Genomic DNA, 71,020 nt, shown 5'->3' with positions numbered 1-71,020 from the left:
TAATTTTGGCCACAGGAAATAAATGTTGGGTGATTCCAGGGAGCTAAAGTTAGAAGTAGAGATGTCCAAATAAGAAAGACTTGCATTTATATAGCCTCTTTCACAACCTTGGGATGTCATTTAATCACTCCTACCCTCCACCCTATCATAGATCCCTTTCGTTCTTTCCCTACCTCTGTACTTGCTTAAAAACCTGTTACATTTCGAACATTTTTCCAGTTCTGATGAAAGGTTATCGACCTGAACCGTTAACTCTGTTTCTCTCTCCACAGATGCTGCCTGACCTGCTGAGTGTTTCCAGCCTTTTCTTTTTATTTCAGACTTCCAGTTTGGATAAGATTAGTATGCTGATTTGAACTGCTAACGGCCGAGCTCATCCCTGTATCGGCAACAAGCTAATAGTGAATCCATGGTGGTTGCCTTGTAACATAACTGAAATGGAAGGACACAGACGAGAACGAAGCTCGGCCTCTGTAGGAGACGGTGTTCAGTCGATATTGAAAGTATTTGATATATTTTGAAGTGTAATGTTAAGCATTGCTAATTGCATTCCTGGATGTGATCTCATCAGGTGGCGTCTGATCACCCACCTTCATTGTTAATTAGATTTATGAATTTTAATCTTGTTATGTTTCGTTGGGAATCTGACCAAAGGAAACTAAGTAGAAAAGAGCAGGAAACTTGCTGTCATTTCTGCAGTTCATCTCTGAGGACTGAAAGTATGAGGGCAAAGAGATGAAACTTGTCTATCCCCAGACTGTTGTTTTCAAAAGACTTTCCCACTACTTTAGGACAGGCCAGTGACAAGGTTAAATAAATCCCTGAAAGACTTTGAGATTTCTGTATTGATATTTGTACATCAGTAGAATCTGACAAAGGCATCAAGGGGTATGGGGAGAGAGCGGGAATATGGGATTGAGACAGAGGATCAGCCCTGATCATATTGAATGGCGGAGCAGGCTCGAAGGGCCGAATGGACGACTCCTGCTCCTATTTATCTATGTTTCTTCATTTATGCTTCATTGTTATCCTTTGATTGTAAATAAATATTCGATTCTTTAGCCTATAAAAGGTCTGCAAGTGCTTTTCTGCCAAGTTGAAGAGAGTGATATTGTGGTAGAAGATTGGTTAATTCATGAACAGATTACTGTACAAGAAAGACTTGCATTTCTATAGCGCCTTTCATGACCTCAAGACTTCCCAAAGTGCTTTACAGCCAGTGAAGTACTTTTGAAGTGTAGTCACTGTTGTAATGTAGGAACCGAGGCAGATTGTGTGCACAGCAAGATCCCACTGCATCACTCGGTCCCAAAACTTACCAGGTCATCGATTTGTACCAATTCAGAGGGCACGAGAACTGGCGCCCAGCACAAATGGCATCTCCTGCAGCACAAGCTTACTCTGATCTTGAACCTGTCTGTAAAACTCCTCCAATTACGATTGATGAGACCCCCACTTTCAACCCTCGTCAACTATGTATTTTAGTAGCTGAAATGAAGACATTGACACCATCTTATTTTGCCACTGATTTATTTATTTATAATTGACTTTAGAAATCCACGATGCGGCGGAAAGACCCGACCATGGGAGAGATGGCGGCCCAGTCGCTGTATCTCCTGTACTCCCTGGGTTCCAGCAGGTACTGCCTTCCTCTGTAGCTGGGCTGGTCGTAGAAGACCCAGGCTCCGTCCATCACATTGCAGGAGTACACCTCACGGTGGCGGAAGCGATCGTAGACGTTTGGGCAGTCGTCCATGAATTCCATCATCTGACCTTCGAACTCGGATCTCTCGTAGATCCTTATGCTGTAGGAGCCTCCACTTGGCTGAGAAGAAACAGTGGAATTATACATGATATATATTTTGATTAAACAGAATGGGGTTGAGTAGGAGAGCGTTGGTGTGTATCTGGCAGCTGTACTGGCAGGAGGAGGTGTCGCACTAGTTCATGAAGAAGGAATAAGAATTGGAGGGAGAGTCGAGCAGGGCTTCTCTCCTCCCACCTCTTCACCCAGTTGAAGAACAGGAGGAAGCGGTTAGAGGAGGAAGTCCTCCCCACCTCCCACTAAACACCATTGTTACCTTATTTTGCTGGTGAATTTGGATTTCATATCATACACCATAGGAGTTGCTGGACGATTAAAATACCAGGGTCTATCGAGTTCGCCTTCTACCATCCCGGTAGGCGCACGATCCAACGATAATGGAGTTGGTTACTAATCACGGCGATCAATCTCTATCAATGAGTCTACAACAGACCCAGTCACGGGGCGAGGAAAACCCCCAGTGGCGGAGAGCCTTTGGGAACCAGAGGTCCAAAGTCACCTGCTCCCCCCGAGCTCCACACGTCATGTCTCAAATTACTCACATACTGTGTCCCAAAGTGTTATTTTCTAAAATCTATCTAATTTGAATGAATTATTACTAACTGCTTCCACCATCTCCCGAGGGAGCCTGTTCCAAAGATTGACCACTCGCTCACTGAATAATATTTCTGCAGATTAGTTTTGATTTTTTTTCCCCCGACAATCCGAAATCATCAAATAATCCCCATGCTCCGGCAGTGTTAGTTAATACATCCTGACCTTATTTTGGCACACGGGATAATGTTATGATGCACGTTTGTATTTTTAGAACGGGTTTGGAAATCTTAGAACTACGAGTTAATCTTCTGTGGTGTGGCGAGGAGTCAAGATCTTCAGGTGAAGCGGACTAGAGGATGGGAGATAATTGGGCCAAGGTGCACAGACATAATCCAGTCCCCCTTTTAAAGTCGTACATTCTGTCTGTATTTTTATATACTTCGATTGATGTTATTTATAGTTAAACAGCAAAAGTAACGGCAATTTGGGACGCGAAGTTGATTGGACACAGGCTACAGCGCCAACACTGGCAGGAGGGTGGAACTGCAGTGTGACGGGTTTACATAGGCATTCTCAATTATAAATGTGGACTTAGGAATTTCCAATGAAACATTTGACACAAAAATGTGGCAAAAACAGGACAAGAAGAAAATACAGTTTTGTAAACAGGAGATGCGTGCAAACGTAAGATTTTTGATGCATTATTGAGACTGACCTGGCGGACCATGCGACAGGATCTGACGTTGTCATTGAAGCCCATCCAACGCTGATAGTCCGAGTACTCGCCCCTCCTTAAAATGTACATGTATCCCAGATAGTTGGGGCGCTCGTAAATCACCCAGATACCACTCTCCACACGGATGGAGTGGCAGCGGCTGAAATAACTCTGCATGTCTGGGGTGTCACTGGAGCATTCATAGTGACGGCCTTGAAAGTTTCGGTCCTCGTAGAAAATGATCTATGATGGAAAACAAGCAGTATTCCAACCAGGAATTCTTTTTAAATGACTTGGAGTTAACTGTTCTCGAAAGTTTCCTAATTTTTCTCTCCCTGCATGTCAGTTGCCCTATGTCCACATCATTGCCCCAAGGTTGGGAAGATGGGATGATCCAGTGCTTTGACATTCCCAACCCGGTTATCAATATATTACTTACTTGCGCACTCCTTTGTCCCAATAGGACCTATACTGGAACTCCCGACCTCACAGCACTGTGAGAGCACCTTCACCACACGGACTGCAGTGGTTCAAGATGGCGGCTCACCACCACCTTCTCAATGAAAATTAGGGATGGGCAATAAATGCTGGCCTTGTCAGATGCGCCCATAGCTCAGAATGATTTTTTTTTAAAAAGGAGGCAAATTTGTGCGGCGTGGACAGTTCGGAGAAATAGTGGCCATGGGATCTCTTCTTCCCACCTGAGGACAGACGGGGCCTCTGTTTAACGTCTCATCCCAAAGACGGCCCCTCCGACAGTGCGGTGCTCCCTCAGTACTGCCCTTCCGACAGTGCAGCACTCCCTCAGTATTGCCCCTCCGACAGTGCAGCACTCCCTCAGTACTGCCCCTCTGACAGTGCGGCGCTCCCTCAGTACCGCCCCTCCGACAGTGAGGCGCTCCCTCAGTACCGCCCCTCCGACAGTGCGGCGCTCCCTCAGTACTGCCCCTCCGACAGTGCGGTGCTCACTCAGTACTGCCCCTCTGACAGTGCAGCGCTCCCTCAGTACTGCCCCTCCGACAGTGCGGTGCTCCCTCAGTATTGCCCCTCCGACAGTGCGGCGCTTCCTCAGTACTGCCCCTCCGACAGTGCGGCGCTCCCTCAGTACTGCCCCTCCTACAGTGCGGTGCTCCCTCAGTACTGCCCCTCTGACAGTGCGGCGCTCCCTCAGTACTGCCCCTCCGACAGTGCGGTGCTCCCTCAGTATTGCCCCTCCGACAGTGCGGCGCTCCCTCAGTACTGCCCCTCCGACAGTGCGGCGCTCCCTCAGTACTAACACAGGGAGGGTCAGCCTATATTATGTGTGCTAGTCACTGGACTCGGCTTTGAACCCACAACCTCCTGACTCAAGCGAGAGAGCTACTCACTAAATAACAACTTACCTTTCCCATTTTGCTTGTGACTGGGCGACACTTGTTCTGCTTCTCTCTCGCTATGGTATGATCTGAATATTGCTGCCGTATTTATACTCGGTATAATGAATTACGCAGAGAAGGCTTTTGTCTGCAATTAAACACATCAGCAGAACACACTGTAGTCCTGCTTTGTTCAGCTGAAGTATTTGATTTCTATATAGATCTTTTGTTTTGCTTTTTTTCCATCGAACGCCTATCGTTTCTGGAGTGATCTCTTTTTAAAAATCATTTGTATGCAGTTATATTTGAACCTTATAGCCGGGCTGGAATCATTGTAAGTTCATTGCTTGCGTTTCACTTTTCCTCCTGCACAGAAAGAGGCCATTCGGCCCGTCGTGCCTGTGCCGGCTCTTTGAACGAGCTCTCCAATTAGTCCCACTCCCCCCTGCTCTTTACCCAGAGCCCTGCAAGGTATTTCTAAACACCGTTTTGCATTAATTATATTGACTGTGTTTTGAAGCAGTTTGCACCAAAATGGTTACATTAATCCGCGTGATCTTGTCTTTGCCGAGACTGGAAAACTTCCTGAATTTGACCAGCTTGACAGGTGCATGTTAATTTCAAGTTTTGGCCGAGCTGAGAGGCAAAACTGATTTCCCCATCCTAATCCAGGGCTGCTGTGTCCAATTGTACTGCTCCACCTGGTGTTTTACTGAGATCAGCCACTCAGCACAGAGTATGGATTGTTCCTGGGACCTTCCTACTGTATGACTTAAAATGAAAGAACTTATTTGTACAGCGTCTTTCATGTACTCGAGACATCCCAAAATGCTTCACTGCCAATTAATTACTTTTGAAGTGTAGTCACCATGGAAATGTGGCAGCCATTTTGCACACAGCCATGAGTTGAATGACCAGATAATCAGTTTTTGGTGGCTCTGATTGAGGGATAAATGTTGACCAGGACACGGATCTTTTGCACCAACCTGAGAGAGCAGACGGCCCCTCCGACAGTGCGGCGCTCCCTCAGCACTGCCCCACTGATAGTGCGGCGCTCCCTCAGTACTGCCCCTCCGACAGTGCAGCGCTCCCTCAGTACTGCCCCTCCGACAGTGCGGCGCTCCCTCAGTACTGCCCCACTGACAGTGCGGCGCTCCCTCAGTATTGTCCCTCCAATGGTGCGGCACTCCCTCCGTACTGCCCCTCCGACAGTGCAGCACTCCCTCAGCACTGCCCCTCCGACAGTGCGGCGCTCCCTCAGTACTTCGCTCCCTCCGACAGTGCGGCGCTCCCTCAGTACGGCCCCTCCAACAGTGCAGCCCCTCCGACAGTGCGGCGCTCCCTCAGTAATGCCCCTCCGACAGTGCGGCGCTCCCTCAGTACCGCCCCTCCGACAGTGCCGCGCTCCCTCAGTACTGCACCTCCGACAGTGCTGCGCTCCCTCAGTACTGCACCTCCGACAGTGCTGCGCTCCCTCAGTACTGCCCCTCCGACAGTGCGGCGCTCCCTCAGTACTGCCCCTCCGACAGTGCGGCGCTCCCTCAGTACTGCAGCTCCGACAGTGCTGCGCTCCCTCAGTACTACACTGGTGTGTCAGCCTGGATTATGTGCTCAAGTCTCTGGAGTGGAACTTGAACCCACAGCGTTCTGACTCAGAAGAGAGTGCTACCCGCTGAGCCAAGATGACACCAGTAGCCACACCAGAGAGTGGACAAAGCCATCAGCTCAATTTACTATTTAATCACTTTTTTGAAACATACACAGAAATAAATCACATTGCAATCTATAACAGATTTCAGAATATTTATTTGAAAGTAAATATTAACATTTCACAGCAGAAAATGGCAGTGCGTCGCTAATCACATTGGAACGATAGTGAAATGATTATTGGACCTGAGATTGCGGATATTACACCAGGCCAGCAAGCCAGGAGACCTTGGCCAAACTGTCAGATTAATCAGTTAAAGCAATTCATAATTCCTTCCCCCCCTCTGTCGTGCAGGGGGTCTGCTGGCAGCCCTGTGGTGTTTTGTCCAAATGGCCATTCTTCATGTACGACTCTAGACAGCGCGTAGCAGAGGCTATTCGACTATGGGAGCATCACAGGATTGCGACCTCGTTCGATATCCTCACGAGTGCGCCTTCCAGCAGGTACCACTGGATGACTTTCAGACGAGTGGGGCCTGGCTGATTTCCCCCTCCCCAAAAGACCAATCCTAGAGGTGCCGCTTCAACCCCAGCTCAGATCAGCAAGCACAGCACAAGAGTGCAGATGAAACCCGGCTCAGTGACACGCTAGGCAGCGCAGTGAGCCATTAAAGCCATCAGGAGGCGCTGAGCAGCACTTTCGGAATTGGTAAAAGATTTTTTCCCCAAAATTCAAGGACATCTTTCGACCAGAATCAAAAAACAAACTGGGTCCACGTTTATTTTCTTTGTTCAGGCAATGCTATAAATTGAAGGATTCTTTAATACGTCTGTACATTAATTTTTATTTAGCATTAAAAATTTAAAGATACTTTTGGCGCAAATGTGTAAAATCCAAACAATTAATATCTCCCTCGTAATCTTGGTTGTTATGAAGCAGAGTTGGTTACAAAGGAAGCCATTAAAAAAAATGGAGGGGAAGATTTTACCTTCTCCCCTTTGGTCTCCCCTGGCAACACACCATCTACGGCCAAAACATGTCCAGGCCTCAACCAATGCTACTCTGCCGTGTGGTTGAGGCAAGTAACAAGGCCTGGGGATCTCGATCCATCCATCTGATTTTTATTCATAGCAAACAGCTCAAGATTAGAAACTCAGCAGAATGGGACCGCTCCACGGTATTATGGGATGGAGATGGGGTTAAAGACACTGGTCACTGTTGGACTTCAGCAAAAGACTACATTTGGTTCAAAAAATTGCCCGAACAATTCAAACTCAGTGTTCCTATCAGAGGGTGGTTGTCGGTTTAAAGCCCGTCAATCTGGGAGACGCAGGTAAAGCAGCAGGTCGGGAAAGATTCCCGGTGTGCGGCACTTGGCTGCAGCTTCTGACTGCGGCCAGGGAGCTGGAGCTGTCTGTAGTCCAGGCGACTACATCCTCCCAACAATGGGAAGTGTGGATGTGGGGAGGGAAGAAAAATAACAGCAAAAATAAATTAAAATCAAATAAAAGCACGAGAAGCAAAAATAATCTTAAAAGTAGTGTGAGCATAGCTTATAAATGCTGTTTTAGCGAGTCAAGTTATACTGCGGGGCTGTTAAATGTCATTTCTACGGAGGCTACATCATAAAGAGTCTGATTAATATGGTTTCTGCATTTTACTACACATCTTCTATCCAAGAGTGTTACAGTGAGGGGTGTGGGGTATATCAGAGTGTTACAGTGAGGGGTGTGGGGTATATCGGGGTGTTACGGTGAGGGGTGTGGGGTATATCAGAGTGTTACAGTGAGGGGTGTGGGGTGTATCAGTGTGTTACAGTGAGGGGTGTGGGGTATATCAGAGTGTTACAGTGAGGGGTGTGGGGTACATCAGTGTTACAGTGAGGGTGTGGGGTATATCAGAGTGTTACAGTGAGGGGTGTGGGGTATATCAGTGTTACAGTGAGGGGTGTGGGGTATATCAGAGTGTTACAGTGAGGGGTGTGGGGTATATCAGTGTTACAGTGAGGGGTGTGGGGTATATCAGAGTGTTACAGTGAGGGGTGTGGGGTATATCAGTGTTACAGTGAGGGGTGTGGGGTATATCAGTGTTACAGTGAGGGGTGTGGGGTATATCAGTGTTACAGTGAGGGTGTGGGGTATATCAGTGTTATACTGTAGTGAGGGGTGTGGGGTATATCAGAGTGTTACAGTGAGAGGTGTGGGGTATATCAGAGTGTTACAGTGAGGGGTGTGAGGTATATCAGTGTTACAGTGAGGGGTGTGAGGTATATCAGGGGGTTACAGTGAGGAGTGTGGGGTATATCAGTGTTACAGTGAGGGGTGTGGGGTATATCAGAGTGTTACAGTGAGGGGTGTGGGGTATATCAGAGTGTTACAGTGAGGGGTGTGGGGTATATCAGAGTGTTACAGTGAGGGGTGTGGGGTGCATCAGTGTGTTACAGTGAGGGGTGTGGGGTATATCAGTGTTACAGTGAGGGGTGTGGGGTATATCAGTGTTACAGTGAGGGGTGTGGGGTATATCAGAGTGTTACAGTGAGGGGTGTGGGGTATATCAGAGTGTTACAGTGAGGGGTGTGGGGTATATCAGAGTGTTACAGTGAGGGGTGTGGGGTGCATCAGTGTGTTACAGTGAGGGGTGTGGGGTATATCGGGGTGTTACGGTGAGGGGTGTGGAGTATATCAGAGTGTTACAGTGAGGGGTGTGGGGTGTATCAGTGTGTTACAGTGAGGGGTGTGGGGTATATCAGAGTGTTACAGTGAGGGGTGTGGGGTATTTCAGTTTTACAGTGAGGGGTGTGGGGTATATCAGTGTGTTACAGTGAGGGGTGTGGGGTATATCAGAGTGTTACAGTGAGGGGTGTGGGGTATATCAGTGTAATACTGTAGTGAGGGGTGTGGGGTATATCAGTGTTACAGTGAGGGTGTGGGGTATATCAGTGTAATACTGTAGTGAGGGGTATATCAGTGTTACAGTGAGAGGTGTGGGGTATATCAGAGTTTTACAGTGAGGGGTGTGGGGTATATCAGAGTGTTGTAGTGAGGGGTGTGGAGTATATCAGAGTGTTGTAGTGAGGGGTGTGGGGTATATCAGAGTGTTACAATGAGGGGTGTGGGGTATATCAGGGTGTTACAGTGAGGGGTGTGGGGTATATCAGTGTTACAGTGAGGGGTGTGGGGTATATCGGAGTGTTACAGTGAGGGGTGTGGGGTATATCAGAGTGTTACAGTGAGGGGTGTGGGGTGTATCAGTGTTACAGTGAGGGGCGTGGGGTATATCAGAGTGATACAGTGAGGGGTATATCAGTGTTACAGTGAGGGGTGTGGGGTATATCAGTGTGTTACAGCGAGGGGTGTGGGGTATATCAGAGTGTTACTGTGAGGGGTGTGGGGTATATCAGAGTGTTACTGTGAGGGGTGTGGGGTATATCAGAGTGTTACAGTGAGGGTGTGGGGTATATCAGAGTGTTACAGTGAGGGGTGCGGTGTATATCAGTGTGTTGCAGTGAGGGGTGTGGGGTATATCGGGGTGTTACGGTGATGGGTGTGGGGTATATCAGAGTGTTACAGTGAGGGGTGTGGGGTATATCAGTGTTACAGTGAGCGGTGTGGGGTGTATCAGTGTCACAGTGAGGGGTGTGGGGTACATCAGAATGTTACAGTGAGGGGTGTGGGGTATATCAGATTGTTACAGTGTGGGGTGTGGGGTATATCAGAGTTTTACAGTGAGGGGTGTGGGGTATATCAGAGTGTTGTAGTGAGGGGTGTGGAGTATATCAGAGTGTTGTAGTGAGGGGTGTGGGGTATATCAGAGTGTTACAATGAGGGGTGTGGGGTATATCAGGGTGTTACAGTGAGGGGTGTGGGGTATATTAGTGTTACAGTGAGGGGTGTGGGGTATATCGGAGTGTTACAGTGAGGGGTGTGGGGTATATCAGAGTGTTACAGTGAGGGGTGTGGGGTGTATCAGTGTTACAGTGAGGGGCGTGGGGTATATCAGAGTGATACAGTGAGGGGTATATCAGTGTTACAGTGAGGGGTGTGGGGTATATCAGTGTGTTACAGCGAGGGGTGTGGGGTATATCAGAGTGTTACTGTGAGGGGTGTGGGGTATATCAGAGTGTTACTGTGAGGGGTGTGGGGTATATCAGAGTGTTACAGTGAGGGTGTGGGGTATATCAGAGTGTTACAGTGAGGGGTGCGGTGTATATCAGTGTGTTGCAGTGAGGAGTGTGGGGTATATCAGAGTGTTACAGTGAGGGGTGTGGGGTATATCGGGGTGTTACGGTGATGGGTGTGGGGTATATCAGAGTGTTACAGTGAGCGGTGTGGGGTATATCAGAGTGTTACAGTGAGGGGTGTGGGGTATATCAGTGTCACAGTGAGGGGTGTGGGGTACATCAGAATGTTACAGTGAGGGGTGTGGGGTATATCAGAGTGTTACAGTGAGGGGTGTGGGGTGTATCAGTGTTACAGTGAGGGGTGTGGGGTATATCAGAGTGTTACAGTGAGGGGTGTGGGGTATATCAGTGTCACAGTGAGGGGTGTGGGGTACATCAGAATGTTACAGTGAGGGTGTGGCGTATATCAGAGTGTTACAGTGAGGGGTGTGGGGTATATCAGTGTGTTACAGCGAGGGGTGTGGGGTATATCAGAGTGTTACTGTGAGGGGTGTGGGGTATATCAGAGTGTTACTGTGAGGGGTGTGGGGTATATCAGAGTGTTACAGTGAGGGTGTGGGGTATATCAGAGTGTTACTGTGAGGGGTGTGGGGTATATCAGAGTGTTACAGTGAGGGGTGTGGGGTATATCAGAGTGTTACTGTGAGGGGTGTGGGGTATATCAGAGTGTTACAGTGAGGGGTGCGGTGTATATCAGTGTGTTGCAGTGAGGGGTGTGGGGTATATCGGGGTGTTACGGTGATGGGTGTGGGGTATATCAGAGTGTTACAGTGAGCGGTGTGGGGTATATCAGAGTGTTACAGTGAGGGGTGTGGGGTATATCAGAGTGTTACAGTGAGCGGTGTGAGGTATATCAGTGTCACAGTGAGGGGTGTGGGGTACATCAGAATGTTACAGTGAGGGGTGTGGGGTATATCAGAGTGTTACAGTGAGGGGTGTGGGGTATATCAGAGTGTTACAGTGAGGGGTGTGGGGTATATCAGAGTGTTACAGTGAGGGGTGTGGGGTATATCAGAGTGTTACAGTGAGGGGTGTGGGGTATATCAGTGTGTTACAGCGAGGGGTGTGGGGTATATCAGAGTGTTACTGTGAGGGGTGTGGGGTATATCAGAGTGTTACTGTGAGGGGTGTGGGGTATATCAGAGTGTTACAGTGAGGGTGTGGGGTATATCAGAGTGTTACAGTGAGGGGTGCGGTGTATATCAGTGTGTTGCAGTGAGGGGTGTGGGGTATATCGGGGTGTTACGGTGATGGGTGTGGGGTATATCAGAGTGTTACAGTGAGCGGTGTGGGGTGTATCAGTGTCACAGTGAGGGGTGTGGGGTACATCAGAATGTTACAGTGAGGGGTGTGGGGTATATCAGTGTTACAGTGAGGGGTGTGGGGTATATCAGTGTTACAGTGAGGGGTGTGGGGTATATCAGAGTGTTACAGTGAGGGGTGTGGGGTATATCAGTGTTACAGTGAGGGGTGTGGGGTATATCAGTGTTATAGTGAGGGGTGTGGGGTACATCAGAATGTTACAGTGAGGGGTGTGGGGTATATCAGAGTGTTACAGTGAGGGGTGTGGGGTGTATCCCACTATTCAAAAAAGGTGGTAGAGAGAAAACGGGGAATTGTAGACCGGTTAGCCTGACATCGGTAGTGGGGAAAATGCTAGAGTCCATTATAAAAGATGTAATAGCAGAGCACTTGGAAAACAGTGACAGGATCTGACAAAGTCAACATGGATTTACAAAAGGTAAATCGTGCTTGATTAATCTACTGGAATTTTTTGAGGATGTAACTCGTAGAATAGATAAGGGAGAACCAGTGGATGTGGTGTATTTGGACTTTAAGAAGGCTTTCGATAAGGTCATGCATAAGAGATTAGCATGTAAAGTTAAGGCACATTGGATTGGGGACAAGGTATTGACTTGGATAGAGAACTGGTTGGCAGACAGGAAGCAAAGAGTTGGAATAAACGGGTCTTTTTACGAGTGGCAGGAAGTGACTAGTGGGGTACCACAGGGATCGGTGCTAGGACCCCAGCTATTCACAATATATATTAATGATCTAGATGAGGGAACTAGATATAATATCTCCAAGTTTGCAGACGACACAAAGCTGGGTCGGCGTGTGTGCTGTGAGGAGGATGCCGAGAAACTCCAGTATGATTTGGACAGGTTGGGTGATTGGGCAGATGCAGTATAATGTGGATAAATGCGAGGTTATCCACTTTGGTGGCAAAAACAGGAAGGCAGATTATTATCTGAATGGTAATAGATTGGGAGAAGGGGAAGTGCAACGAGACCTGGGTGTCCTTGTGCACCAGTCGCTGAAGGTAAGCATGCAGGTGCAGCAGGCGGTTAAGAAGGCAAATGGTATGTTGGCCTTCATAGCGAGGGGATTCGAGTACAGGAACAAGGATGTCTTGCTGCAGTTGTACAGGGCCTTGGTGAGACCACACCTTGAGTATTGTGTGCAGTTTTGGTCGCCTTATCTGAGGAAGGATGTTCTTGCCACGGAGGGAGTGCAACGAAGATTCACCAGACTGATACCTGGGATGGCAGGAATGACGTACGAGGAGAGATTGGGTCGATTGGGCTTATACTCGCTGGAGTTTAGAAGAATGAGAGGGGATCTCATTGAAACTTATAAAATTCTAACAATACTAGACAGACTTGATGCAGGAAGGATGTTCCCGATGGCGGGGGAGTCCAGAACCAGGGGTCACAGTCTAAGGATAAGGGGTAAGCCATTTAGGACAGAGATGAGGAGGAATTTCTTCACCCAGAGAGTAGTGAACCTGTGGAATTCTCTACCACAGAAGGCGGTTGAGGCCAATTCATTAAATATATTCAAGAAGGAGTTAGATATATTTCTTAAGGCTAAAGGGATCAAGGGATATGGAGAGAAAGCAGGGACAGGGTACTGAATTTAGATGATCAGCCATGATCTCATTGCATGGCGGAGCAGGCTCGAGGGGCTGAATGGCCGACTCCTGCTCCTATCTTCTATGTTCTATGTTTACTGAGGGGTGTGGGGTGTATCAGTGTTACAGTGAGGGGTGTGGGGTATATCAAAGTGTTACAGTGAGGGGTGTGGGGTATATTGAAGTGTTACAGTGAGGGGTGTGGGGTACATCAGTGTTACAGTGAGGGGTGTGGGGTATGTCAGTGTTACAGTGAGGGGTGTGGGGTATGTCAGTGTTACAGTGAGGGGTGTGGGGTATATCAGAGTGTTACAGTGAGGGGTAAATCAGAGTCTTACAGTGAGGGGTGTGGGATATATCAGTGTTACAGTGAGGGGCGTGGGGTATATCAGAGTGTTACAGTGCAGGGTGTGGGGTATGGGGTATATCAGTGTTACAGTGAGGGGTGTGGGGTATATCAGTGTTACAGTGAGGGGTGTGGGGTATATCAGAGTGTTACAGTGAGGGGTGTGGGGTATATCAGAGTGTTACAGTGAGGGGTGTGGGGTATATCAGAGGGTTACAGTGAGGGGTGTGGGGTATATCAGAGTGTTACAGTGCGGGGTGTGGGGTATATCAGAGGGTTACAGTGAGGGGTGTGAGGTATATCAGTGTTACAGTGAGGGGTGTGGGGTATATCAGAGTGTTACAGTGCAGGGTGTGGGGTATATCAGAGGGTTACAGTGAGGGGTGTGGGTTATATCAGAGTGTTACAGTGCGGGGTGTGGGGTATATCAGAGGGTTACAGTGAGGGGTGGGAGGTATATCAGTGTTACAGTGAGGGGTGTGGGGTATATCAGTGTTACAGTGAGGGGTGTGGGGTATATCAGTGTTACAGTGAGGGGTGTGGGGTATATCAGAGGGTTACAGTGAGGGGTGTGAGGTATATCAGAGTGTTACAGTGAGGGGTGTGGGGTATATCAGTGTGTTACAGTGAGGGGTGTGGGGTATATCATTGTTACAGTGAGGGGTGTGGGGTATATCAGAGTGTTACAGTGAGGGGTGTGGGCTATATCAGTGTTACAGTGAGGGGTGTGGGCTATATCAGTGTTACAGTGAGGGGTGTGGGGTATATCAGTGTGTTACAGTGAGGGGTGTGGGGTATATCAGTGCTACAGTGCGGGGTGTGGGGTATATCAGAGGGTTACAGTGAGGGGTGTGGGGTATATCAGAGGGTTACAGTGAGGGGTGTGGGGTATATCAGAGTGTTACAGTGAGGGGTGTGGGGTATATCAGAGTGTTACAGTGAGGGGTGTGGGGTATATCAGAGTTACAGTGAGGGGTGTGGGGTATATCAGTGTTACAGTGAGGGGCGTGGGGTATATCAGTGTTACAGTGAGGGGTGTGGGGTATATCAGAGTGTTACAGTGAGCGGTGTGGGGTATATCAGAGTGTTACAGTGAGGGGTGTGAGCTATATCAGAGTGTTACAGTGAGGGGTGTGGGGTATATCAGTGTTACAGTGAGGGGTGTGGGGTATATCAGAGTGTTACAGTGAGGGGTGTGGAGTATATCAGAGTGTTACAGTGAGGGGTGTGGGGTATATCAGTGTTACAGTGAGGGGTGTGGGGTATATCAGAGTGTTACAGTGAGGGGTGTGGGGTATATCAGAGTGTTACAGTGAGGGGTGTGGGGTATATCAGTGTTACAGTGAGGGGTGTGGGGTATATCAGAGTGTTACAGTGAGGGGTGTGGGGTATATCAGTGTTAGAGTGAGGGGTGTGGGGTATATCAGTGTTACATTGAGGGGTGTGGGGTATATCAGTGTTACAGTGAGGGGTGTGGGGTATATCAGAGTGTTACAGTGAGGGGTGTGGGGTATATCAGAGTGTTACAGTGAGGGGTGTGGGGTATATCAGAGTGTTACAGTGAGGGGTGTGGGGTATATCAGTGTTACAGTGAGGGGTGTGGGGTATATCAGTGTTACAGTGAGGGGTGTGGGGTATATCAGAGTGTTACAGTGAGGGGTGTGGGGTATATCAGAGTGTTACAGTGAGGGGTGTGGGGTATATCAGAGTGTTACAGTGAGGGGTGTGGGGTATATCAGAGTGTTACAGTGAGGGGTGTGAGGTATATCAGAGTGTTACAGTGAGGGGTGTGCGCTATATCAGTGTTAAAGTGAGGGGTGTGGGGTATCTCAGAGTGTTACAGTGAGAGGTGTGGGGTATATCAGAGTGTTACAGTGAGGGGTGTGGGGTATATCAGTGTTACAGTGAGGGGTGTGGGGTATATCAGAGTGTTACAGTGAGGGGTGTGGGGTATATCAGTGTGTTACAGTGAGGGGTGTGGGGTATATCAGTGTTACAGTGACGGGTGTGGGGTATATCAGAGTTTTACAGTGAAGGGTGTGGGGTATATCAGAGTGTTACAGTGAGGGGTGTGGTGTATATCAGGGTGTTACAGTGCGGGGTGTGGGGTATATCACAGTGTTACAGTGAGGGGTGTGGGGTATATCAGAGTGTTACAGTGAGGGGTGTGGGGTATATCAGTGTTACAGTGAGGGGTGTGGGGTATATCAGTGTTACAGTGCGGGGTGTGGGGTATATCAGAGGGTTACAGTGAGGGGTGTGAGGTATATCAGAGTGTTACAGTGCGGGGTGTGGGGTATATCAGAGGGTTACAGTGAGGGGTGTGAGGTATATCAGTGTTACAGTGAGGGGTGTGGGGTATATCAGTGTTACAGTGAGGGGTGTGGGGTATATCAGTGTTACAGTGAGGGGTGTGGGGTATATCAGAGGGTTACAGTGAGGGGTGTGAGGTATATCAGAGTGTGACAGTGAGGGGTGTGGGGTATATCAGTGTGTTACAGTGAGGGGTGTGGGGTATATCATTGTTACAGTGAGGGGTGTGGGGTATATCAGAGGGTTACAGTGAGGGGTGTGAGCTATATCAGAGTGTTACAGTGAGGGGTGTGGGGTATATCAGAGTGTTACAGTGAGGGGTGTGGGCTATATCAGTGTTACAGTGAGGGGTGTGGGCTATATCAGTGTTACAGTGAGGGGTGTGGGGTATATCAGTGTGTTACAGTGAGGTGTGTGGGGTATATCAGTGTTACAGTGAGGGGTGTGGGGTATATCAGAGTTTTACAGTGAGGGGTGTGGGGTATATCAGAGTGTTACAGTGAGGGGTGTGGGGTATATCAGTGTTACAGTGAGGGGTGTGGGGTATATCAGAGTGTTACAGTGAGGGGTGTGGGGTATATCAGAGTGTTACAGTGAGGGGTGTGGGGTATATCAGGGTGTTACAGTGCGGGGTGTGGGGTATATCAGAGGGTTACAGTGAGGGGTGTGGGGTATATCAGAGTGTTACAGTGAGGGGTGTGGGGTATATCAGTGTTACAGTGAGGGGTCCGGGGTATATCAGAGTGTTACAGTGAGGGGTGTGGGGTATATCAGTGTTACAGTGAGGGGTGTGGTATATATCAGAGTGTTACAGTGAGGGGTGTGGGGTATATCAGAGTGTTACAGTGAGGGGTGTGGGGTATATCAGTGTTACAGTGAGGGGCGTGGGGTATATCAGTGTTAAAGTGCGGGGTGTGGGGTATATCAGAGGGTTACAGTGAGGGGTGTGAGGTATATCAGAGTGTTACAGTGAGGGGTGTGGGGTATATCAGAGTGTTACAGTGAGGGGTGTGGGGTATATCAGTGTTACAGTGAGGGGTGTGGGGTATATCAGTGTTACAGTGAGGGGTGTGGGGTATATCAGAGTGTTACAGTGAGGGGTGTGGGGTATATCAGAGGGTTACAGTGAGGGGTGTGGGGTATATCAGAGGGTTACAGTGAGGGGTGTGAGGTATATCAGAGTGTCACAGTGAGGGGTGTGGGGTATATCAGAGTGTTACAGTGAGGGGTGTGGGGTATATCAGAGTGTTACAGTGAGGGGTGTGGGGTATATCAGTGTTACAGTGAGGGGTGTGGGTTATGTCAGTGTTACAGTGCGGGGTATATCAGAGGGTTACAGTGAGGGGTGTGAGGTATATCAGAGTGTTACAGTGCGGGGTGTGGGGTATATCAGAGGGTTACAGTGAGGGATGTGAGGTATATCAGTGTTACAGTGAGGGGTGTGGGGTATATCAGTGTTACAGTGAGGGGTGTGGTATATATCAGAGTGTTACAGTGAGGGGTGTGGGGTATATCAGAGTGTTACAGTGAGGGGTGTGGGGTATATCAGTGTTACAGTGAGGGGCGTGGGGTATATCAGTGTTAAAGTGCGGGGTGTGGGGTATATCAGAGGGTTACAGTGAGGGGTGTGAGGTATATCAGAGTGTTACAGTGAGGGGTGTGGGGTATATCAGAGTGTTACAGTGAGGGGTGTGGGGTATATCAGTGTTACAGTGAGGGGTGTGGGGTATATCAGTGTTACAGTGAGGGGTGTGGGGTATATCAGAGGGTTACAGTGAGGGGTGTGAGGTATATCAGAGTGTTACAGTGAGGGGTGTGGGGTATATCAGAGGGTTACAGTGAGGGGTGTGAGGTATATCAGTGTTACAGTGAGGGGTGTGGGGTATATCAGTGTTACAGTGAGGGGTGTGGGGTATATCAGTGTTACAGTGAGGGGTGTGGGCTATATCAGTGTGTTACAGTGAGGGGTGTGAGGTATATCAGAGTGTTACAGTGAGGGGTGTGGGGTATATCAGAGTGTTACAGTGAGGGGTGTGGGGTATATCAGAGTGTTACAGTGAGGGGTGTGGGGTATATCAGTGTTACAGTGAGGGGTGTGGGGTATATCAGAGTGTTACAGTGAGGGGTGTGGGGTATATCAGAGTGTTACAGTGAGGGCTGTGGGGTATATCAGAGTGTTACAGTGAGGGGTGTGGGGTATATCAGAGTGTTACAGTGAGGGGTGTGGGGTATATCAGAGTGTTACAGTGAGGGGTGTGGGGTATATCAGAGTGTTACAGTGAGGGGTGTGGGGTATATCATTGTGACAGTGAGGGGTGTGGGGTATATCAGAGGGTTACAGTGAGGGGTTTGGGGTATATCAGAGTGTTACAGTGAGGGGTGTGGGGTATATCAGTGTTACAGTGAGGGGTGTGGGTTATGTCAGTGTTACAGTGCGGGGTGTGGGGTATATCAGAGGGTTACAGTGAGGGGTGTGAGGTATATCAGAGTGTTACAGTGCGGGGTGTGGGGTATATCAGAGGGTTACAGTGAGGGATGTGAGGTATATCAGTGTTACAGTGAGGGGTGTGGGGTATATCAGTGTTACAGTGAGGGGTGTGGGGTATATCATTGTTACAGTGAGGGGTGTGGTGTATATCAGAGGGTTACAGTGAGGGTTGTGAGCTATATCAGAGTGTTACAGTGAGGGGTGTGGGGAATATCAGAGTGTTACAATGAGGGGTGTGGGCTATATCAGTGTTGCAGTGAGGGGTGTGGGCTATATCAGTGTTACAGTGAGGGGTGTGGGGTATATCAGTGTGTTACAGTGAGGGGTGTGGGGTATATCAGTGTAACAGTGAGGGGTGCGGGGTACATCAGAGTGTTACAGTGAGGAGTGTGGGGTACATCAGAGTGTTACAGTGAGGGGTGTGGGGTATATCAGGGTGTTACAGTGCGGGGTGTGGGGTATATCAGAGGGTTACAGTGAGGGGTGTGAGGTATATCAGTGTTACAGTGAGGGGTGTGGGGTATATCAGTGTTACAGTGAGGGGTGTGGGGTATATCAGAGTGTTACAGTGAGGGGTGTGGCGTATATCAGTGTTACAGTGAGGGGTGTGGGGTATATCAGTGTTACAGTGAGGGGTGTGGGGTATATCAGAGTGTTACAGTGAGGGGTGTGGTGTATATCAGTGTTACAGTGAGGGGTGTGGGGTATATCAGAGTGTTACAGTGAGGGGTGTGGGGTATATCAGAGTGATACAGTGAGGAGTGTGGGGTATATCAGTGTTACAGTGAGGAGTGTGGGGTATATCAGTGTTACAGTGAGGGGTGTGGGGTGTATCAGAGTGTTACAGTGAGGGGTGTGGTGTATATCAGTGTTACAGTGAGGGGTGTGGGGTATATCAGAGTGTTACAGTGAGGGGTGTGGGGTATATCAGAGTGTTACAGTGAGGGGTGTGGGGTATATCAGTGTTACAGTGAGCGGTGTGGGGTATATCAGTGTTACAGTGAGGGGTGTGGGGTATATCAGAGTGTTACAGTGAGGGGTGTGGGGTATATCAGCGTGTTACAGTGAGGGGTGTGAGGTATATCAGAGTGTCACAGTGAGGGGTGTGGGGTATATCAGAGTGTTACAGTGAGGGGTGTGGGGTATATCAGAGGGTTACAGTGAGGGGTGTGGGGTATATCAGAGGGTTACAGTGAGGGGTGTGAGGTATATCAGAGTGTCACAGTGAGGGGTGTGGGGTATATCAGAGTGTTACAGTGAGGGGTGTGGGGTATATCAGAGTGTTACAGTGAGGGGTGTGGGGTATATCAGTGTTACAGTGAGGGGTGTGGGTTATGTCAGTGTTACAGTGCGGGGTATATCAGAGGGTTACAGTGAGGGGTGTGAGGTATATCAGAGTGTTACAGTGCGGGGTGTGGGGTATATCAGAGGGTTACAGTGAGGGATGTGAGGTATATCAGTGTTACAGTGAGGGGTGTGGGGTATATCAGTGTTACAGTGAGGGGTGTGGGGTATATCATTGTTACAGTGAGGGGTGTGGTGTATATCAGAGGGTTACAGTGAGGGTTGTGAGCTATATCAGAGTGTTACAGTGAGGGGTGTGGGGAATATCAGAGTGTTACAATGAGGGGTGTGGGCAATATCAGTGTTGCAGTGAGGGGTGTGGGCTATATCAGTGTTACAGTGAGGGGTTTGGGGTATATCAGTGTGTTACAGTGAGGGGTGTGGGGTATATCAGTGTTACAGTGAGGGGTGCGGGGTATATCAGAGTGTTACAGTGAGGAGTGTGGGGTATATCAGAGTGTTACAGTGAGGGGTGTGGGGTATATCAGGGTGTTACAGTGCGGGGTGTGGGGTATATCAGAGGGTTACAGTGAGGGGTGTGGGGTATATCAGAGTGTTACAGTGAGGGGTGTGGCGTATATCAGTGTTACAGTGAGGGGTGTGGGGTATATCAGTGTTACAGTGAGGGGTGTGGGGTATATCAGAGTGTTACAGTGAGGGGTGTGGTGTATATCAGTGTTGCAGTGAGGGGTGTGGGGTATATCAGAGTGTTACAGTGAGGGGTGTGGGGTATATCAGAGTGATACAGTGAGGAGTGTGGGGTATATCAGTGTTACAGTGAGGAGTGTGGGGTATATCAGTGTTACAGTGAGGGGTGTGGGGTGTGTCAGAGGGTTACAGTGAGGGGTGTGGGGTATATCAGAGTGTTACAGTGAGGGGTGTGGGGTATATCAGTGTTACAGTGAGGGGTGTGGTGTATATCAGTGTTACAGTGAGGGTGTGGGGTATATCAGAGTGTTACAGTGAGGGGTGTGGGGTATATCAGAGTGTTACAGTGAGGGGTGTGGGGTATATCAGTGTTACAGTGAGGGGTGTGGGGTATATCAGTGTTACAGTGAGGGGTGTGGGGTATATCAGAGTGTTACAGTGAGGGGTGTGGGGTATATCAGAGTGTTACAGTGAGCGGTGTGGGGTATATCATTATTACAGTGAGGGGTGTGAGGTATATCAGAGTGTTACAGTGAGGGGTGTGGGGTATATCAGCGTGTTACAGTGAGGGGTGTGAGGTATATCAGAGTGTCACAGTGAGGGGTGTGGGGTATATCAGAGTGTTACAGTGAGGGGTGTGGGGTATATCAGAGGGTTACAGTGAGGGGTGTGGGGTATATCAGTGTTACAGTGAGGGGTATGGGGTATATCAGAGTGTTACAGTGAGGGGTGTGGGGTATATCAGAGGGTTACAGTGAGGGGTGTGAGGTATATCAGAGTGTTACAGTGAGGGGTGTGGGGTATATCAGAGTGTTACAGTGCGGGGTGTGGGGTATATCACAGTGTTACAGTGCGGGGTGTGGGGTATATCAGAGGGTTACAGTGAGGGGTGTGAGGTATATCAGAGTGTTACAGTGAGGGGTGTGGGGTATATCAGAATGTTACAGTGAGGGGTGTGGGGTATATCAGTGTTACAGTGAGGGGTGTGGGATATATCAGAGTGTTACAGTGACGGGTGTGGGGTATATCAGAGTGTTACACTGAGGGGTGTGGGGTATATCAGTGTTACAGTGAGGGGTGTGGGGTATATCAGTGTTACAGTGTGGGGTGTGGGGTATATCAGAGTGTTACAGTGAGGGGTGTGGGGTATATCAGAGTGTTACAGTGAGGGGTGTGGGGTATATCAGAGTGTTAAAGTGAGGGGTGTGGTGTATATCAGTGTTACAGTGAGGGGTGTGCGGTATATCAGTGTTACAGTGAGGGGTGTGGGGCATATCAGTGTTACAGTGAGGGGTGTGGGGTATATCAGTGTTACAGTGAGGGGTGTGGGGTATATCAGAGTGTTACAGTGAGGGGTGTGGGGTATATCAGTGTTACAATGAGGGGTGTGGGGTACATCAGAGTGTTACAGTGAGGGCTGTGGGGTATATCAGTGTTACAGTGAGGGGTGTGGGGTATATGAAAGTGTTACAGTGAGGGGTGTGGGGTATATCAGAGTGTTACAGTGAGGGGTGTGGGGTATATCAGAGTGTTACAGTGAGGGGTGTGGGGTATATCAGAGGGTTACAGTGAGGGTGTGGGGTATATCAGTGTTACAGTGAGGGGTGTGGGGTATATCAGAGTGTTACAGTGAGGGGTGTGGGGTATATCAGAGTGTTACAGTGAGGTGTGTGGGGTATATCATTGTTGCAGTGAGGGGTGTGGGGTATATCATTGTTACAGTGAGGGGTGTGGGGTATATCAGAGTGTTACAGTGAGGGGTGTGGGGTATATCATTATTACAGTGAGCGGTGTGGGGTATATCAGAGTGTTACAGTGAGGGGTGTGGGGTATATCATTGTTACAGTGAGGGGTGTGGGGTATATCGGAGGGTTACAGTGAGGGGTGTGGGGTATATCATTGTTACAGTGAGGCGTGTGGGGTATATCAGAGGGTTACAGTAAGGGGTGTGAGGTATGTCAGTGTTACAGTGAGTGGTGTGGGGTATATCAGAGTGTTACAGTGAGGGGTGTGGGGTATATCAGAGTGTTACAGTGAGGGGTGTGGGGTATATCAGAGTGTTACAGTGAGGGGTGTGGGGTATATCAGAGTGTTACAGTGAGGGGTGTGGGGTATATCAGAGTGTTACAGTGAGGGGTGTGGGGTATATCAGAGGGTTACAGTGAGGGGTGTGGGGTATATCATTGTTACAGTGCGGGGTGTGGGGTATATCAGAGTGTTACAGTGAGGGGTGTGGGGTATATCAGAGTGTTACAGTGAGGGGTGTGGGGTATATCAGTGTTACAGTGAGGGTGTGGGGTATATCAGAGGGTTACAGTGAGGGGTGTGCGGTATATCATTGTTACAGTGAGGCGTGTGCGGTATATCAGAGGGTTACAGTGAGGGGTGTGAGGTATGTCAGTGTTACAGTGAGGGGTGTGGGGTATATCAGAGTGTTACAGTGAGGGGTGTGGGGTGTATCAGAGTGTTACAGTGAGGGGTGTGGGGTATATCAGAGTGTTACAGTGAGGGGTGTGGGGTATATCAGAGGGTTACAGTGAGGGGTGTGGGGTATATCAGTGTTACAGTGAGGGTGTGGGGTATATCAGAGTGTTACAGTGAGGGGTGTGGTGTATATCAGTGTTACAGTGAGGGGTGTGGGGTATATCAGTGTTACAGTGAGTGGTGTGGGGTATATCAGTGTTACAGTGAGGGGTGTGGGGTATATCAGAGGGTTACAGTGAGGAGTGTGGGGTATATCAGTGTTACAGTGAGGAGTGTGGGGTATATCAGTGTTACAGTGAGGGGTGTGGGGTATATCAGAGTGTTACAGTGAGGGGTGTGGGGTATATCAGAGTGTTACAGTGAGGGGTGTGGGGTATATCAGTGTTACAGTGAGGGCTGTGGGGTATATCAGAGTGTTACAGTGAGGAGTGTGGGGTATATCAGTGTTACAGTGAGGGGTGTGGGGTGTATCAGAATGTTACAGTGAGGGGTGTGGTGTATATAAGTGTTACAGTGAGGGGTGTGGGGTATATCAGAGTGTTACAGTGAGGGGTGTGGGGTATATCAGTGTGTTACAGTGAGGGGTGTGGGGTATATCAGAGTGTTACAGTGAGGGGTGTGGGGTATATCAGAGTGTTGCAGTGAGGGGTGTGGGGTATATCAGAGTGTTACAGTGAGGGGTGTGGGGTATATCAGTGTCAGTGAGGGGTGTGGGGTATATCAGAGTGTTACAGTGAGGGGTGTGGGGTATATCAGAGTGTTACAGTGAGGGGTGTGGGGTATATCAGTGTTACAGTGAGGGGTGTGGGGTATATCAGTGTTACAGTGAGGGGTGTGGGGTATATCAGAGTGTTACAGTGAGGGGTGTGGGGTATATCAGTGTGTTACAGTGAGGGGTGTGGGGTATATCAGAGGGTTACAGTGAGGAGTGTGGGGTATATCAGTGTTACAGTGAGGGGTGTGGGGTATATCAGAGTGTTACAGTGAGGGGTGTGGGGTATATCAGAGTGTTACAGTGAGGGGTGTGGGGTATATCAGTGTTACAGTGAGGGCTGTGGGGTATATCAGAGTGTTACAGTGAGGAGTGTGGGGTATATCAGTGTTACAGTGAGGGGTGTGGGGTGTATCAGAATGTTACAGTGAGGGGTGTGGTGTATATAAGTGTTACAGTGAGGGGTGTGGGGTATATCAGAGTGTTACAGTGAGGGGTGTGGGGTATATCAGTGTGTTACAGTGAGGGGTGTGGGGTATATCAGAGTGTTACAGTGAGGGGTGTGGGGTATATCAGAGTGTTGCAGTGAGGGGTGTGGGGTATATCAGAGTGTTACAGTGAGGGGTGTGGGGTATATCAGTGTCAGTGAGGGGTGTGGGGTATATCAGAGTGTTACAGTGAGGGGTGTGGGGTATATCAGAGTGTTACAGTGAGGGGTGTGGGGTATATCAGTGTTACAGTGAGGGGTGTGGGGTATATCAGTGTTACAGTGAGGGGTGTGGGGTATATCAGAGTGTTACAGTGAGGGGTGTGGGGTATATCAGTGTGTTACAGTGAGGGGTGTGGGGTATATCAGAGTGTTACAGTGAGGGGTGTGGGGTATATCAGAGTGTTACAGTGAGGGGTGTGGGGTATATCAGTGTCAGTGAGGGGTGTGGGGTATATCAGAGTGTTACAGTGAGGGGTGTGGGGTATATCAGAGTGTTACAGTGAGGGGTGTGGGGTATATCAGTGTTACAGTGAGGGGTGTGGGGTATATCAGTGTTACAGTGAGGGGTGTGGGGTATATCAGAGTGTTACAGTGAGGGGTGTGGGGTATATCAGAGTGTTACAGTGAGGGGTGTGGGGTATATCAGAGTGTTACAGTGAGGGGTGTGGGGTATATCAGAGGGTTACAGTGAGGGTGTGGGGTATATCAGTGTTACAGTGAGGGGTGTGGGGTATATCAGAGTGTTATAGTGAGGTGTGTGGGGTATATCATTGTTACAGTGAGGGGTGTGGGGTATATCATTGTTACAGTGAGGGGTGTGGGGTATATCAGAGTGTTACAGTGAGGGCTGTGGGGTATATCATTGTTACAGTGAGGGGTGTGGGGTATATCAGAGGGTTACAGTGAGGGGTGTGGGGTATATCAGAGTGTTACAGTGAGGGGTGTGGTGTATATCAGTGTTACAGTGAGGGGTGTGCGGTATATCAGTGTTACAGTGAGGGGTGTGGGGCATATCAGTGTTACAGTGAGGGGTGTGGGGTATATCAGTGTTACAGTGAGGGGTGTGGGGTATATCAGAGTGTTACAGTGAGGGGTGTGGGGTATATCAGTGTTACAATGAGGGGTGTGGGGTATATCAGAGTGTTACAGTGAGGGCTGTGGGGTATATCAGTGTTACAGTCAGGGGTGTGGGGTATATCAAAGTGTTACAGTGAGGGGTGTGGGGTATATCAGAGTGTTACAGTGAGGGGTGTGGGGTATATCAGAGTGTTACAGTGAGGGGTGTGGGGTATATCAGAGGGTTACAGTGAGGGTGTGGGGTATATCAGTGTTACAGTGAGGGGTGTGGGGTATATCAGAGTGTTACAGTGAGGGGTGTGGGGTATATCAGAGTGTTACAGTGAGGTGTGTGGGGTATATCATTGTTACAGTGAGGGGTGTGGGGTATATCATTGTTACAGTGAGGGGTGTGGGGTATATCAGAGTGTTACAGTGAGGGGTGTGGGGTATATCATTATTACAGTGAGGGGTGTGGGGTATATCAGAGGGTTACAGTGAGGGGTGTGGGGTATATCAGAGGGTTACAGTGAGGGGTGTGAGGTATATCAGAGTGTTACAGTGAGGGGTGTGGGGTATATCAGTGTGTTACAGTGAGGGGTGTGAGGTATATCAGAGTGTTACAGTGAGGGGTGTGGGTTATATCAGAGTGTTACAGTGAGGGGTGTGGGGTGTATCAGAGTATTACAGTGAGGGGTGTGGGGTATATCAGAGGGTTACAGTGAGGGGTGTGGGGTATATCAGAGTGTTACAGTGAGGGGTATATCAGAGTGTTACAGTGAGGGGTGTGGGTTATATCATTGTTACAGTGAGGGGTGTGGGGTATATCAGAGGGTTACAGTGAGGGGTGTGGGGTATATCATTGTTACAGTGAGGCGTGTGGGGTATATCAGAGGGTTACAGTGAGGCGTGTGAGGTATGTCAGTGTTACAGTGAGGGGTGTGGGGTATATCAGAGTGTTACAGTGAGGGGTGTGGGGTATATCAGAGTGTTACAGTGAGGGGTGTGGGGTATATCAGAGTGTTACAGTGAGGGGTGTGGGGTATATCAGAGTGTTACAGTGAGGGGTGTGGGGTATATCAGAGGGTTACAGTGAGGGGTGTGGGGTATATCATTGTTACAGTGCGGGGTGTGGGGTATATCAGAGTGTTACAGTGAGGGGTGTGGGGTATATCAGAGTGTTACAGTGAGGGGTGTGGGGTATATCAGTGTTACAGTGAGGGTGTGGGGTATATCAGAGGGTTACAGTGAGGGGTGTGCGGTATATCATTGTTACAGTGAGGCGTGTGGGGTATATCAGAGGGTTACAGTGAGGGGTGTGAGGTATGTCAGTGTTACAGTGAGGGGTGTGGGGTATATCAGAGTGTTACAGTGAGGGGTGTGTGGTATATCAGAGTGTTACAGTGAGGGGTGTGGGGTATATCAGAGTGTTACAGTGAGGGGTGTGGGGTATATCAGAGGGTTACAGTGAGGGGTGTGGGGTATATCAGTGTTACAGTGAGGGTGTGGTGTATATCAGAGTGTTACAGTGAGGGGTGTGGTGTATATCAGTGTTACAGTGAGTGGTGTGGGGTATATCAGTGTTACAGTGAGGGGTGTGGGGTATATCAGAGGGTTACAGTGAGGGGTGTGAGGTATATCAGAGTGTTACAGTGAGGGGTGTGGGGTATATCAGTGTTACAGTGAGGGGTGTGGGGGATATCAGAGTGTTACAGTGAGGGGTGTGGGGTATATCAGAGTGTTACAGTGAGGGGTGTGGGATATATCAGTGTTGCAGTGAGGGCTGTGGGGTATATCAGAGTGTTACAGTGAGGGGTGTGGGGTATATCAGTGTTACAGTGAGGGGTGTGGGGTATATCTGTGTTACAGTGAGGGGTGTGGGGTATATCAGAGTGTTACAGTGAGGGGTGTGGGGTATATCAGAGTGTTACAGTGAGTGGTGTGGGGTATATCAGTGTTACAGTGAGGAGTGTGGGGTATATCAGTGTTACAGTGAGGGGTTTGGGGTGTATCAGAGTGTTACAGTGAGGGGTGTGGTGTATATAAGTGTTACAGTGAGGGGTGTGGGGTATATCAGAGTGTTACAGTGAGGGGTGTGGGGTATATCAGTGTGTTACAGTGAGGGGTGTGTGGTATATCAGAGTGTTACAGTGAGGGGTGTGGGGTATATCAGAGTGTTGCAGTGAGGGGTGTGGGGTATATCAGAGTGTTACAGTGAGGGGTGTGGGGTATATCAGTGTCAGTGAGGGGTGTGGGGTATATCAGAGTGTTACAGTGAGGGGTGTGGGGTATATCAGAGTGTTACAGTGAGGGGTGTGGGGTATATCAGAGTGTTACAGTGAGGGGTGTGGGGTATATCAGTGTTACAGTGAGGGGTGTGGGGTATATCAGTGTTACAGTGAGGGGTGTGGGGTATATCAGAGTGTTACAGTGAGGGGTGTGGGGTATATCAAATTGTTACAGTGAGGGGTGTGGGGTATATCAGAGTGTTACAGTGAGGGGTGTGGGGTATGTCAGAGTGTTACAGTGAGGGGTGTGGGGTATATCAGAGTGTTACAGTGAGTGGTGTGGGGTATATCAGAGGGTTACAGTGAGGGGTGTGGGGTATATCAGTGTTACAGTGTGGGGTGTGGGGTATATCAGTGTTACAGTGAGGGGTGTGGGGTATATCAAATTGTTACAGTGAGGGGTGTGGGGTATATCAGAGTGTTACAGTGAGGGGTGTGGGGTATATCAGAGTGTTACAGTGAGGGGTGTGGGGTATATCAAATTGTTACAGTGAGGGGTGTGAGGTATATCAGAGTGTTACAGTGAGGGGTGTGGGGTATATCAGTGTTACAGTGAGGGGTGTGGGGTATATCAGTGTTACAGTGAGGGGTGTGGGGTATATCAGAGTGTTACAGTGAGGGGTGTGGGGTATATCAAATTGTTACAGTGAGGGGTGTGGGGTATATCAGAGTGTTACAGTGAGGGGTGTGGGGTATATCAGAGTGTTACAGTGAGGGGTGTGGGGTATATCAGAGTGTTACAGTGAGGGGTGTGGGGTATATCATTGTTACAGTGAGGGGTGTGGGGTATATCAGAGGGTTACAGTGAGGGGTGTGGGGTATATCAGAGGGTTACAGTGAGGGGTGTGAGGTATATCAGAGTGTTACAGTGAGGGGTGTGGGGTATATCAGAGGGTTACAGTGAGGGGTGTGAGGTGTATCAGAGTGTTACAGTGAGGGGTGTGGGGTATATCAGAGGGTTACAGTGAGGGGTGTGGGGTATATGAGAGGGTTACAGTGAGGGGTGTGAGGTATATCAGAGTGTTACAGTGAGGGGTGTGGGGTATATCAGTGTTACAGTGAGGGGTGTGGGGTATATCAGAGTGTTACAGTGAGGGGTGTGGGGTATATCAGAGTGTTACAGTGAGGGGTGTGGGGTATATCAGAGTGTTACAGTGAGGGGTGTGAGGTATATCAGAGTGTTACAGTGAGGGGTGTGGGGTATATCAGTGTTACAGTGAGGGGTGTGAGGTATATCAGAGTGTTACAGTGAGGGGTGTGGGGTATATCAGAGTGTTACAGTGAGGGGTGTGAGGTATATCAGAGTGTTACAGTGAGGGGTGTGGGGTATATCAGAGGGTTACAGTGAGGGGTGTGGGGTATATCAGAGGGTTACAGTGAGGGGTGTGAGGTATATCAGAGTGTTACAGTGAGGGGTGTGGGGTATATGAGAGTGTTACAGTGAGGGGTGTGGGGTATATCAGTGTTACAGTGAGGGGTGTGAGGTATATCAGTGTTACAGTGAGGGGTGTGGGGTATATCAGAGTGTTACAGTGAGGGGTGTGGGGTATATGAGAGTGTTACAGTGAGGGGTGTGGGTATATCAGTGTTACAGTGAGGGGTGTGGGGTATATGAGAGTGTTACAGTGAGGGGTGTGGGTATATCAGTGTTACAGTGAGGGGTGTGGGGTATATCAGTGTTACAGTGAGGGGTGTGGGGTATATCAGAGTGTTACAGTGAGGGGTGTGGGGTATATCAGTGTGTTACAGTGAGGGGTGTGGGGTATATCAGAGTGTTACAGTGAGGGGTGTGGGGTATATCAGTGTTACAGTGAGGGGTGTGGGGTATATCAGAGTGTTACAGTGAGGGGTGTGGTGTATATTAGTGTTACAGTGAGGGGTGTGGGGTATATCAGTGTTACAGTGAGGGGTGTGGGGTATATCAGAGTGTTACAGTGAGGGGTGTGAGGTATATCAGAGGGGCGCGGAGTACAGCAAGAATGCCCAGGCACTGGACACAATGCAGAAAAAGGCAAGTCAAGTGGTACCCAGCTTAAGTGGGACTAGCTGAGAGCCGGCACGGGCTCGATGGGCTGAATGGCCTTCGTCCGTGCTGTAACCATTCTATGATTCTATGATTAAGGCACCTGAGCTGGGAGGAGATGATGGGCTTGTTTACTCTGGAGAAGAGAAAAGCTCAGGGGAGAGATTATTGAGGGAGTCGATAAATTGAATCCCAGTAACGTGTGACGTTGCCACAATGTCTGGAAGCAGGGGACACGGGCTGAAGCTTTAAGAGGGAAGGAGAACAGAGCGTGTTGATTTAGTTACTTTCCATAGAAGGTGGTGAATGTTTGGAACACACTGTCCAGTCAGTGTGGGAACATTTAAGGGAGAATTGGAAGATATTTGACGGAGCTGGTGGCGGACGGCAGTCGTTTGCGGTCCTGTACTTTTCTGCGGTGCCTTGCCGTGACCAATGTTCCCTCTAATTTTTTGGGGGGTCACACGGCCCATTCAAAAATCCGCACATGCGCGTTTCTTGCATTTAAAAACCGGTGAGCCGGCTGCGCGGGAGCTCCAGAGCGCTGCGTGGCCGCGTAGCTTAAAGGGAACATTGGCTGTGATCCTGAACCATTATCCATGGGGACAGGTATCGAATGGGGCTTTAGACAAAGTGTGTCACCTGAGAACATATGGAGCCTTTCAACTCAAATACTGTTGCAGTTCACTTCGAAATACATGGAAATGGGTTTAAAAATATGAACCTGTAATGAGCTGCTCCCATTTTGACAGAGAAGAATTAAGAGCATTCTGTGTAATCGATGAACCCTACCCCACTCCTGTACGATTTAAAATGTTAAAAACTGATGTTGATTAGAATGCGGTCCTCAAACAAAGCGATGCACAGCATGATTCCCACTCCCAGCAGGAAGCCCAGGTTTTGACCCATAAAATGTCCGAGACAACCCCGTTGTTTGGTATCCGATTGGCCACGCAACATTTCAGGGAGCTGCAAGAAAGAGGGAGAGATTATGACGGCAGCCAGATCTTACACACGGTTCCTGTGATTATTACATAGGAACAGGAGGAGGCCATTCAGCCCCTCGAGCCTGTTCCGCCATACAATTAGATCATGGCTGATCTGTATTCTAAATCCATCTGTTGGTTCCACATCACTTAATAACCTTGTCTAGCAAAAATCTAACGATCTCCAATTTAAAATTGTTAATTGACCCCCAGCACCAACTGCTTTTTGTGGGAGATATCCACACTTCTACCACCCTTTGTGTGAAGAAGTGTTTCCTAACTGAGTTGAAAGGAGACCTATGCATAGAGGCAGAGGGTATGGCTGAGGTGCTAAATGAGTACTTTGCATCTGTCTTCACCAAGGAAGAAGATGCTGCCACAGACATAGTGAAGGATGAGGTAGAGGAGATACTGGATGGGATAAAAATTGAAAAAGAGGAGGTACTGGGGGGAAGTGGGACTACCTGAAGTGCTCTTGCAGAGAGCCGGCACAGGCTCGACGGGCCGAATGACCTCCTTCTGTGCTGTAACCATTCTATGATTCTCTCCTTCATATTCCCTAAGACATTGCCTCCTTGCAGAGATAGTGTTGCACTGTCGGAGGGGCAGTACTGAGGGAGCGCCGCACTGTCGGAGGGGCGGTACTGAGGGAGCGCCGCACTGTCGGAGGGGCAGTACTGAGGGAGCACCGCACTGTCGGAGGGGCAGTACTGAGGGAGCGCCGCACTGTCGGAGGGGCAGTACTGAGGGAGCGCCGCAATGTCGGAGGGGCAGTATTGAGGGAGCGCCGCACTGTCGGAGGGGCAGTGCTGAGGGAGCGCCCCACTGTCGGAGGGGCAGTACTGAGGGAGCGCCGCACTGTCGGAGGGGCAGTACTGAGGGAGCGCCGCAGTGTCGGAGGGGCAGTACTGAGGGAGCGCCGCACTGTCGGAGGGGCAGTACTGAGGGAGCGCCGCACTGTCGGAGGGGCAGTACTGAGGGAGCGCCGCACTATCGGAGGGGCAGCACTGAGGGAGCGCCACACTGTCGGAGGGGCAGCACTGAGGGAGCGCCACACTGATGGAGGAGCAGTACTGAGGGAGTGCTGCACTGTCAGAGGTGCCGTCTTTCAGATGTAATGTTAAACCGAGGCCCTGTCTGTTCTTTTCCCAACAACACCACTAAAAATAAGATTCTGGTCATTCGTCTCACTTGCTGTTTGTGGGAGCTTGCTGTGCACAAATTGGCCACTGCTGTGTTTGCGTACATAAGAACAGTGACTACACTTCAAAAGTACTTCATTGGCTGTGATGCGCTTTGGGACGTCCTGAGGTCGTGGAAGGCGCTGGAGAAATGGGAGTTTTTTTTTCATTTCTCAAAAGTTTAGTTTTATTAAAAATAAACTTTAAAAAATCTACTCACCATGTCGACCAAAGCAACATAAAGGAACATGCCAGCAGTGCCTGCGAAGATCCATGGTGTTACGTGGATTGTGTACTGTCCAATAGCAATGCCAATCACTAGGCCCAAGTAACTGAACAGAGCAGACACCAGGTTAAATGTTACAGCCTGTCTCACTCTCATCCCTGCCTGCACCAATACAGCAAAGTCCCCTGAAATACAGAGACGGGTTAAACTGTTAGAGGGAGGGGATCTTCCATAGAATCCAGGACAATCTGGCTGAACCATATCATTCACCAAAAACCAGCCCAAGTACCACCATTACAAAAGCAAAATACTGCAGATGCTGGAAATCTGAAATAAAAACAGAAAATGCTGGAAATACTCAGCAGGTCAGGCAGCATCTGTGGAGAGAGAAACAGAGTTAACGTCTCAGACCCTTCGTCAGAACCACCACCATTGTTGGATAATATCTGATGGAGCAAAAGCTGGAGATGAAGGAACACATAGATCAAGCAAAGTGTCAAAGGAGAGAGAGGCAAACAGTCACAGAGAGACAGAGGTAGAGGCAGAGAGACGGAGAGAGAGAGAGAGACAGAGAGAGAGAGAGAGACGGAGAGAGAGAGAGACAGAGAGAGAGAGAGAGACAGAGAGAGAGAGAGAGAGAGAGAGACAGAGAGAGAGAGAGACAGAGAGAGAGAGAGAGACAGAGAGAGAGAGAGACGGAGAGAGAGAGACAGAGAGAGAGAGAGAGAGACAGAGAGAGAGAGAGAGAGACAGAGAGAGAGAGAGACAGAGAGAGAGAGAGAGACGGAGAGAGAGAGAGACAGAGAGAGAGAGAGACGGAGAGAGAGAGAGAGACAGAGAGCGAGAGAGACGGAGAGAGAGAGAGAGACAGAGAGAGAGAGACAGAGAGAGAGAGACGAGAGAGAGAGAGAGACAGAGAGAGAGAGAGACAGAGAGAGAGAGAGACAGAGAGAGAGAGAGACAGAGAGAGAGAGAGACAGGGAGAGAGAGAGACAGAGAGAGAGAGAGAGACAGGGAGAGAGAGAGACAGGGAGAGAGAGAGAGAGAGAGAGAGAGAGAGAGAGAGAGAGAGACAGGGAGAGAGAGAGACAGGGAGAGAGAGAGAGAGAGTCACAGAGAGAGAGAGAGAGACAGACAGACAGAGAGAGACGAGAGAGAGAGACAGGGAGAGAGAGAGACAGGAGAGAGAGAGAGAGAGAGTCGCAGAGAGAGAGAGAGAGAGAGACAGACAGAGAGAGACGAGAGAGAGAGAGAGACAGAGAAAGAGAGAGAGAGAGAGGCAGAGAGAGAGAGAGGCAGAGAGAGAGACAGGGAGAGAGAGAGAGAGACAGAGAGAGACAGACGGACAGAGAGAGACAGGGAGACAGAGAGAGAGAGAGAGAGAGACAGAGAGACAGACGGACAGAGAGAGACAGGGAGACAGAGAGAGAGAGAGAGACAGAGGGAGAGACAGAGGGAGAGAGACAGAGAGAGAGAGAAAAAGAGAGAAAGGAGACAGATTATTAGATAATCTCTAACGGTGCTGTACTCACCAAGCTCATGGGGAAGCTCATGGCAGAACACAGCGATGGAGGTGCTCAATCCTCCCGGGATCCCCGTGGAAAACGCAGCTCCTGTTGGTGAGAATGAATAAAAGTGACTTTGCTGAGACCTGTGGCCAGCCCCGACTGTCACAACATGCTCTGTATAGCCAGGATGATGCCGGATATCAACAATTTCCTAGCACCGACATCACCACCTTGAAGAGGACAAAAGTCATCAGAAAATAAATTAATTTCATCTGGCCGCTGAGTGGAACGATGCACATTTGGTGCTGTCAGGTGTCGCAAAGTGTCAGCCATGGATTCAAGTCCCACTCCAGAGACTTGAGCACAAAATCTAAGGCTGACACTCCCAGTGCAGTACTGAGGGAGTGCCGCACTGTCGGAGGGGCAGTACTGAGGGAGCGACGCACTGTCGGAGGGCAGTACTGAGGGAGTGCCGCACTGTCGGAGGGGCGGTACTGAGGGAGCGGCGCACTGTCGGAGGGGCAGTCATGAGGGAGTGCCGCACTGTCGGAGGGGGCGGTACTGAGGGAGCGCCGCACTGTCGGAGGGGCGATACTGAGGGAGCGCCGCACTGTCGGAGGGGCAGTACTGAGGGAGCGCCGCACGGTCGGAGGGGCGGTACCGAGGGGGAGCTGCACTGTCGGAGGGGCAGTACTGAGGGAGCGCTGCACTGTCAGAGGGGCAGTACTGAGGGATCGTTACACTGTTGGAGGGGCAGTACTGAGGGAATGCTGCACTGTCGGAGGGGCAGTACTGAGGGAGTTCTGCACTGTCGGAGGGGCAGTACTGAGGGAGCGTTACACTGTTGGAGGGGCAGTATTGAGGGAGAGCTGCACTGTCGGAGGGGCAGTACTGAGGGAGCGCCGCACTGTCGGAGGGGCAGTACTGAGAGAGTGCCGCACTGTCGGAGGGGCGGTACTGAGGGAGCGCCACACTGTCGGAGGGGCAGTACTGAGGGAGTGCTGCACTGTCGGAGGGGCAGTACTGAGGGAGCGCCGCACTGTCGGAGGGGCGGTACTGAGGGAGCGCCGCACTGTCGGAGGGACGGTACTGAGGGAGCGCCGCACTGTCGGAGGGGCAGTACTGAGGGAGCGCCGCACGGTCGGAGGGGCGGTACCGAGGGGGAGCTGCACTGTCGGAGGGGCAGTACTGAGGGAGCGCTGCACTGTCAGAGGGGCAGTACTGAGGGATCGTTACACTGTTGGAGGGGCAGTACTGAGGGAATGCTGCACTGTCGGAGGGGCAGTACTGAGGGAGTTCTGCACTGTCGGAGGGGCAGTACTGAGGGAGCGTTACACTGTTGGAGGGGCAGTATTGAGGGAGAGCTGCACTGTCGGAGGGGCAGTACTGAGAGAGTGCCGCACTGTCGGAGGGGCGGTACTGAGGGAGCGCCACACTGTCGGAGGGGCAGTACTGAGGGAGTGCTGCACTGTCGGAGGGGCAGTACTGAGGGAGTGCCGTACTGTCGGAGGTGCCATCTTTCAGATAAGATGTTAAACCGAGGACCCGTCTGCCCTCTCAGGTGGATGTAAAAGATCCCACAGTCACTATTTTGAAGAAGAGAAGGGGAGTTCTCCCCCCGGTGTCCCGGCCAATATTTATCCCTCAACCAACATCACTAAAACAGATGATCTGGTCATTGTCACATCGCTGTTTGTGGGAGCTTACTGTGCACAAATTGTCTGCCACGTTTCCTACATTACAACAGTGACCACACTTCAAAAAAAGTACTTCATTGGCTGTAAAGTGCTTTGGGACAGCCTGAGGTCGTGAAAGGTGCTGGAGAAATGCAAGTCTTTCTTTCTTTCTAACTCTCTGCGCTCAGGGGCACAACTTCAACTGATCAGAGAAAGAATGAAACAAAAGTCTCTCAGCCCTCACCAGACACAAGTCTTCAACACAACGCTTCTTACCAATTGCTAGGCCATCGGTGAAGTTATGCACACCATCGCCCATGATAACCATCCAGGCAATATTTGCAATCCCAGCATTCTTTATGCCTTGCACTGCATGGGAATGGCCATGGGAATGGCCATGGGAATGGCCACAGGAATGGCCATGGGAATGGCCACAGGAATGGCCATGGGAATGGCCATGGGAATGCTTGGAGTGGTCACTTTCTGGGCCCTCGTCAGTTTTAGTGGTAGTTTGTTGAGTAGAGGGTCTCCAAGGTGTCACTGCTGCCTCCTCCTGATCTTGCTCAGGTGTGTTGAAAGATTCTGGGTGTTCAAAGGCACTCAGTGTAACTTCCCAGTTGTCCTCTTTGTGAGCACAGTCATCTGAACCTAAAACAGGGGTCCGGGTAAGGATGGAAAGGATTAGACAGGCACTTAGACTTCAGGTAGGTCGTGCATTCAACATGAAACAAAAGAACTTTATACACGTACTCCCCCCCCCTCCCCCCCACATCCTTGGCCAAAAGAGCAAGGGGACAACCAGCTCTCGGGGATTTGTCAGATGCTCGATCAATTGTTCATTTTAAATCTGAGATTGATAGATTTCTGTTAACCAAAGGTATTAAGGGATATGGGCCAAAGGATATGGAGTTAGGTCACAGATCAGCCATGATCTCATTGAATGGGGGAACAGGCTCGAGGGGCTGAATGGCCTCCTCCTGTTCCTATGCCATTCTTTAAAAGGGTCCTTGCTGTACGAGAGCGGTTCCCTCCCAGGAGGTGGCTCTCCTCCCGTTTTCCTGCCTTCTTGTGCAGAAGTGTCTGGCTTCCACTTGGCTGAGCTTGGGAACTTGGCGCGTTCAGCCTCGCAGTCTCAAAACCGCACCCAATGGGTTCCAATGCATGGCGGCCCAATCCTCAGTCCCCTTTACCCACACTGCTCCGAGTGCTTGGGCCGGGCTTACTGAGCAAGTTTCATTTTCTTCTTGTGCACCGCTTCCCCTCCCCAAACCATTGCCCCCCTCCTGCAGCTAAAGCTTGCAATTCAAATTACCTCGGGCAGGCTTTAAACGGCTAAGTTCAAGGTTAGCTCTCTCGTCCACTTGGATGCTGGCAAGGTCTTTCTCCATATAAAAGCGCTGGCGTCTTCTGCCTGTCGACTGGAGAACAGAAAGGTCTCGTTGATAAAAGATGGGAAGAAAGCAGCTGTCCGCTTATAACTGAATGCATTTGCTGCCAACCCAAGGGCAATTCTATTCAGCTTCACATTGAGCGCGAGATCTCTCCTAAAACCCTTCACGCTTCATAAGTATCAACATCCAGACGTTTAATTCTTGAAATAGGGTGGGGGGGTGCGGGTGAATAAAAATATATCTATATATTACAGTCCCCACCGCTTCTAGTGGGCGAGTTTGTGCCAACGCGATTTGCCCGCTATATGCGATGGCCAGTATAACATGTCCGCACTATAAGAGTGTTGTCAGCAGACTGGAGGAGCAGAGAGTGGGACAACCATTTCCATAGAATTACATAGAATATACAGCACAGAAACAATCGGCCCAACCAGTCCATGCCGGTGCTCATGCTCTGTTTAAACAACCCAAACACCTCAATAGGGGGAGTGGGCCTTTGGCGTAGCGGTAGCATCCCCGCCGCTGGGCCAGAAGGTGTAGAGTTTCGAACCCCGCTCCAGACAGTCCCGGCAAGTGGAGTCGGAGCTCCGGCTCTAAATTCTGGGTTGACATCCAGCGGGATACTTGCGTCCGTGGGTGTGGGTGGCCCCCCCCCTCCTTGTATGGGTTGTGGGAGCCCGTAAAACCCTCCCGCCATAGGACTAACCACCCTAATGGCTGGTACGAAGATGGTTACGGTCACGGAAGGAGCGTTAATCGCGGCCAGAAATCCTTCCACCACTTCATACAGTTCCCCAAAGGGAACAGTGTGAAGACACGTACGACGACGACCTCAATAGGGCACTAAATTTCGGCTGCTGGGATGATTGTGCCTGAAGTGTCATTTTTGTTAAATTAAAGATATATTTAAAAACACGCATCAGTTTGCCCAGTGTACTTCACTCACACGATGTCACAGGTGAGTAAGCACAGTCTGAAATAAACGGAGCATGTAAGACGCGATAGCCGGCAACTCCGAAATTGGTGTTAATGCAAATGGCTAATGGTTAACGCGTTTTAGCCATTATGAGAGACTGCCTGCCAATGTTCCCTCTAAAAAACTTTTTTGCGCGCAGTCCCTTTAAATTTGCTGCGCGGCATCTCTTCCAGCGGCAGCGGCGGGTGAGTGGTCTCGCGGAAAGATTACGGCCCGCTTTAAACGTGGACATTTTAAATGGTGGGGACTGCATTAAAAATCTTGTGCATACGCACACTTCCCGGGAGAGGGGGAGGGGTGGAAGAGAGACACCTGTTGAGCCGCTTCCAAAAACTTTTCACAGAACGGGCATGGAACAAATTCCACAAAACAGGACTATCGGAGGGAAGAGTACCAAACAACAACAGATGGCGTGTTGGCGAGATATTGGAGTTAATGTGCTAAATGTTCCCCTGCTGATTCGGAGCATTGCTTCACCTGATCAACTCTCCCCATCATCAGCAGGGAATAGCCCCAAAAAACCTAGAAAGTGTCCCGCCCACCTCCCTCCTCCCTATTTTGAAGATGAGATAAAGTGGGAGGAGGCTCGAGTGGCACATAAACACCGGCATGGACTGGTGGGGCCGAATGGCCTGTTTCTGTGCTGTACTCTCGATGTATTTTCTCCCCCCTCCTCTCCTGATGGTGTTGACTCCTCAGCGGGGCACAGTTCCAAATCTGCTGGCTGCCCTCCAAGTGGCCATTCTTCACGTTAGCCTAGAGAGCGAGTGTGGGCTGGCCATTCCACCATAAGAACATAAGAACATAAGAAATAGGAGCAGGAGTAGGCCAATTGGCCCCTCGAGCCTGCTCCGCCATTCAATAAGATCATGGCTGATCTGATCCTAACCGCCAATCCACTATGACAGGACTATCTCCTGAATCTAACAGAATTAGACACACGAAATAGGAGCAGGATCAGGCTACACGGCCCCTGGGCCCGCTCCGCTACCCACAGGGCCATGACCTATCTGAACCTAGACTCATGTCCAAATTCCTGCCCGCTCCCCGTAACCCTTAATTCCCTTTTCTACTAGGAAACTGTCTATTTCTGTTTTAAATTTATGTAATGATGTAGCTTCGACAGCTTTTTGGGGCAGCATATTCCATGGACCTACCACCCTCTGAGTGAAGTAGTTCCTCCTCATCTCAGTTTTGAAAGAGCAGCCCCTTATTCTAAGACTATGCCCCCTAGTTCTAGTTTCACCCATCATCTGGAACATCCTCCCTGCATCCACCCGATCCAACCCCTTCATAATCTTATATGTTTCAATACGATCGCCTCTCATTCTTCTGAACTCCAATGAGTAGAGTCCCAATCTACTCAACCTCTCCTCATGTGTCCATCCCCTCATCCCCGGGATTAATCGAGTGAACCTTCTTTGTACTGACTCGAGAGCAAGTATGTCCTTTCTTAAGTATGGACACCAAAACTGTATGCAGTATTCCAGGTGCGGTCTCACCAATACCTTGTACAACTGAAGCAATACCTCCCTATTTTTATATTCTATCCCCCTAGCAATGAAAGCCAACATTCCATTGGCCTTCTTAATCACTTGCTGCACCTGCATACTAACCTTTTGAGTTTCGTGCACCAGGACCCCCAGATCCCTTTGTACTTCAGTACTTTCAAGTTTCTTGCCATTAAGATAATAACTTGCTCTACGATTTTTCCTGCCAAAGTGCATAACCTCACACTTTCCAGTATTGTATTCCATCTGCCAAATCTCTGCCCACTTACTTAGCCTGTCTATGTCCCCTTGCAGGTTTTTTATGTCCTCCTCACTCACTACTTTCCCTCCCATCTTAGTATCATCTGCAAACTTTGACGTGTTACACTCGGTCCCCTCCTCCAAATCGTTAATATAGATTGTAAAGAGTTGGGGACCCAGCACTGACCCCTGCGGAACACCACTAGTTACTGATTGCCAGTCTGAATATGAACCATTTATCCCAACTCTCTGCCTTCTGTTAGAGAGCCAATCCTCTATCCATGCCAGAATATTACCCCCAATCCCGTGATTTTTTATCTTAAGCAATAATCTTTTGTGTGGCACCTTGTCAAATGCCTTTTGGAAGTCTAAATACACTACGTCCACTGGTTCACCTTTATCCACCCTATATGTTACTTCCTCAAAGAACTCCAGCAAATTTGTCAAACATGACTTCCCCTTCATAAAACCATGCTGACTTTGTCTTATTAAATTATGATTATCCAAATGTCCTGTTACTGTCTCCTTAATAATGGACTCCAAAATTTTACCTACCACAGATGTTAGGCTAACCGGTCTATAGTTTCCAGCCTTCTGTCTACTGCCCTTTTTAAATAAGGGTGTTACATTAGCAGTTATCCAGTCTGCCGGAACCTTTGCCGAGTCCAGGGAGTTTTGGAAAATTATTACCAATGCATCCACAATCCCTACCGCCACTTCCCTCAAAACCCTGGGATGTAAGCCATCAGGTCCAGGTGATTTATCCGCCTTGAGTCCCATTATTTTACCAAGTACTACTTCCTTAGTGATTTTAATCGTATTTAGCTCCTCCCCCCCTATAGCCCCCTGCTTGTCAAGTGTTGGGATATTCTTGGTGTCCTCTACTGTAAAGACTGATGTAAAATATTCATTCAGTGTTTTTGCCATCTCCATATTTCCCACCATTAATTTCCCGGTCTCATCCTCTAAGGGACCAACATTTACTTTAGCCACCCTTTTTCTTTTTATATAACTATAAAAACTCTTACTATCTGTCTTTATATTTTTTGCTAATTTACTTTCATAATGTATCTTCCCTTTCTTAATCAATCTTTTTGTTATTTTTTGCTGTCTTTTAAAGTTTTCCCAATCCTCTATCCTCCCACTAGATTTGGCTACCTTATATGCCCTTGTTTTTAGTCGAATACTATCCTTAATTTCTTTACTTAGCCACGGATGGCTGTCTTTTCTTTTACACCCTTTTTTTCTCAGTGGAATATACTTTTTTTGGAATTTGTAAAATAACTCCTTAAATGTACACCACTGATCATGTATCGTCTTATCCTTTAACCTATTTTCCCAATCCACTTTACTCAATTCCGCTCTCATACCTTCATAGTCTCCTTTATTCAAGCTTAGCACGCTTGTTTGAGATACAGCCTCCTCACCCTCTAACTGAATATGGAATTCAACCATGTTATGGTCACTCATTCCAAGGGGATCCTTTACTAGGACATTTTTAATTAATCCTGTCTCGTTACACAGGACCAGATCTAAGGTTGCTTGCCCCCTGGTTGGTTCAGTTACATACTGCTCAAGAAACCCATCCCTAATACACTCAATGAACTCATCCTCAAGGCAGCCCTGCCCAATTTGATTCGTCCAATTTATATGATAGTTAAAATCCCCCATAATTATAGATGTTCCCTTATTACAAGCCTCAACTATTTCCTGATTGATACTCCGTCCAACCGAGTTGCGACTGTTCGGAGGCCTATATACTACACCCACTAGTGTTTTTTTCCCCTTATTATTCCTTATCTCCACCCAAACTGTTTCATTATCCTGATCCTTTGACCCAATATCATTTCTCTGTATTGGTAGGCACCACAGCAGAGACTGATCCTGGGCTCACGTAACATCCGCACACTCTATCCACTGGGGAAGGGTCACTGGACAGTGATCAGGAGCATTTCCCCCGTGCCAATTCCCCCCCCCCCCACCCCAAGGCACTTTGGCCAGCTACAGCTGCCCCAGTGGAGAGTACCTAAATCAACAAAGACCAGGGATCCAATCTGGGACCTTCCTAGTCTGTGTCTCAGTTCCACACTGGGTGGTTTTACCATCTGGGAGAGCAAAAACTAGAACCTTTTACTAAAGCGATGAGCATTCTCTGTCTGGTTTCTTTTCCTGTATGGCGCTATATAAATGCAAGCCTTTCTTTCTTTTTCTTTCAAACACATGCTCATGAACAGGAGTTTTTGACTTGTCAGTCAGCAACTCCGAATGACATTGACCCCTTTAAGCAATATCTGAGACTCTGATCACTGTATCGGCTGTGGGCTCAGTGGGTCGCACTCTCGTCTGAGTCAGAAGGTTGTGGGGTTCAAGCTCCCACCCGAGACTTGAGCACAAAAACCTAGGTTGACACTCCCTAGGTACTGCATTGTCGGAGGTGCCGTCTTTCGGATGAGACGTCAAACCGAGGCCCCGTCTGCTCTCTCAGGTGGACGTAAAAGATCCCATGGCACTGTTTGGAAGAAGAGGAGGGGGGGAGTTATCCCCGGTGTCCTGGGGCCAATATTTATCCCACAAGCAACATAACAAAAACAGATTATTTGGTCATTATCACATTGCTGTTTGTGGGAGCTTGCTGTGTGCAAATTGACTGCTGCGTTTCCTACATTACAACAGTGACTACACTTCACAAAGTATTTCTTTGGCTGTGAAGCGCTTTGGGACGTCCTGAGGTTGTGAAAGGCGCTGTAGAAATGCGAGTCTTTCTTTCACTGCTCATTATTTCAGCACTTACCCTGCCTCCGCTGCAGTTCCTGAACAAAGCCAGGAGATTCTCAATTAGAAAAAGCAGATAGATGCCCCCCAACGCAGCGAGCCCTTTCCAGATAGCGTCCTTCTCGGCCAGGAGCAGGTGTCTGCCCGCATTCTCCGAGTTCTTGTGACTGTGATCATGGCTGTCCTGAGCCTAAAGAAAAAGACAAGGCTTCACAATCGGGGTGCACAGCTCACAGCAAGACCCACCCCACATGTTGAGCAAGGGCAGATGTTCCACTCGTATCCAGTATTGTACAGCTTGTGCGTGTCTCGGTGTCAGCTCCTGTGCATCTACCAGTATTTACATTGCTTTTATAGACTTTTTAAGAATAATACACCTCTTTAGGAGTCTGCAGACCGGGTACATTCCTCAATTGAAGGGACTTCCAGATCGCTGCCCGATGCCATTTGACCTAGCCACTAGCAAGCGCCCAAAGTGCCAGAGTACTGGAGAATTAAAGTCTGAAGGGTAGTGGAAATCTGGAACTCGCCCCCAAAAGGCACTGAAATTTGAGAGACTGAGATCGATAGATTTTTGTTAGGTAAGGGTATCAAGGGATATGGATCAACGGCAAGTAAATGGAGTTGAGGTACAGATCAGCCATGATCTCATTGAATGGTGGAGCAGGCTCAAGGGGCTGAATGGCCTCCTCCTGTTCCTAATGTAACAGGCTCGAGGGGGGCTGAATGGCCTCCTCCTGTTCCTAATGTAACAGGCTTGAGGGGGGCTGAATGGCCTCCTCCTGTTCCTAATGTAACAGGCTCGAGGGGGCTGAATGGCCTCCTCCTGTTCCTAATGTAACAGGCTCGAGGGGGGCTGAATGGCCTCCTCCTGTTCCTAATGTAACAGGCTCGAGGGGCTGAATGGCCTCCTCCTGTTCCTAATGTAACAGGCTCAAGGGGGGCTGAATGGCCTCCTCCTGTTCCTAATGTAACAGGCTCGAGGGGCTGAATGGCCTCCTCCTGTTCCTAATGTAACAGGCTCGAGGGGGGCTGAATGGCCTCCTGTTCCTGTGTAACAGTCTCGAGGGGCTGAATGGTCTCCTCCTGTTCCTGTGTAACAGGCTCGAGGGGCTGAATGGCCTCCTCCTGTTCCTAATGTAACAGGCTCAAGGGGCTGAATGGCCTCCTCCTGTTCCTAATGTAACAAGCTCAAGGGGAACTGAACGGCCTTCTCCTGTTCCTAATCTTCTCTCCTAGCAGTTGAAGGTCGAGTGGCATTTAATACGTTGAGCTGGGGTGAAGATGGGGCAGCCAGTTGTACTTACGTGAGGTATCAGGTGAAGCAGGGCGTCTGCGGATAGCGTGCCGATCGCCACCGCCACCAGGAAGGTGAGGAGGACCTTGCAAAAGGAGCGGCTGAGGAAGGGGATGATGGCGACGGCCATGAGTGACGTCAGGCTGATCAGAGTAATGGCAACAAAGCCCCAGCCCCACACTGTAAGGAGGAAGAAAGGGCAGGTGAAAGGAGGCCACACATTTCAGAGAAAAATTTCAGTTAAAGAAAAATTCTTCTACTAAACTGCTATTATTAACCTCCTCCATCTAGCAGGAGAATTTTTCTTTATCCTTTACACACGGAGCAAGATGTATTCTTGGACGTTTTTTCCTGGTTGTCCCGTCAGCTCTCCTGAAGGCGCTGACTCACTCACGCTGGACTACATTCCGCAGATACCGGAAGCCCTGCACTGCCTCATCCAATTGACCGTTCGAAGTTTAGCCAGTGAATTTCAGCAGGCTGTTCAACTGTAGGTGTATCACAGCTAAACCCAATTTTGTCCTCACCCATCACACACACATTCCAGGAAAGGTCACAGGATTCTGAGCAGTGTGAATCTAGGTCTACCAGGTAGAATAGCCACAGTAAGCTTTTCAAATATATATCCACATATTAGTATTCATTGAAACATATAAGATTCTGAGGGGGGGATTGACAGGGTAGATGCTGGGAAAATGTTTCCCCCCTGGCTGGAGAGTCTAGAACCAGGGGTCACAGTCTCAGGATAAGGGGTCGGCCATTTAGGACTGAGATGAGGAGGAATTTCTTCACTCAGAGGGCGGTGAATCTTTGGAATTCTCTGCCCCAGAGGGCGGTGGAGGCTCAGTTGCTGAGTATATTCAAGACTGAGATCGATAGATTTTTGGACTCTGGGGGAATCAAGAGATATGGAGATCAGGCAGGAAAGTGGAGTTGAGGTCAAAGATCAGCCATGATCTCATTGAATGGCGGAGCAGGCTCGAGGGGCCGTATGGCCAACTCCCGCTCCTAATTCTTATGTTCTTACTTATTTCGCAATGGCTATACAAGGTTCGGCCTGGAGTAGTGGAGACATTACCTCATTAACCATCATGAGAAGAGATTAAGAAATATAGTAAGTATATAGTAAATCAATCAAAGCAGACTGTAGGGAGGTAATCTGGTGTGAATAGGCTTGCGTTATGAATGCACTGGGAAGAGATATGAGGAAGGTCATAACTGATCCCCACGGTTTGTTATTAGTGAGAGAGGTGATTGCACAGGCTCGTTGAAGGGAGATTAGCCAGACGCAGTTAGAAACACGTTGACATAACGACATTACGTTAGGAGGACGTAATTAAACATATAAAAAGATACAGACACTGGGGCTCCTTGGGAACCTTTTAAATCTAGTCTTGCTGAGGCTAGTGTAAGCAGTCAAAGATGACACGCTTTTGATCTGAAAGAGTCCCCGGTACGTGATTTGTAATTGGTCCCTATATCTCATGGAAGGGATTGTGTTTTATTATCTTCTTGACTTGATTTAATAAAGAGTATTAACCAGACGTTTTCAATGTCTCCTAGTCCTCGAACTTGTATTAGAGGTAAAGGATATATGACAATATCCTCCAATACCCCACATAAGGGCAATAGGGATAAATGATGATATCCGACATAAATCCAACAAGCAGATAGGAACATAGAAACAGGAGTGGGCCACTTAGCCCCGCGAGCCTGCTCCGCCATGCATGAATCTTGGCTGATTCTTCTTCTGTCTAATCCAGGGACACAATCGTTACGCCCCAGCTGAAGTATATCTGGGCAGCTTCTGCACACTCGAGTGTGGCCGGTCATACATTTGGCAGAGGCCTTGGAGCAGGTATCTCGCCCGTCTTATTGGTGAGGCTGATATAAGTGGCATAGAGAGAACTTGGGAGGAAAAGAGCACTTAAAGAAGAAAGCACTTGGAATTAAAAAAGCGTGCGGTGCGCTCACCCGATTTAGAGAACGTGTCTTCCTGCTGAACCTCCAGCCAGTCGTGGTGGTGAATGCAGACTCTACTGTCAATCTGGTACAGCAGGGCTGGGCAGATGTAAGTGAACTGCTTTGGGGTGATCTCATGCACGTTACTCATCCCAAAGTTCACCAGGAGCTGGGTCACATTCAAACACTGTCGACATTAAACAAAACAAGTGGCCATCAGGATCCCACTCACAACACCCTGGTAACAGTTCCATGATCAGATTTTCGACAGATTCTTTCTGTCCTGCAATATTATGTGGCAATCAATATCACAGAATCACAGAAACCCCACAGTGCAGATAGAGGCCATTTCGGCCCATCGAGCCTGCACCGACACATATCCCACCCGATCCCCGTAACCCCATGTATTTAATCCCCCTAACACTAAGGGTCAATTTATCATAGCCAATCAACCTAACCCGCACATCTTTGGACTGTGGGAGGAAACCGGAGTACCAGGAGGAAACCCACGCAAACACGGGGAGAATGTACAAACTCCACGCAGACAGTCACCCGAGGCCGGATTCGAACCCGGGTCCCTGGCGCTGTGAGGCAACAGTGCTAACCACTATGCCACCGTGCTGCCCGGTAATACTTGGTAATAAGGTCGAAGTTTCTTCAAGGTAAATGTGTGCATAAAGCACAAAACTGACTGGAATGCTCTGTGGAAATTATTTGAAAGAGTCATCTGCAAAGCCAGCGAAGGCCTATGTAGAGATGGATTTAAAGGCAGAATGTCTCAAATACTAAGCATTGGTTCTACCTTTTGCTGTGGAAAAGCCACAAGACTGTTTACTTGCTTATACACAGAACCGTGCCCCAGAAAAGGAGTCACATAGGGACAGGAGTCGGCCATTCAGCCCCTCGGGCCTGCAGGAGCGAGGAAGGGGTAAAACTTGCAGCGAGAAAACAAAACTAAGTTTGAGCCTATTTCAAATAAGGAACACACTCCTTTTTACACAAACATCTGGCTGCTGCAACATCCATGGCAATAATATTCAAGAGCAATGTTCCCCTTAATTTTTCTTTAGCCCGCGTGGCCCCTTTAATGGGCCGTTCAAAATTCCTCGCATGCACGGTTTTTAAATTTAATAGCCGGCTCACCGCTGCGCGGGACCCGCAGAGCACTGCGCGGCCGTGAAGCTTAAAGAGAACATTGGTCGAGAGTGGGATTTTTTGTTATCCTTACTCCACTATCTAAAGAAGGCAATGGGGGCCCTTCGAACCTAACTCGGCCGGTTATTAACGGGATCGGATTGGCCGCCTGTTTTTACCCCCGCCCGATTGAAGCTAATGAAAGTAAAATCGGGGCGGGTTGTAAAACGGGCGGCCGATCCGGTCGAGTCAGTTTCCCGCTGGGCGGGTTCGGTTCGCTTAGAATTACCGCCCCCACCTCCCCCACCCAGCCCGTGTCTACATTGATAATAACTGTCAGAATTTGCAAGTCAAAAGCTGATTCTCCTGATCTTCTTCAGACTCACGTTTCCATGCAAGTGGTTGGACTTTGAATGGTTAAAGATGTTGTCCTTGTCGCGGGATTTTGTCATGTGACGCTGGCCTTTTGACGATTCCTTCTTTTGCTCCGCCAGGCTGCGCCGCTGCAGCCTCTCCCCTCCTTGGCCGGCCGTCCAGGGGTCTCCCGGTGCATCACGTCGACCCAAAGAGGAAAGCGAGATCTTCCCTTTTGTTCTTTTTGGAGACCTGCAGAGGAGAGTTCAAACAGGGAAGCGGAGCTCCATTACCAGCTCACGAGCTACTAGTCACACCGGATCATTTGCTTCATTCAGGCGGACCAGCCCGGTCACATTCTAGTTCTGTTGCACAAATCAAGGAGGTATATAAGGCTCCCGATGGTCTCCAGAGTCCATCCCTGCTCTGTGCTGACTTAGGCTGACCTCAGCCGGGCCAGTGGTGCTGATGTTACAGTTGGCCACAACATTCCCTGCCTATGGAGAGGAAACATCAGCCGAGATTCCAGCTGTTGGTCACTATCCAAGGACCACCCCCCCCCACCCCCCCACTGGAAAATGGACTTCTGTCAATGTTGGGCGAGGACAGAATCAAGCTCATCTTGAGGACCCCATGGCGAAATAGTTAATGAAAACCTATTGTCCAGGGTCACACGTGGAGAATGAACACTTGGGTGAGGGACTGGAAAACAACCAGCATTCATGGAACTGTACCCTGCATAAGACTATGGTAGCATAATGATTGCGGTACTGGACTAGCAACCCAGAGGTTGCCAAAGAAAGAAAGAAGAAAGAAAGACTTGCATTTATATAGCGCCTTTCACAACCTCAGGGTGTACCAAAGCGAATTACAGCCAATGAAGTACTTTTTGAAGTGTAGTCACTGTTGTACTGTAGGAAACGCGGCAGCCAATTTGCGCACAGCAAGCTCCCACAAACAGCAACGTGATAAATGACCAGATAATGTTTTTTTAGCGCTGTTGGTTGAGGGATAAATATTTGCCAGGACACCGAGGAGTACTCTCCTGCTCTTTGAATAGTGACCGTGGGATCTTTTACCTCCACCTGGGAGGGCAGACGGGGCCTCAGTTTAACATCTCATCCGAAAGACGGCACCTCCGACAGTGCGGCGCTCCCTCAGTACTGCCCCTCCGACAGTGCTGCACTCCCTCAGTACCGCCCCTCCGACAGTGCGGCGCTCCCTCAGTACTGCCCCTCCGACAGTGTGGCGCTCCCTCAGTACTGCCCCTCCGACAGTGCGGCGCTCCCTCAGTACTGCCCCTCCGACAGTGCGGCGCTCCGTCAGTACTGCCCCTTCGACAGTGCGGTGCTCCCTCAGTACCACCCCTCCGACAGTGCTGCGCTCCCTCAGTACTGCCCCTTCGACAGTGCGGCGCTCCCTCAGTACTGCCCCTCCGACAGTGCGGTGCTCCCTCAGTACCACCCCTCCGACAGTGCTGCGCTCCCTCAGTACTGCCCCTTCGACAGTGCGGCGCTCCCTCAGTACTGCCCCTCCGACAGTGCGGCGCTCCCTCAGTACTGCCCCTCCGACAGTGTGGCGCTCCCTCAGTACCGCCCCTCCGACAGTGCGGCGCTCCCTCAGTACCGCCCCTCCGACAGTGCTGCGCTCCCTCAGTACCGCCCCTCCGACAGTGCTGCGCTCCCTCAGTACCGCCCCTCCGACAGTGCGGCGCTCCCTCAGTACTACACTGGGAGTGTCGGCCTGGATTTTTGTGCTCAAGTCTCTGGAGTGGGTACTTGAACCCACAACCTTCTGAATCAGAGGAGAGAGTGCTGCCCACTGAGCCACAGCTGACACTTCAAATCCACCATGACAAGTTGTGAACCCGGCTTCAACAAAACTGATCCGTTGTGGGATCGCACCAGAAAAATGGAAGGGAAAAACTCTTTGAACCTATTCACCAGGAAACATCCAATTAGTGGCACAACGTCAGCATCATTGTACTTACAAACCTAAAATAGGGTCTTGTAAAAAACCTCAGTAGAACAGCAACGCCCCTTGACCCCACCTTGCAACAGGCTAGTTTTACTTACCTCGCGGTGGAGGCCGTGGTTGAGCTTCCACTCGGGAATTCTGGGTGATGGGGCCCTACACTGTGCGCCTCGACATCCTTGGTCGACACGGCGATATGGTCCATGGTGGTGTGGCTATGCACGTGCTTGTTTTCCTGTAAGTCCAGCACATCCAGGTGCGAGACGTGGTCGTGCCCCAGATCCTCGTGCTCGATCTCCACCACCTGCACTTCGCCCAGGCCCAGGTTTGCGAGCAGCTTGTGGAGGCCGTCAAAGGACAGTTTCCCATTCTCACCGTAATGACTGAAGAGCTGCAACAGGTAGTAGCGCTGCTCCGTCAGAGCGTCGCGAGAGACTGTCCCGTTCTTGCCCGGCGGCCTGCTGGTTGCGACAGCATTAGATTCTGCTTCCGGCAACCCATTATGCTTATGGCTGGGCCTCGTTCGAGCTCCATGGGCCCGACTGTGGACTTCACAGTAATGCCCCTGGTCCATCCAAACGGCCAGAAACCCAGTAAGAAAAATAGTCCAGGTCCCATGCTTCATTCTTCTGCTGTCACCTGCAAATGAATACAAAAGCAAAAAGAAAGACTTGCATTTCTATAGCGCCTTTCATCATCTCAAGACGTCCCAAAATGCTTTACAGCCAATGAAGTACTTTTTTTTGAAATGCAGTCACTGTTGTAATGCAGGAAACACGGCAACAAATTTGCGCACAGCAAGCTCCCACAAATAGCAATGTGATAATGACCAGATAATCTGTTTTAGTGATGTTGGTTAAATATTAGCCCAAGACAACAGGGATAACTCCCCTGCTCTTCTTTGAATAGTGGCCATGGGATCTTTTACATCCACCTGAGAGGGCAGATGAGGTATCAGCTTAACGTCTCATCCGAAAGACGGCACCTCCAACAGTGCAGCGCTCCCTCAGTACTGCTCCTCCGACAGTGCAGCACTCCCTCAGTACTGCCACTCCGACAATGCAGCACTCCCTCAGTACTGCCCCTCCGACAGTGCGGCGCCCCCTCAGTACTGCCCCTCCGACAGTGCGGCGCTCCCTCAGTACCGCCCCTCCGACAGTGCGGCGCTCCCTCAGTACTGACCCTCCGACAGTGCGGCGCTCCCTCAGTACTGACCCTCCAACAGTGTGGTGCTCCCTCAGTACTGCCCCTCCGACAGTGTGGCGCTCCCTCAGTACCGCCCCTCCGACAGTGCGGCGCTCCCTCAGTACTGCCCCTCCGACAGTGCGGCGCTCCCTCAGTACTGCCCCTCCGACAGTGCGGCGCTCCCTCAGTACTGCCCCTCCGATAGTGCGGCACTCCCTCAGTACTGCCCCTCCGATAGTGCCCCGCTCCCTCAGTACTGCCCCTCCGACAGTGCGGCGCTCCCTCAGTACCCTCCGACAGTGCGGCGCTCCCTCAGTACCCTCCGACAGTGCGGCGCTCCCTCAGTACTCAGTACTGCACTGGGAGTGTCAGCCTATGTGCTCAAGTCTCTGGAGTGGGACTTGAACCCACAAGCTCCTTACTCAGAGGTGAGTGAGAGTGAGATATGGCAAAGAGTGTCAAAATCAGTGACAGCTGCTGGCCGCCATGGAACCGTATCCCAGTAAGGAGACACTGCCTTCAGGGGAGGGAAGTGAAAGGGGAGAACTTCTCTCCACAGTTTTTGCCTATACTCTCTGGAGTTTAGAAGAATGAGAGGTGATCTCACAATGAAACATACAAGATTCTGAGGGGGATTGACAGGGTAGATGCAGGGAGGAGTTTTCCCCTAACTGGGGAGTCTAGAACCAGGGGTCACAGTCTCAGAATAAAGGGTCGGCCATTTAGGACTGAGATGAGGAGGAATTTCTTCACTCAGAGGGTGGTGAATCTTTGGAATTCTCTACCCCAGAGGGCTGTGGAGGCTCAGTCGTTGAGTATATTCAAGACAGAGATCGATAGGTTTTGGGACTCTAGGGGAATTCAAGAGATAGGGTGGGAAAGTGGAGTTGAGGTCGAAGATCAGCAATGACCTTTCTGAATGATGGAGTAGGATTGAGGGGCCGAATGGCCGACTCCTGCTCCTATCTCTTACGTTCTTAACATTGGAATAAAAGCAGGCCGGGCGTGTGAGGTGAAGGGATAAGGTCATCGTGAGCTCAAATGATTAAATGAATGTGCAGAGTTTACAAACAGGACAGGAGGTTGACAGACTGCGTTCATATTGTGGAATTTGTACAATGCGGTGAGGGGATTTGCGCTGGGGATTTGCCACTTTGCCATTTGCCGTGGGCAGCAATGTGCCACATGCGCCATTCCAACATGGTTGCCTCTTGCGGTGACGCAAGCAACACAAACGTGGAAAGAAACTGCCTTGCAAGGTGCGACTGCCTCTGTAAGTGTTAAATAGATTGCTTGCAATGACTGACCTTTGAAGTTTACAGCCTGTAATTGAGAATGGAGGCCAGTCTTGTGCAAAGCCTATTGTTTACGCCAGGGAATCAGCTTCACCCAGTCACTGCTGAACAAAGTGTTTTTTTTAAAAGGTGTTATAAACTCTTGCGAAACAAAAAAAAACCAAGTTGACACTGCAGTCCTTTTTCACTGTTTGCGTCAGAGAATAAGATCTCGCCGTAGACTGTATTTTCAATTCTGGGAACCAGCAGTCACTTGAAAGGCTCTAATGGTTGGGGGCTGTTGTTCGGGAAAGATAGAAGACTAAGTCACCCATACGTGGAGCTCCCTTGGGTGAGGGGGCCCAGTTGTCAAAGGGGTATGGATACAGGACAGCTTATAGCAGAGGAAGAATGAGACAGGTAGATAAGGTGGTTAAGAAGGCAGACGGAATACTTTCCTTTATTAGCCGAGACATAGAATACAAGAGCAGGGAGGTTATGCTTGAACTGTATAAAACACTAGCGGAATCCTTTTGACCATGGCTGATGTCAGACTTTCGCCATTGGAAAATGATTGTCTGTTGGCCAAAGTCTGCTACCAATCATGGATAAGAATCAGTGCACAGGATGAAGCCAGGCACTTCCCACGGGAAGGGAGGGAGGGAAAATCAGAGGGAAAGATATCTGTGGGACATTCTTGCACATCTCCACATGTTTGAGTTGCAGTATCGGGGATGAGGCAGAAATATACAATAAATGGCAGGATACTGAGAAGTGAAGAAGATCAGAGAGACCTTGGAGTGCATGTCCACAGATCCCTGAAGGTAGCTAGGTGCACATTCATTTAATCATTTGAGCTCACAATGACCTTATCCCTTCACCTCACACGCCCGGCCTGCTTTTATTCCAATGTTAAGAACATAAGAGATAGGAGCAGGAGTCGGCCATTCGGCCCCTCAATCCTACTCCATCATTCAGTAAGGTCATTGCTGATCTTCGACCTCACCTCCACTTTCCCTAACTAGTTAGGCCGCAGCTAGAGTACTGCGTGCAGTTCTGGTCACCACATTACAGGAAGGGTGCGATTGCATTAGAGAGGGTGCAGGGGAGATTTACGAGGATGTTGCCGGGACTGGAGAATTTTAGCTGTGAGGAAAGATTGGGTAGACTGGGGTTGTTTTCTTTGGAGCAGAGGAGGCTGAGGGGAGACTTAATTGAGGTGTATAAAATTATGAGGGGCCTAGATAGAGTGGATAGGAAGGACCTATTTCCCCTCAGCAGAGAGGGTCAATAACCAGGGGGCATAGATTTAAAGTAATTGGTAGAAGGATTAGAGGGGAGTTGAGGAGAACTTTCTTCACCCAGAGGGTTGTGGGGGTCTGGAACTTACGGCCTGAAAGGGTGGTCGAGGCAGAAACCCTCACCACATTTAAACAGTACTTGGATGTGCACTTGAAGTGCTGTAACCTGCAGGGCTACGGACCAAGAGCTGGAAAGTGGGATTAGGCTGGAGAGCTCTTTGTCGGCCGGCGCGGACAAGATGGGCCGAATGGCCTCCTTCTGTGCCGTAAATTTCTATGATTCTATGAATAAGGTCTGCTTGGACTGAATAGAATTCAGCACACACTGTAGTTCAATCAGGTCAAACTCCTGGTGCACTGTGAGCTGCTGGGTCCCCAGAGGAGTTCCAGCAAATTGTTTCCCAAAACCAAAAATGGGTGATGGAGCCGTCTCCCTTCCAGACAATAATTGCCCCTCCCCCACAGACCCACTTTACTCCAAGGCCAATGTATTCTTCCTAAGGTGCGGTGCCCAGAACTGAACGCAGCACTCCAGATGTGTGCACACCGGTGGGGACATGATCCGTCTCATTTGTCGTGCCCGCCAGTCAAATACCCTGCCAACACTAGCTGTCAAAGCTCACACATGAATAAGGACCATTATAGTGACTTGCATTTATATAGTGCCTTTCACGTCCTCAGGACATCCCAAAGCGCTTCACAGCCAATGAAGTATTTTTGAAGTGTGGTCACTGTTGTAATGTAGGAAACGCGGCAGCCAATTTGCGCACAGCAAGCTCCCACAAACAGCAATGCGATAATGACCAGATCATCTGTTTTAGTGATGTTGATTGAGGGATGAATATTGCCCCCAGGACACCGGGGAGAACTCCCCTGCTCTTCTTCGAGATAGTGGCCATGGGATCTTTTACGTCCACCCGAGAGGTTTAATGTCTCCTCTGAAAGACGGCACCTCCGACAGTGCAGCGCTCCCTCAGTACTGCCCCTCCGACAATGCGGCGCTCCCTCAGTACTGCCCCTCCGACAGTGCGGCGCTCCCTCAGTACTGCCCCTCCGACAGTGCAGCGCTCCCTCAGTACTGCCCCTCCGACAGTGCGGCGCTCCCTCAGTACTGCCCCTCCGACAGTGCGGCGCTCCCTCAGTACTGCCCCTCCGACAGTGCAGCGCTCCCTCAGTACTGCCCCTCCGACAGTGCGGCGTTCCCTCAGTACTGCCCCTCCAACAGTGCGGCGCTCCCTCAGTACTGCCCCTCCGACAGTGCGGCGCTCCCTCAGTACCGCCCCTCCGACAGTGCGGCGCTCCCTCAGTACTGCCTCTCCAACAGTGCGGCGCTCCCTCAGTACTGCCCCTCCGACAGTGCGGCGCTCCCTCAGTACTGCCCCTCCGACAGTGCGGCGCTCCCTCAGTACTGCCCCTCCGACAGTGCGGCACTCCCTCAGTACTGCACCGGGAGTGTCGGCCTAGATTTATTTGCTCGAGTCTCTGGAGTGGGACTTGAACCCACGACCTGCTGACTCAAAGGCGAGAGTGCTACCACCATTTTGGCAAATACCAGAGGGTGAATGGTCCCCATGGAACCATACCCCAGCAAGGAGCCAATCCCTTCAGGAACGAACGGGAAAAAAGAAAAAAAACACTGTTCTGGCTCAGGACTGACCCCCCCCCCCAAACAAAGATGTGTCTTGGGTGTCTGTGGACCACTGTGCCACTGAAGGACTTAGAACCATGCCGTGCAGTGCATCTATCCAGTGAGCCATCACAAGTAGACTCCTCCATTCCACCTGAAGTGAGTGCTGGTACGCTACATAGGAACCCAATCATATCTTTGGCTATGCTGAGTTAGTCTATCTCAGTCAGGGTAGCTGCAGGCATTCTGCAATTGGCTTCGGTGTCTCTTTGGCCTGGGGTGGGGTGGAATATCAACTGGGCTTCTAAACCCTGATCACTATTGAGTGCGCGAAGTCTGAGCAAAATCAGCGTAGGTTTACCAGAATGATACCCGGACTCCAAGGGTTAAATTACGAGAAGAAATTACACAAACTAGGGTTGTATTCCCTGGAATTTAGAAGGTTAAGGGGTGATTGATTGAAGTTTAAGATATTAAGGGGACCAGATAGAGTAGATGGAGAGAAACTATTTCTGCTGGTTGGGGAGTCTAGGACTAGGGGGCATAGTCTAAAAATTAGAGCCAGACCTTTCAGGAGTGAAGGATATACTTGCATTGGAGGCAGTGCAGAGAAGGTTCATGAGGTTGATTCCTGGGATGAAGGGGTTGCCTTATGAAGAAAGGTTGAGCAGGTTGGGCCTATACTCATTGGAGTTTAGAAGAATGAGAGGGGATCTTATTGAAACATATAAGATTCTGAGGGGGATTGACAGGGTGGATGCCGAGAGGATGTTTCCCCTCGTGGGGGAATCTAGAACTAGGGGCATAATTTCAGAATAAGGGGTCGCCCATTTAAGATGGAGATGAGGAGGAATTTCTTCTCTCGGGGGGGCGGTGAATCTGTGGAATTCTCTACCCCAGAGAGCTGTGGAGGCTGGGTCATTGAATATATTCAAGGTGGAGATAGACAGACATTTGAACGACAGGGGAGTCGAGGGTTATGGGGAGTGGGCAGGAAAGTGGTGTTGAGCCCGAGATCAGATCAGCCATGATCTTATTAAATGGCGGAGCAGGTTCGAGGGGCCGATTGGCCAACTCCTGCTCTGGCCAACTCCTGCTCCTGTTTCTTATGTTCTTATGAAGTTAGGAACGTGGTAGAAGTTTGGAACTCTCTTCCGCAAACGGCAGTTGGTGCTAGATCAATTGTTAATTTTAAATCGGAGATTGATAGCTTTTTGTTAACCAAAGGTATTAAGGGATATAGAGTTAGGTCACAGATCAGCCATGATCTCATTGAATGGCGGAACGGGCTTGAGGGGTTAAATGCCCTCCTCTTGTTCCTGTGATTCCTATGCTGGAAAACGTGCATGTGTGGCGTTCCAGCTCAGCTGGTCAAACAGCCCTTGCTGCCCAGTCAACGCTCGCTGCCTAGACTCACTTCTTTTTAATCTGAGAGACCTGGATGAAGAATGGATACTTGGGTGAAGTACCAGAGTGCTGGACAATCATTTGTAACATGGGTCAGCACCTCTGCGAGAAGAGGGGAGATCGTTACCTCTGGAATATATAGAGGTCTTGGGTGGGGGAGAGGAGTGGGGGGGTGAGTGAATTTCTTCTCTGTTATAAGAACTGAATCAACAATGAGTTCTTGCAGAGACCTTAAGCATGTGACGACCCACACAGTACGAGACAGTTGAAAGGTAGGATTCTTGCTAGGATTTCTGTTTGGCACTTTATGCTTCACAGAGAGTCATGTGTTACCCATCTGACCAGGACAATTACTGATTCAGTAAACTCCTCTTGCATGTATGCAAGACATGCGCCGTACTTTCCAAATCATGCTCGGTCCACATTATACAATCAATCTACTATAAGATACTCGACACAGTGTTCAAATCTTTCCACGGTTTCACCGCACCCTAACCTCTGTGTTCTCAGTCATGTATCCCTGCAAGCACCCTCTGCTCCTATGACACCAGATTAACCTTTGCCCCTCACCAGCAGCCATTCTTTCAGCCACGATGTCCCTGTCCTTTTGCACCCCTTCCCCAAATCCCTTCATCTTAGTACCTTACTTTCTTGCATCCAAACACCTCCTATACCCTTCTCTTTAACACTTTCACACTTCTCCAACCTCTGTTTTCCCCTTTTTATCCCCAGGGCGAAAAGGGGTTAAATTCCGAGGACAGGTTGCACAGACTGGGCTTGTAGTCCCTCGAGTATAGAAGATTAAGGGGTGATCTAATCGAGGTGTTTAAGATGATTAAAGGAATTCGATTGGGTCGATAGAGAGAAACTATTTCCTCTGGTGGGGGGAGTCCAGAACAAGGGGGGGGCAGAACCTTAAAATTAGAGCCAGGCCGTTCAGGGGTGATGTCAGAAAGCACTTCTTCACACAAAGGGTAGTGGAAATCTGGAACTCTCTCCCCCCCCCCAAAAAAAGCTGTTGAGGCTGGAGGTCAATTGGAGCTTTCAAAACTGAGATCGATAGATTATTGTTAGTCAAGGATTTTAAGGGTTAGGGAACCAAGGCAGGTGGATGGAGTTAAGCTACAGATCAGCCATGCGGAATAGGCTCGAGGGGGGCTGAATGGCCTCCTCCTGTTCTAATGTAACAGGCTCGAGGGGGACTGAATGGCCTCCTCCTGTTCCTAATGTAACAGGCTCGAGGGGGGCTGAATGGCCTCCTCCTGTTCCTAATGTAACAAGCTCGAGGGGGGCTGAATGGCCTCCTCCTGTTCCTAATGTAACAGGCTCGAGGGGGGCTGAATGGCCTCCTCCTGTTCCTAATGTAACAGGCTCGAGGGGGGCTGAATGGCCTCCTCCTGTTCCTAATGTAACAGGCTCGAGGGGGGCTGAATGGCCTCCTCCTGTTCCTAATGTAACAGGCTCGAGGGGGGCTGAATGGCCTCCTCCTGTTCCTAATGTAACTGGCTCGAGGGGGACTGAATGGCCTCCTCCTGTTCCTAATGTAACAGGCTCGAGGGGGGCTGAATGGCTTCCTCCTGTTCCTAATGTAACTGGCTCGAGGGGGCTGAATGGCCTCCTCCTGTTCCTAATGTAACAGGCTCGAGGGGGGCTGAATGGCCTCCTCCTGTTCCTAATGTAACAGGCTCGAGGGGGACTGAATGGCCTCCTCCTGTTCCTAATGTAACAGGCTCGAGGGGGGCTGAATGGCCTCCTCCTGTTCCTAATGTAACAAGCTCGAGGGGGCTGAATGGCCTCCTCCTGTTCCTAATGTAACTGGCTCGAGGGGCCGAATGGCCTCCTCCTGTTCCTAATGTAACAGGCTCGAGCGGCTGAATGGCCTCCTCCTGTTCCTAATGTAACAGGCTCGAGGGGGGCTGAATGGCCTCGTCCTGTTCCTAATGTAACAGGCTCGAGGGGGGCTGAATGGCCTCCTCCTGTTCCTAATGTAACAGGTTCGAGGGGCTGAATGGCCTTCTCCTGTTCCTAATGTAACAGGCTCGAGGGGGGCTGAATGGCCTCCTCCTGTTCCTAATGCAACAGGCTCAAGGGGGGCTGAATGGCTTCCTCCTGTTCCTAATGTAACTGGCTCGAGGCGCTGAATGACCTCCTCCTGTTCCTAATATAACAGGCTCGAGGGGCTGAATGGCCTCCTCCTGTTCCTAATGTAACAGGCTCAAGGGGGGCTGAATGGCCTCCTCCTGTTCCTAATGTAACAGGCTCGAGGGGCTGAATGGCCTCCTCCTGTTCCTAATGTAACAGGCTCGAGGGGCTGAACAACCTCCTCCTGTTCCTAATGTAACAGGCTCGAGGGGGGCTGAATGGCCTCCTCCTGTTACTAATGTAACTGGCTCGAGGGGGGCTGAATGGCTTCCTCCTGTTCCTAATGTAACTGGCTCGAGGGGCTGAATGACTTCCTCCTGTTCCTAATATAACAGGCTCGAGGGGCTGAATGGCCTCCTCCTTTTCCTAATGTAACAGACTCGAGGGGCTGAATGGCCTCCTCCTGTTCCTAATGTAACAGGCTCGAGGGACTGAATGGCCTCCTCCTGTTCCTAATGTAACAGGCTCGAGGAGGCTGAACGGTCTCCTCCTGTTCCTAACGTAACAGGCTCGAGGGGGGCTGAATGGCCTCCTCCTGTTCCTAATGTAACAGGCTCAAGGGGGGCTGAATGGCCCCCTCCTGTTCCTAATGTAACAGGCTCAAGGGAGGCTGAATGGCCTCCTCCAGTTCCTAATGTAACGGGCTCGAGGGGGGCTGAATGGCCTCCTCCTGTTCCTGTGTAACAGGCTCGAGGGGGGCTGAATGTCCTCCTCCTGTTCCTAGTGTAACAGGCTCGAGGGGGCTGAATGTCCTCCTCCTGTTCCTAATGTAACAGGCTCGAGGGGCTGAATGGCCTCCTCCTGTTCCTAATGTAACAGGCTCGAGGGGGCTGAATGGCCTCCTCCTGTTCCTAATGTAACGGGCTCGAGGGGGGCTGAATGTCCTCCTCCTGTTCCTAATGTAACAGGCTCGAGGGGGCTGAATGGCCTCCTCCTGTTCCTAATGTAACAGGCTCAAGGGGCTGAATGGCCTCCTCCTGTTCCTAATGTAACAGGCTCGAGGGGGGCTGAATGTCCTCCTCCTGTTCCTAATGTAACAGACTCGAGGGGGGCTGAATGGCCTCCTCCTGTTCCTGTGTAACAGGCTCGAGGGGGCTGAATGGCCTCCTCCTGTTCCTAATGTAACAGGCTCGAGGGGGCTGAATGGCCTCCTCCTGTTCCTAATGTAACAGGCTCGAGGGGCTGAATGGCCTCCTCCTGTTCCTAATGTAACAGGCTCGAGGGGGCTGAATGGCCTCCTCCTGTTCCTATGTTCCTTCCTATGTTCTCCCTTCCACCTTTCAAAGTGCTCAGACATTGTTCTTTACTTGGGGAGTGTGGTAAACCACTGTTTGTATTCCACTGTGTACATGCCTGGACATGCCTCGGCTGACTCCTCCCACAAGTCCTAGTATAAAGGTGACTGCTCCCCAGCCCTTTGTATTTCTGGACCGGTCGACCACTCGAGGCAGACCTTCATTCTTTTGTTAATAAAAGCCTTTAGTTACTCTCTTAACTCTCAGGCCTAGAAATTCACTAGCCTTAGCGCCGCTTTTGAGGCGCTAGAGGGACTAGCGCCAGAGTTATGGCCAGTTCAAAAATTCCCTGGGGCCCTAAAGCGGCGTTGCACCGGTAGCGCTGCGCCGGCACCGATGACGTCATCGGTGTGCGCAGCGTCCCGGTTGCCATGCCGACGGGCCCCAGCGCCGAAATTCAGTTGCGGCCGCCTCGCCCGTGGCAGCCGCAACTAAGACTCTGGCAACAGAGTCCAACATGTGTTTGCGCCGGCGCATTAAAGGCCCCGCGGCGGCCGGTCGCTTTCCCGCCGGCCGCCTGCCCGCAGCTCCCTCCCCGGACTTCTCCCCCCCCCCCCCCCACGGAACAGATGCAAGCCCGGCACTTGTCCGAGGTGCCGGGCTCATTTTTGAAGAGATTTGCGCGGGCCGCGGCCGGGTGCAGGCAGCTCCTCCTTAACGGAAGGAGGAGGCCTGCACTTCCCGAGCCTGCCGCACCGCAGCGGGCGCCGCAGCGCCGGAATAGCGCCGCAATGCGGCGCGTTGCGCCAGTTTTCAGGCGCTAAAACCCTTCAGTAGCGCCGGCAGCCGTTTGGGTGCGGCGCTACTGAATTTTTGGCGCGCGCAAAGGGACTTAGCGCCGGCGCTAACTTCCGGCGCTAAAGCCCTGGCGCAGCGCAAACTCAATTTCTAGGCCTCAGTCTTTTATGAGTAATTGATAGCGCATCAGGGAGCACCAAAGACACCCAAGTTTTTGAATCCAGTTAAGTTTCCACTTGCACATTTTGTCAACGTTTGCCAGTCTGAAGTGAAATAGTTAAAAAAAACATGTGATTGATTTCTCAATCTAAAACCGCAGAGTTTATCTGTGCTCTCACAATGATTCCCAACAACAGAGCTGTGAGAGGCTTAGGGTTGTAGACAAGGGCAAGGGAAGGCTGAACTCCCCTCCCCACTCCCAATCCACAAGCACAGTCACGTTCTGAAACTTGTGATTCACGATAAAGAGCTGATTGTGTCTGTCAGCCAAACTGGTCAGTGCAACTTGGGCAAGATTGAACCCGGCTTACGAGAAGGCTGCTGCAACTCATTGACTTGGCTCACAGATGAAGAATGGACATTTGGACAAGGTACTTGAAGATGACCAGTGCCCTTCAGCGAGGAGAAAGGCTTCAGGAGCACGAGGGGGGCGGGGAGGAAACGAAGGGAAAAAAACTGTCGCCAAAAGAAAACCAGAGCATCTGGCCCTTGGTTCCCAACTTTCTTGCAGGAGGCTATTATGGGACATTAATTATACTAAGCACCTGGTTAGGAGATAAATACACACTGGGTTCCCAGGGTCATGTTATAATGAGGATGGAGCCATTTAAAAATATATCGATTTTATTTTCTTGGCTTCCCCTTTTAGATTTCCCAGGACACAATCTCCAACTGAAAGAGTCAAGCAGGTAACCCACGCCTAGGCCCCTGCCAGTATTGTCTATAACTGGCTACTATGAGCTGTCTAAGAGCCTTCTGAGGTTATTCTTTACCTCATAGCGCTCACTCAGCACCTGCCCGCCATTCCATAGCTCCGAGCAAGAATTCAACACACCAAGCACAATATTGTTTTATCCAATTTGCTCTCCAGTTTCCACCTCTTATCCCCTTTCTCCTGGCTGGGGCCACCCACACTAGAGTTACATCGAGTCCACAGCACAGAAACAGGCCATTCGGCCCAACTGGTCTGTGCCGGTGTTTATGCTCCACACGAGCCTCCTCCCACCCCTCTCCATCTCACCCTATCACCATATCCTTCTATTCCTTTCTCCCTCATGTGTTTATCCAGCTTCCCCTTAAATGCATCTGTGTTGTTCACCTCAAACCACCCCCTGTGGTAGCGAGTTCCACATTCTCACCACTCTCTGGGTAAAGAAGTTTCTCCTGAATTCCCCATTGGATTTATTAGTGACTATCTTATATTTTATGGCCTCTACTTTTGGACTCCCCCACAAGTGGAAACATCTTCTCTACGTCTACCCTATCGAACCCTCTGAACACCAACATTTCCCAATCTCTCACCATTTAAAAAATACTCTGCTTTTCTATTTTTCCTACCAAAGTGGATAACTTCACATTTCTCCCCATTATATTCCATTTGCCATGTTCTTGCCCACTCACTTAGCCTGTCTATATCCCCCTGAAGCCTCTTTGCATCCTCCTCACAGCTTACATTCCCACCCAGCTTTGTATCATCAGCAAACTTGGATATATTACATTTGGTCCCCTCATCCAAATCATTGATATAGATTGTGAATAGCTGAGGCCCAAGCACTGATCCTTGCGGTACCCCACTAGTTACAGCCTGCCAACCCGAAAATGACCCGTTTATTCCTACTCTCTGTTTTCTGTCCGTTAACCAATCCTCAACCCATGCTAGTATATTACCCCCAACCCCATGAGCCCTAATTCTGTTTAATAACCTCTTGTATGGCACCTTATCGAATGCCTTCTGAAAATCCAAATACACCACATCCACTGGTTCCCCCTTATCTATTCTGCTAGTTACAACCTCAAAAAACTCTAACAGATTCATCAAACACGATTTCCCTTTCATAAATCCATGTCGACTCTGCCCAATCCTATTATTATTTTCTAAGTGCCCTGTTACCACGTCCTTAATAATAGATTCTAGCATTTTCCCTACTACTGAGGTCAGGCTAACTGGTCTGTAGTTCCCGGTTTTCTCTCTCCCTCCTTTCTTAAATAGTAGGGTTACATTTGATACCTTCCAATCTGCAGGAACCGTTCTAGAATCTATGGAATTTTGGAAAATGACAACCTATGCATCCACTATCTCTATAGCCACCTCTTTCAAACCCCTAGGATGTAGGCTATGGGGTCCAGGGGATTTATCGGCTTTCAGTCCCATTAATTTCTCCAGTACTATTTTTTTACTAATACTAATTTCTTTCAGTTCCTCATTCTCGCTAGACCCTTGGTTCAGCCTGTAAGGGACCCACATTTACTTTCGCTAATCTTTTCCTTTTTACATACCTATAGAAGCTTTTAGTCTGTTTTTATGTCTCTCGCTAGTTTACTCTCATATTCTATTTTCCCTTTATCAATTTCTTGGTCCTCCTTTGCTGAATTCTAAAGTCCTCCCAATCCTCAGGCTTACTACTCTTTTTGGCAACATTATAAGCGTCTTCCTTTGATCTAATACTATCTTTAATTTATCTTGTTAGCCACGGTTGGACCACTTTTCCTGTGGAGTTTTTGTGCCTTAAAGGAATATATATTTGTTGTAAATGATGTATTAATTCTTTAAATGCTAGCCATTGCTTCTCTACCTTCATACCTTTTAATGTAGTTTCCCAATCTACCTTAGCCAACTCGCCCCGATACCTACGTAGTTTGCTTTGTTTAGATTTAAGACTCTAGTTTCGGATTTAACGGAATCACTTTCAAACACAATATAAAATTCTATCGTATTATGGTCACTCTTCCCTAAATGCCGCTTTACTACAAGGTTATTCATTAACCCATGCGCACTAGAAACTGGATTGCGAGTGCTCACATCCATGTAGTACTCTGGCAGCAAGGCAGAGAGAGGAGACTTTCAATCCGGGTTGGATTTGAACCTAGGTCCTGGAGGTGAAAGGCACGAGTCTAATCCATTTCACCACCAGATCCCTCCTCCCTTTCCCCAAGAAGTCTCCGACCCCGATCCTTCTGGAGCAGCCGACTGCCTCAGTGAACGTTCGCTCCTATTCAGGCTCCAAGGGCTTTCTCCAAATGTGAGCTATGCAAGAACAAGAGCTTAAGCCAACTCCACAAGGAATTTGGGACCAGTAGTTGCCACCCTTACACATAAAACTCCCTCCATAGCAATTAAAACACACGGAAAATTAGCATATGAAACCCCCACCTCTTCTGGAGCCGCTCCACACTCTATTAAGATGTCCCTACGTGTATAGAATCATAGAAATTTACGGCATCGTGTCTGTGCCGGCCGACAAAGAGCTATTCAGCCTAATCCCACTTTCCAACACTTGGTCCGTAGCCCTGTAGGTTACGGCACTTCAAGTGCATATCCAAGTACTTTTTAAATGTGATGAGGGTCTCTGCCTCTACCACCCTTTCAGGCAGTGAGTTCCAGACCCCCACCACCCTCTGGGTGAAAAATGTTCTCCTCAATTCCCCTCTAAACCTTCTAGGAATTACTTTAAATCTATGCCCTCTGGTTAGTTTTGTCACACGGCCAAATACTGAGACCGGCATGGTGTGCATGTGTGCGAGCGCACCTCTGTATTGTGACAGGCGTGTGTGTCAGTGGCCAGTATCATGCAATATAATCACCCAGTAACATATCCACCCTGTTGAAGCCACCCCAGCACAGAGTGGCTCTCCCCGATGAATTGACCCCAGCACAGAGTCGCTCTCTCCAGTGAATTGATCCCAGCAGAGTCGCTCTCCCCAGTGAATTGATCCCAGCACAGAGTCGCTCTCCCCAATGAATTGATCCCAGCACAAAGTCGCTCTCCCCAATGAATTAATCCCAGCAAAGTCGCTCTCCCCAATGAATTAATCCCAGCACAGTCGCTCTCCCCAATGAATTAATCCCAGCAAAGTCGCTCTCCCCAATGAATTAATCCCAGCACAGAGTCGCTCTCCCCAATGAATTGATCCCAGCACAAAGTCGCGCTCCCCAATGAATTAATCCCAGCACAAAGTCGCTCTCCCCAATGAATTGATCCCAGCACAAAGTCGCTCTCCCCAATGAATTGATCCCAGCACAAAGTCGCTCTCCCCAATGAATTAATCCCAGCACAGAGTCGCTCTCCCCAGTGAATTGATCCCAGCACAGAGTCGCTCTCCCCAGTGAATTGATCCCAGCACAGAGTCGCTCTCCCCAATGAATTGATCCCAGCACAAAGTCGCGCTCCCCAATGAATTAATCCCAGCACAAAGTCGCTCTCCCCAATGAATTGATCCCAGCACAAAGTCGCTCTCCCCAATGAATTGATCCCAGCACAAAGTCGCTCTCCCCAATGAATTAATCCCAGCACAGAGTCGCTCTCCCCAGTGAATTGATCCCAGCACAGAGTCGCTCTCCCCAGTGAATTGATCCCAGCACAAAGTCGCTCTCCCCAATGAATTAATCCCAGCACAGAGTCGCTCTCCCCAGTGAATTAATCCCAGCACAGAGTCGCTCTCCCCAATGAATTAATCCCAGCACAGAGTCGCTCTCCCCAGTGAATTGATCCCAGCACAAAGTCGCTCTCCCCAATGAATTGACCCAGCACAGAGTCAACCCCCTCCCGCCTACCCAGTATGGATTCATCCCTCATCAAAATAAACTCTCTGCTTCAACAAAATAAGGTTTTGGTTCCAAATAAAGTCACCCTCACCCTAACACAGGGACATTATATTCTCAAATGACTCCACCTCATGTTTGGCGCAAGCAGCAAATTGATGCTTCTGAAACAGCGGGAACAATCGAGCTCAAGAGAAAGGGTCAAGGTGCATCATGAAGTCTCTGTGCATCAGTTGGGGGTCAGGGCCCCTGACCAACGCATAGGGATGTCACAACACACACTTATAATAGAATCGTAGAATGGTACAGCAGAGGAGGAGGCCATTCGGCCCATCGTGCCTGTGCCAGCTCTTTGAACGAGCTCTCCCATTAGTCCTACTCCTCTGCTCTTTCCCCCGTAGCCCTGTGAATTTTTCCCCTTCAATTTTTTGAGGATGTAACTGGTAAAATAGATAAGGGAGAACCAGTGGATGTGGTGTATTTGGACTTTCAGAAGGCTTTCGATAAGGTCCCGCATAAGAGATTAGCGTGCAAAATTAAGGCACATGGGATTGGGGGCAAGGTATTGACTTGGATAGAGAACTGGTTAGCGAACAGAAAGCAAAGAGTTGGAATAAACGGGTCGTTTTCTGAGTGGCAGGCAGTGACTAGTGGGGTACCGCAAGGATCGGTCCTAGGACCCCAGCTGTTCACGGTATATATTAGTGATCTGGACGAGGGAATTGGATGTAATATCTCCAAATTTGCAGACGACACAAAGCTGGGTGGGAGGGTATGCTGTGAGGAGGATGTCGTGAAACTCTAGTACGATTTCGACAGGTTGGGTGATTGGGCAGAAACATGGCAAATGCACTATAATGTGGATAAATGTGAGGTTATCCACTTTGGTGGCAAAAACAGGAAGGCAGATTATTATTTGAATGGCAATAGATTGGGAGAAGGGGAAGTGCAAAGAGACCTGGGTGTCCTTGTGTACCAGTCGCTGAAGGTAAGCTTGCAGGTGCAGCAGGCGGTTAAGGCGGCTTCGTAGCAAGCGGGTTCGAGTACAGGAACAAGGATGTCTTGCTGCAGTTGTACAGGGCCTTGGTGAGACCGCACCTTGAGTATTGTGTGCAGTTTTGGTTGCCTTATCTGAGGAAGGATGTTCTTGCCATGGAAGGAGTGCAGCGAAGATTCACCAGGCTGATACCTGGGATGGCAGGAATGACGTATGAGGAGAGATTGTGTTGATTGGGCTTATACTCACTGGAGTTTAGAAGATTGAGAGGGGATCTCATCGAAACCTATAAAATTCTGTCAGGCCTGGACAGACTAGATGCAGGAAGGATGTTCCCGATGGCTGGGGAGTCCAGAACCAGGGGTCACAGTCTAAGGATAAGGGGTAAGCCATTTAGGACTGAGATGAGGAGGAATTTCTTCACCCAGAGAGTGGTGAACCTGTGGAATTCTCTGCCACAGAGGGCGGTGGAGGCCAGTTCATTAAATATATTCAAGAAGGAGTTGGATATATTTCTTAAGGCTAAAGGGATCAAGGGGTATGGGGAGAAAGCAGGGACAGGGTACTGAATTTGGATGATCAGCCATGATCTCATTGAATGGCGGAGCAGGCTCGAGGGGCCGAATGGCCGACTCCTGCTCCTATCTTCTATGTTTCTATGTAAGTATTTATCCGGCTCTCTTTTGAAAGTTACTATTGAATCTGCTCCCACCGCCCTTTCAGGCAGCGCGTTCCAGATCACAACAACTCGCTGCGTTAAAACATTCTCATCTCCCCCTCTGGTTCTTTTGCCGATTATCTTCAATCTGTGTCCTCTGGTTCTGATCTTTGAAACTACTTTTCCTCTCCTCAGTTTCAGAATCAGCAAGCTGCCAGTGGCCCCCACCCCCCCCCCCCTTCGTGAAATAAAACCTACCTAACCGTGTACATCTGCTCCGCCCACGAGGGGAAGCTCTTGTACATCATTATCGGCCACAAACTGTGGGATGAGCGCTCAGACCACAGCTGGAAAAACGGACACCAGTCTCGACAAAGGGTTTTCACCCGAAACGTTGACTCTATTTTCGCTCTACGGATGTTGCCTGGCCTGCTGAGTTTTTCCAGCATTTTCTGTTGTTATTTCGGATTTCCAGCATCTAGCAGTATTTTGCTATCGTACCAGCGGCACTCGTGTCCCGCATCCCGAGGTGATTCTCGGCTCCTCCAACGTCCCTCATTTAGATTACAGCAAAGTTAGGGGAGCAGTGGTAGTGCTGCAATAGAGCGGGGTCACAAGACTGACACTGTTGGAAGCTCGCCGAACGTATGGATGCTGCTTAAAGCTTTGCGGGTTGCATTGTATGTGCTGCCATTGCACGAAAACGAGAGAGAGAGAATATTCACAGAATCACAGAAACCCCACAGTGCAGATAGAGGCCATTTCGGCCCATCAAGCCTACACCGACACATATCCCACCCGATCCCCGTAACCCCTACACCAACACATATCCCACCCTATCCCCGTAACCCCACGTATTTAATCCCCCTAACACTAAGGGTCAATTTATCATAGCCAATCAACCTAACCCGCACATCTTTAGACTGTGGGAGGAAACCGGAGCACCCGGAGAAAACCCACGCAAACACGGGGAGAATGTGCAAACTCCACACAGACAGTCACCCGAGGCCGGATTCGAACCCGGGTCCCTGGCGCTGTGAGGCAACAGTGCTAACCACTATGCCACCGTGCTGCTTGTGTCATTCCCATCCCTTCTGGCAAACATGTTGGTCTGCTGAAGCAAACTGAAATAGAGGTTCTATTATGGCATGAGGTTTGCCAATTAAAACAATCAAATCTTTATCTCCATTCGTGCGTTTACAAACCCAAAGGTTCTTCCCGCTGGGGGAGGGGAGTCTGAATTCTGTAACTGTCCCAGTCTCACTGTTGAGAACACACATTCTCAGTGGCCTTTCTTCACCAATTTTCTGTCCAGTTTTTTCTCCCTCACCCCTGAAGTCAGTGACTCTTACCAGTGTTTGGTTCCACGGGCACTGGTAGCCCGCTGGTATCTCGCCCAAGTGGTTGTCTCTCATGTGCGTGCTTGGCCCCTGATTGTCAGTGAGCTATTTGACCATGATGGAAGGGACACCAAGCTAAGCCTGGCTGACGTCCCGCGTCTCTCCCCTCCCCTATAGCCCAGGGATATTCATTTCAATGTTAGCATCTCCACTGCATGCCAGTACAGATCAGGGATCACACCTGGGAGCTCCCTGCTCCGCATGATCCAGTCCAGTGCCACGGAGTGATAGTACTCACTGAGCAGGCCTAACATTTTACGGAAACAAATTAGACTAAGGGGCTCCTCTCTCCAAATGGATATTGTGTGGTACTGAGCCTTGCAAACCATGTTGGCCAATCTCAATCCAAGATGGTAGCAATTGGCCTCAGCAACCCTGGAACTGGGTGGAGACATGGAAAAGCAGCCAGAATTTCAGCTTCCCGATGCTATCCACCGCCTGCTGCTGGAAAATGCAGGTGTCAACATCAGGCGAGGTCAGGATCTAACCCGGTTGAATCGCTTTTCGACACTCACTATCTAGGGCGACACAGGAGAGTGGACCACTTGGGTGACGTTAGCAGGTGACCACTGCCCAGGAACTATCAGTACGAGTCTGCAAGTGAAGTTCAGGAGAAGCGAAATTTTGGAAAAAGGAATGTGTAAGCTTAGATCCAGTGACTTTATGACAGAACTAGGGTCACAGTTTAGCTTTATAACAGAGGCTTTATACAAATCCCCAAAAATATAGAGGATGTAGAGGCTCTTCTTTGTAATAAAGAAAGATTTGCATTTCTCCAGCGCCTTTCACCACCTCAGGACGTCCCAAAGTGCTTCACAGCCAATGAAGTACTTTTTGAAATAACAACCGAAAATGCTGGAGAAAACTCAGCAGGCCAGGCAACATCCGTGGAGAGAGAAATAGAGTCAACGTTTCGGGTCGAAACCCTTTGTCAAGTACTTTTTGAAATGTAGTCACTGTTGTAATGTAGGACATCTGAGGAGGTGAAATACTTAGAAAACGCACTCGCCATTTTCACCATTAAAAAATCCACAAGAAACACAATGACATTTTTGACACAAAAACGGCACCAAACCACTAAAACGTGACAATATTTGCACATTTACACACAGCTTTGAGAGAGTTAGCCATGCCCTTTCCAGAAGCGAATTTTCCAAAAATGCATTAGTGTCCCAGCTCCCGTGCTGTGGTCCTGAAGTTTTGCATTGTTTTAAATGTGATCACAAAACTCCCCGTCTGTTTACCGACTGGGAAATGAACACGAGGACAGATCGCCGGCTGTCAATCACTCCGGCTGACTTCTCCCGGGGACACATGCGGAAGAAATAACCAGGGATCCCTGTCCGCGTGCACTTGAAATCGGCTGATTCTTGCAGTTAAATCGCGCTGGAGACCCAAATGGACCGGGTTAAACCCAGGCTAACCGCAGAGTTTACTCTCTTCCACTCCTTGCACCTTTAAGAGGTAACCCTCGTGTTCACTGGTCATTTGTGCCCGCCGACATTTTTCCCTCCACAGTTCCAAAGCACAGCCTTAAAAGCACCAGAGGAACAACTGTATGGGGGAAACGAATTCGTTGCAAAAAGAGGTTTACCTGCAATCCTGAGTCTCCGGGGCTTCTTCTGCCAGGCGAGGTCGTCAACACCCCTTAAAGGCAGTGGTCAGCTGAGACCTCCTTTAAAAAAGGTGCAAATGTCCAGTTCTTCCCCAACTTTAAACCCCCAGGCAGTGTCTTCGAGAGCTGACGAATATAATAAGCATATATAGAGTTACTGACTGCCCTGTGTCCTGTGCAGCCAAGTGACGTGCAGAGAGCAAGTGAGGATCCTTAAGGCAGTAAAGTGATTGGCATTGTACTTTGCACCCTATACCATTGGCACTGAATAGCAAGCAGTAGTGCCGTGTGATACAGTGTCTAGCAGTATTGCCCCTGTTAACACAGCATTGACTGCACAATACACCGAGCACTTACATTGAAAAAGATAAGGGGCACCAGGACAAGATTCCGTAAGCAAATGCTATTCTATGTATTTTGCAAGGTCAATATTACAGTGGGAGGCTTGATATCAGCTATCAGGAAGGTGTTCCTCAGCACTAGTTGGTTGCAGATTGTACTGTATATTTAAATACTCCCCCCCCCCCTCCCTCCCATTTTCTGCCCCTCTCGCCTGAAGGCACTAACTCTTGCTGGGGTATAGCTTCGTTTTAATAGGAGGAGACCATTCAGCCCCTCGAGCCATTCAAAAATGCATTTAAAGGGAAGCTAGATAAACACGAGGGAAAAAGGAATAGAAGGATATGCTAGTAGGGTGGGAGGAGGCTCGTGTGGAACATAAACCAGTTGGGCCAAATGGCCTGTTTCTGTGCTGTACATTCTATGTAATTAGATCATGGCTGATCTGTACCTCAACTCCATTTACCCACCTTAGCTCCATATCCCTCGAGCCCCTTACCCCCCAAAAAGTTCTAGTGATCTCAGTCTTGAAAGCTCCAATTGACTCCCAGCATCCATAGCCTTTTTGCAGGCGGGGGGGGGGGGGAAAGAATTCCAGATTTCCACTACCCTTTGTGAGAAAGAGTGCTTCCTGATTTCGTTCCTGAACGGCCTGGCTCTAATTTTAAGGTTATGTCCCCTCGTTCCTAATTTCCCCACCAGAGGAAATCATTTCTCTCTCTCTACACTATCGAATCCCTTAATGATTTTAAACACCTCGATCAGATCACCCCTCAACCTTCTAAACCCAAGTGACTGCAAGCCTAGTCTGTGCAACCTGTCCTCATGGTTTAACCCTTTTAGCCCCGGTATCATTCTGGTGAATCTGCGCTGCTCCCCCCTCCGAGGCCAATATATCCGTCCTGAGGTGCGGGGCCCGGAACTGAACCTAGTGACTACAGATGGGGTCTAACCAGAGCTTTATTCAACTGAATAGGTGCAAGCCACTCTCCTAAGTAGCCATTCTTCCCACGTGAGCCTGTAGGAAGGGGAGGGGGGGCATCGGAAGTGACCCCAATCTTCCCTCTTCTCACCCAGCATCCACAGACACTTTTCAACTGGGGTTCCTAGATAGTGATCAAGAGCAGGACCCCTGATTTATTCTGCACCTCCCCCACCCAGAAAGTCACTGCCTGCCGCTCTTCCACGGATGTTGCGCGTGCCCAGTGCCTGGGTGGCCCTGGAGAGGGACCGCGCGGTGCCCGCCATTACGCTTGAGGCCTTCCGCCACCGGTGGGCACCGCAGGACGTCAACTGTATCAGTGTCAGCTGTGGCTCAGTGGGCAGCACTCTCGCCTCTGTGTCAGAAGGTTGTGGGTTCAAGTCCCACTCCAGAGACTCGAGCACAAAAATCTAGGCTGACACTCCAGTGCAGTGCTGAGGGAGCGCCGCACTGTCGGAGGGGCTGTACTGAGGGAGCGCCGCACTGTCGGAGGGGCAGTACTGAGGGAGCACCGCACTGTCAGAGGGGCAGTACTGAGGGAGTGCGGCACTGTCGGAGGGGCAGTACTGAGGGAGCACCGCACTGTCAGAGGGGCAGTACTGAGGGAGTGCTGCACTGTCGGAGGGGCTGTACTGAGGGAGCGCCGCACTGTCGGAGGGGCAGTACTGAGGGAGCACCGCACTGTCGGAGGGGCAGTACTGAGGGAGTGCGGCACTGTCGGAGGGGCAGTACTGAGGGAGCACCGCA

At 49.7% G+C, this 71,020-nt stretch overlaps 1 protein-coding gene and 1 pseudogene across 2 annotated transcripts; both read right to left on the bottom strand.

The window, feature by feature from the left end:
- Window positions 1-1,500: 1,500 nt before the first annotated feature.
- Window positions 1,501-4,468, bottom strand: LOC147097132 (gamma-crystallin M2 pseudogene; annotated as a pseudogene). Its single transcript, XR_015074437.1, has 3 exons — window positions 4,460-4,468; window positions 3,078-3,320; window positions 1,501-1,825 (listed from the first exon to the last, which is right to left on the bottom strand). The product of XR_015074437.1 is annotated as a gamma-crystallin M2 pseudogene (transcript).
- Window positions 4,469-29,041: 24,573 nt separating this feature from the next.
- On the bottom strand, window positions 29,042-69,408 carry LOC147097131 (zinc transporter ZIP10-like). Its single transcript, XM_085973004.1, has 11 exons — window positions 68,932-69,408; window positions 48,656-49,193; window positions 46,613-46,832; window positions 45,105-45,279; window positions 43,141-43,310; window positions 41,853-42,023; window positions 36,256-36,361; window positions 35,220-35,591; window positions 33,292-33,372; window positions 31,754-31,944; window positions 29,042-30,335 (listed from the first exon to the last, which is right to left on the bottom strand). The coding sequence occupies exons 2-11, from the start codon at window positions 49,177-49,179 to the stop codon at window positions 30,183-30,185; spliced, it is 2,163 nt and encodes a 720-aa protein (XP_085829130.1). The 5' UTR covers window positions 49,180-49,193; window positions 68,932-69,408; the 3' UTR covers window positions 29,042-30,182.
- Between the last annotated feature and the right edge of the window lie 1,612 nt (window positions 69,409-71,020).

The sequence above is a fragment of the Somniosus microcephalus genome, chromosome 33, assembly GCF_052327205.1.
Source record: "Somniosus microcephalus isolate GS21.2 chromosome 33, FLI_Smic_1.0, whole genome shotgun sequence".
NCBI lineage: Eukaryota > Metazoa > Chordata > Chondrichthyes > Squaliformes > Somniosidae > Somniosus > Somniosus microcephalus.
The sequence above is the reverse complement of the archived record's forward strand: the minus strand, read 5'-3'. Positions and strand labels throughout refer to the sequence as shown.

What these genes read in the sequence shown, in the direction of transcription:
- LOC147097131 (XM_085973004.1), bottom strand. Translation starts at nt 49,179, where the DNA reads ATGAAGCATGGGACCTGGACTATTTTTCTTACTGGGTTTCTGGCCGTT. An exon ending in CACCGATGGCCTAGCAATTG is followed by an intron (nt 33,373 to 35,219) that starts GTAAGAAGCGTT and finishes TCTCACCAACAG; the next exon opens with GAGCTGCGTTTTCCACGGGG. An exon ending in ATGTTGCTTTGGTCGACATG is followed by an intron (nt 30,336 to 31,753) that starts GTGAGTAGATTT and finishes TCTTTCTTGCAG; the next exon opens with CTCCCTGAAATGTTGCGTGG.